We start from the raw sequence: 71,492 nt of genomic DNA, 5'->3' as shown, positions 1-71,492 counted from the left end.
AACAACCCCAAATGTCCTTTACCCGCCTAAAACTATCCTCCGATGTCAAAAAAAGCGACACATCGTCGGCATAAGCTGCCACCTTCACACATCTGCCCGCTGCCCCCGGCAAATGCACCCCCCTCACCCCCTCATCGCTCCTAAGTCTGGCTACCAGAGGCTCGATGTAGAGGACGTAAAGCAAAGGGAGAGGGGACACCCCTGCCTCACGCCCCCCCTCTGCGCCACCAACCCCGTAAAAGACCCGACTCCCCGCTCCCTCATATAACGCCCTCACCCTCCCTATAAACCCCGGCCCAAACCCCATGCGACGCATAACCTTGAACAAAAATCCATGGCTGACTCTGTCGAACGCCTTCTCCTGGTCCAGGCTTAGCAAGGCCAGGGGAAGACGCCGCTCCTCCACCCACTCCACCACATCCCGAGTCAAGACCAGGTTCAAACTACAAGACCTGCCAGGCACCCCACACGTCTGGTCCTCCTCCACCACCCACTGCAAGACTGTCGTGATCAGCTTGTAGTCAACGTTCAACAGGGTGATGGGCCTCCAGTTCCCCACCTTCCTCCTATCCCCCTTCTTAAATAGCAGGGTAACCTGCCCCACCCTCATGGAGGCAGACAGGCTCTCCTGCTCCCAGAGCAGTGACACCAGCTCCACCACATCCTCCCCCACCACATCCCAGAACCCCCTATAAAACTCTGCCGTGAGTCCATCACTCCCTGGAGCCTTACCCGCTTTCATAGAGGCTAGCGCCTCCCACACCTCCTCGGGCCTCACCGGCTGCTCCAGCCTGTCCCTCGCCTCCTCTGGCAAAGTCGACCCTATCCCCAAGAACTCCCCAACCTCCCCCCCATCTCCCAACCGCTCATCAAACAAAACCCCATAAAAACTCTCCACCACCCCCTTCATTCCCTCCAGCGTGGTCTCCACACCCCCCCCCCCACCAAACCGTCCATCCGGACCCTCTCCTGTCTCCTCCTCACTGACCTAAAGAAATTTCCGGATGGACGCTCCCCCTGCTCCCTCTCCTCCACCTGCACCTCCAGCCACCGTATCTGCTGGAGATAGAAGTCCTTGATGTGCCCCTCCAGCTCCCTCACCCGTCCCTTGTCCACCTCCCTGCCCCCCACTGCCCTACCCCACAGGCACTGCAGCTCCCTCGACGCAGGCTGTACCCCCTCCCGAGCCTCCCTGTTCCGTCTTCCCACCCAGCCCTTACAAAACCCCTCCACCCTCCCCTTCACCTCCTCCCACCAGGCCGTGTGAGAAGGGAAGAAGACCTTCACGGTCCGCCATCTCCCATACTCTCTGCGGAAAGCCCCGCAAAAATCCCCATCCCCCAGCAGATCCCCCCTGAACCGCCACCGCGGCACCTGCCTAACCCCATCCTCAAACTTAAGCCCACCTCCACCACATCTAACCTCCTCCACACCTCTAAAGCTGCCTTAACTCTTCCCCCTCCCATGCCCGCTCATCCACATCTACATTAAAAATCCCCCCACCACCACAGTTCTATTGCTGGTCAGCAACGGGGCCAGACCAGCGAAGAAACCCCCTATCCCCTAACACTAGGTGCATAAACATTAATCAACCTCAATTTAGCCCCCCCTCCACTGGCAGTCGATGCATAGCACCCTCCCCGGCACCACACACACCGCAGTCTCCACCTTCCGTGATCCAAATACGATCCCCACTCCATCTGCATCGACGTTCCCCGCTCCCCAGAAAGATGGCCCGCCCCCCCAATCCCTAGAAAACAAAAGCCCATCCTCAACATCCTTCACAGGGCATTCCTGGAGGAACACCACATCCACCCCCATCCCCACCAATGTAGAGAAAAAGTCCTTCTCTTCACCCCACATTTTAGACCCCGTGCATTGACAGTGGCAAGCTTAGTCCATCATAACCACCATGAAAAAGAAACCCCACCCCACATACAAAACCCCACCAAGGAGGTCCATCCCTCCATCCCCTCACCGAGACCTCCACGGCCCCTTTCCCGCTTAAGTAGCAATCCTGTAACAACAGGACAGTGCTCCTCCAACTCCTCCGAGCACTGTGACCCCCCACATGCAATACACAGAAAAGTAAATCACACATCCCAACAAGTACAGCAAAACACAGTCCCCATCATAGTCCAGACACTTCCCAAACCCACCCAACTGAGTCCAGTACAACAAAAAACAAGCCATCATTTACTCACAGTTGAAGGGCCAGCGTCCCCCCACCACCAGTCACCTGTCCCTGCGGAGGACGGTCGCGAGTAGACACAGCCCTCTTGATGAGCTCCGGCGTCGGGCTCTGGCTCCCGGTCACCATCTCCCGCTCCTCACCACCACTGGAAACCACCTCCATCCTGCTAGGAGACGACAGGCCACCCTCAGAAGAAGAGTACGGCTAAGCCGCCCCCCATCCGGGGGGTCACCAGTAAGCAGATCCACAGCCCTCTGCCCCTCCATCTGGTCCACCGACTCACCCAGCGCCGAGAAAGGGGAAAGTGCCTGCTCCACAACCGGCATGTCCACCAGCCGCTGCCCAGACGAACCGGCCTGCTCCGCCGAAGCCACCCCCGAAGACCGCTGCAGCTCCGCCGGGACCACATTCACCTTCGACACACCTCCGGTCCCATCACCCGAAGCCGCCTGCCTCTTCGACCCACGCGGGCCTTCCCCCATCTGCACATCCTCCTGCAGCAAAGAGTCCGTGAAGACCTTAGCGACTTCCGGATCCTCACTCCACCGGTCAGACCCGCCACCTCCAAGGACGACTCTGCAACCTCCAGGCCCACCTCCCGAAGAAGACACGAGCCGCCATCTTGGCCATGCGGTCCTCCACGTGTAGCCGTAGCCTCGACCTCCTCCTCCCGTTGCGAAACGCCGTCCACTCCGTCCACCTCGCTCCCCTCCGAATCAGGCAGTGGCTCCCGCTCAGCAAAAGACTGCCGCATGATCATCTCAGTGTTCTGCGACGCTGGTGCCCCGCGCTGGTCCTCCACAGGCTCCAAACCTCCGCGTTTGGAGCCTGCCCTCTCTGCCAGTCTCCATCTCCACGAGCAGCCCCAGCATATGACTGCGCTCTTGTCGGGCAGGCCCTGTACAGATGCGAGTCACTGCCGCACAAAGAGCAGGTCTTGGGCACTGGACACGACGCAGTGCCGTGCCCCTCACCAGAGCACAACCTGCACCTTCCACCCACGCACGTGAGCTTTGTGTGGCCCAGTCCTCCACATCGGCGACAGTACGGCTGGCCCGGGTAGGAGAGGTGCCCCCGATGCGGGCCGATGGAAAATTACCCCGGGGGATGGCAAACACCCCCGGGGACCCCAGCATCTCTCCTCAGCCGCACAGCAAACCTTCGTCTCCCCGTCTAAATGCCGTGCTTGTCCATCAATTTAAATCCACCACGCACAGATTCACAATAGCGGCTCAAAAAAGCCAGGATCTCCCCCTCCTCTACATAGGGATTGTAGACATGAACAATCAGCGGCACAAACTCCAACAGGTGGAGACTCACCAGTCGCAATCCTGCCAAACGAGCGTCACCTTGCTTCTTAGCCTTGTCCTACTCCGACTCCATGAACACACAGGAACCGTGGCCGTAAAACGAGATATCCAAAAAGCCTCCACCCGGGAAATCCTGTAGGCAGTAGACTTCCGCCGATGTGAACATCAGCCAATCCTTCAAAATCCGATCCACCACGTAGTCCCGTCCAAACCTCCTCTTATCCTCGATTCCGGCATCCGACTCTAATCCAACCCGAACTGTATTACGCAATCGCGTCACTGGGACCGACTCATCACGCTCCTCGTAGATCCAACCGTATCCTGATCCCGTATTCCTCCTCCCTTTTTCTTTTATCACTTCCACTCTGGAAACGTTTCATGGCTGGCTGTCAACCGCTCAACTCCACACCTCACCAAGACCTCGTTCAGATAGCTAGTTTCTGCTATGGTGACAGGAAGCGGACCTGCAGTCATTTGATTTTATGATGAGTTTATGAGCAATCATGAGGCAAAATATTTTTTCAATCTTTATTATGGATTAGAATATATTGTTTGGATGTGGTGATCATTTATTTAAAAAAAAAAAACGAAAAACGATATGGGGATGACGAGGCCCCCTGGTGGCCGAGGCCCCAGGCAATTGCCTGACCATGCCTAATGCCAGGTCCGCCCCTGCACTAGATCCAACGCTCTCCATTCTTCCAAGCTAAAGGGAAGTGCTCGTTTAAAGGTCCCCTCTTCTAGAAGGAATAAGCGCCGACGATCGCGGGCGTGTTGTTTATGATTCACATTCACATACATCCAAGTAACGTGAAGTAGTAGCCTAATGAAACGTAAGGCTAGCCTTTCTGTTCTGCTGAATCTAAGTACAGCTTGCTGCAGCCTGTGGGAAGGTGAGGCTTGGAGATGCTCCTCTCTGAATTTGCTGCCGCATACTGACTCTTGTTTATCCTATCAGCTGCTCTGGTGGAAGCGCGACCACAGTGCAACCACTGCTCACTAGAGGAAGTGTCTCCCCTGCTGGTGTGGGGGCATAACGGTTGGACTTAGTGGTTTATTGAAGTGACCCTGCTGCGGCATATAGACTGAGAATGTTTTGGACTGTGTAAATAGTCTACTACCAGGGAAATAGCCAATATATATATTCATATATTTTTGTTGAATAAAGATTGTCTTTATGACTATCATTTATTTGCCTCTGAAATTCTCATTGTGTTGGTGTGAAGGGAAAATCTGAATCTAAACTCTATCGACTGTTTTAAGTCAGGTTACATTATTGGAGCTTGCAGGGAACAGACATGTCATACCCAGCATCATTTCTGCCTGTTGAGCGTATTACTGGGACTTGTGTGGTTAACACATCCACTGTTTAAGCAAGACCAAAGGCCACAGTCATGCCAGCATGCACAGTTGACTCCCCCTGCTACCCTGATTTGCATTTGTATAGCTCACAGGATTTTCATTTACATGTTAAAGCCTCCTCCTGCCAAGCAAGGCCCACATCAATTTCTGACAATTCATGGCAGTTTTCGGCATTGCCTGCAAACTGCCGCGAACAGCCATTAAACTGAACATCCTTCCACGACAATCTACAGTGCCGCATACTGACGGAAATCACACTTTTCATGCAGTGTGTCAAAAAATAATATCCATGTAACATGAGTGCACATTATTGCTATCGTGCAAACTTAACTTTGAAACAATACTTTAATTTCCATTTTAACAGAAGAATATCTCAGTCAGGGTAATATCCACAAACTGTTGTAAACATATGTACATTGTTGCTGCACAAATCAGTGCCGGCCCGAGCCTTTTGGGGGCCCTAAGCAGAATTTGAATTGGGGGCCCCCTCCCACAACGCAGAGTCACCTGTGCTTGGCGATAATTGACAACTTCACACTATGTCATATTATAAATTAATACAGTGAGGTTATGTATTAATACAGTGACTGATTATGAACTACTGTCCCCCTGGACACAGATGCATAAGGACTCGGTAGGCTCATTCAGTAATCCATCCTTGCTCACATGCCAAAAATGTTTTGGGGATCCGCTCTAGACTTCTGGCCCCATGTGCTTGGTAAACCAATGTATTAGTTGTTATTTACACCAACCCTGTCACCTTTTAATCTTAGAGGGTACTAAAATCACAGATTTATTTGAAACATTCATATTCAAAGTGAAGCACTAAGGGTGGTTTACTGAAGTTGAATTGACAAATAACAAAATACAACAGCATTTGTATTTTTTGTAAACAAGTACATCTGTTTAATGACTTGTTTTTCAACAGATTTGCAGAACAAATCTGCAAATGTGCATTAAATGAGCAATCTTCAACTACAAAATAAAACCAAAATAGACAAACATTAATAATCAAAAATAAAGCGTCCCAAAAATAGATACTTATTCCTACTTGGTTCCTGGCTTTCAGGTATATGCAACTCTGCAGTGGGCCGAACCTGCAATGATTAAATAAATACAAAATAAATAAAACAAAACTGTCATGTCATATTAACAGGCTATGTAACCATTTGCCATCAAAGAAAACCTCACCTTCTGTGTCATCAGCCATGGAGGCAGACACTTGATGAGGTAGAGTTAGGTAGCCTGGTAGAGATGTGCTCCAAAGTACTTCAACAGTGTCTCTGGAAAAAAAAAATATATATATTGCATAAGTGCATATTTGATCGAGCAGAATGAGTTTATTTTGCTATCATTACTTACTCATCAACAAGTAATTCCACATGTAACAATTCATATTCTATTGGCAAATGAGGCATAATCAAAAGTAATGCTTAACATGGTGATCTACTGCAGCCTAAATATTAGGGTAGCACCGCTACATCACTTGCCACTCACTTGCCACATAATCAAATGTAAGTTTATTTCCATCACAGAAGTCTCCCCACCCAACATGGTATATTTTCTCAAACACTACCATCTCTCTCCAAAGATCTTAGAGCAGAGCGCACATACTGTTCCATCTTTGCCTATGAAGCTGGAACGTTACCGATGCCCAGAGTCATGCAGTGGGTTGGGACTGGGAGCCTGGGCTTAGCCTGCTGTTGCTATCAGACTTATCACGGTCACATATTATAGAACAGTAATAAACTATCAACACTTTCAGGTGCGAAATCAGAAACAATCCCTCTGTGGTAAATTTGCCTTCAGCTACGTTTTCATGTAGCTACTGTAGTACTAATGTCCACTTCAGTCAGTCAGCAAGCTAACTTTAATTTACAACATAAGCCCACCTATGGCTAGGGTATGCTTGATTGAACATCCAAAACAATCCCAAAATCCTTGACATCTTAAATACACATACATATATATTAATGGGAGACATTTCTCTGTTGATGGCGGGCTGTGACTTTTCTTAACATTTCCGTCTCTTCCGATTTTTGCACTTGATGCAGTGTCTGCACGAATTGTCTATGCACCCGAGGTGTCTAGTTTACAGTATGCGCGTGACTCAAAGGCTGGCAGACACAGTAGAGGTAGGCAGGCATATTGATCATGAAATCAGAATTTTCTTGTTTTGAATTATTAATTGTTTCATTTATTCATTCATTGATGTCACTTGTTTACGTTATTTATTATGTAAAAAAAAAAGAAAGAAACTCGATTAGGGGCCCGCTGATGGCCAGGGGGCCCCAAGCAGCCGCTTAGTTCTTTAATTTGTATTTTTCCAGTGAGACGCTGCAACAACCCAAACAACCGGTAGATGGCTCAAGTGAGCAGGGTGTCTCGTAAAAAGAAATGGAGCCTGGAAAACCCTACACAGACTTCACTACAGACTTTAGCAGACTGGTTTAGAAATAATGTAATAGCCAGAAATATGCCTGCCCTGCCCTAATAAATAAATATTTGGTTAACTGCGAGTGAATCCCGTTTGCAGCCGTAGAGACACAGGACAAATTAAACATTCTGGTTTTCTCCGAGTGCAATGAGAATGATAGACGGACATCATTTGGACAAAATATAGAGCATATTAACCTCCGTTGCTCAGCCAAATGCCTTCCTGTTACATCCTGTTATCACGGAGTTACAGGCGATAAACGATTTTTGATGGTCACAAGTTTACTTCATTAGGGACTGTTCATTATTTATTTAAGGGGGCTACGGAGGAGTTTTGGGAGCATTAGTCCAAAATCGTGACCCTCCCTCGCCAGCAATACATTTTTCTATGACCCTCAAAGTGATTATGAAAAAATCACTGTCAACTTTTTCGGGTTTATCACATACTGTATTTTAAGCGTTTTCACATATTTGGCCATAAGCCGTTTATCATAGGCTATCACGAAACCAAACTACAAAGGCGAACACTTTAACAGGGGGAATTAATTGGGCATGAATCATGCTGAACGCTATTTCGCTACCTTAGAATAATAAGGTTCTATCTGCGTGTGAAGTAGGTACAACCGGGACGATTGAAACGGGGGACGAATGAAACATTCCGGTTTTCTCCGAGTGCAACGATGATAGTCATCATTTGGACAAAACATGGAGCATATTAACCTCCGTTGCTCAGCCAAATGCCTTCCTGTTACGTCCTGGTATCACGGAGTTTCAAGCGATAAACGATTTTTGATGGTCACAAGTTTACTTCATTAGCGGTTTATTTTTTTGGATTATTAAAGAGTGTTTTTCATTTAAAGGTTTGACTTTGTGCTTATTCAGTAGAGCATTTAGGGCTCTCCCCAATCCCAGACGTTCACATTGCATGTTTGTTTGTAATGGATGCAACCGCGAGAGAGGCTATGCTTTTGACAATGAGTTGTTAACAGAACCAAGACATATAGCCCAGCAGCAATCTAGGGACTGTTCGTTATTTATTGAAGGGGCCACTGGAGGAATTTTGAGTGCTTCAGTTGGAAGTTGCATGACCCTCTCTTGCCTGCTAGAAATTGTTCAATGACCCTCCGACAGAATTGTTAAAAAAGACATGACCATCCCCTGCCAATTGTCGCGGTCTTCCGCCCGCGCCACAGCCACACACTTTGTGATAACTAAATCAATCTTTCCCGTGAGCTTGCATGCTACCAGCCCTTCCTTTTCAAATGTGTTGCGCCTGTTTGTGCACAATTTCACAAATAATCATATGTGATTAATAATATGACAAATAATCCCTGTGCACGGGGACCGAAACAATGCATGCCAACTTTTTCCATGTTTATCACGTATTTTAACTTTCCCCCGCTGTCTTACCGTTTTAATGTTTTCCCGTAGAATATCCCATATTTTAATACTCTCATAACAGCCCTGCCATCGGGCCTGTCTCTGTGTTGCCCTGTTGCTACCCCTTGCCCGTCCAACGAAACAGATCTCTTCAAATCATCGTTTTCCTTGCTTGAAGGCAAACTTAGAGTGATGTTAACCTATTTAAGTTTAACGGCGTGATTGTCGTGCCGCCGCGATTGGCTTGGATGTTCGGCCTTATGTCTACGTGCGCACCTGAGGCTACTCAGCTGCAAGAGAAATAATTTCCCCTGTTTGTATGTTCACTGCAAGTTGGCCTACCATAACTTACCAACTCTGCACTGTAGACCCTAACTGGCTATTTATATTTTTCTGTGAAATAAGCAAATGTATTTGTTCAACTGAAGCAGAATTATGCATAGGCTACTTGGAACATAATACATTTGACAAAGGACAGATGTATGTTGCTAGTGACAAAATATTAACTTTCAGTGTTTTACGATGTCTTTGTCAAGTGTTTTTCCCCATGCATTTATATTCTAGGTTACTGTCAGTGACTGCCGTGAGAGAAGCGGGTTCTGTGTTTCGTTCATGTCAGTGATTGACGCGAGAGAAGCGGGGTCTGTGATGTGTTGCGTTGAGTTAATTTATTTTCATTGGGCATTAGGCCTGTCAAACTCGATTCATTTTAAGGATCCGGGTTATTCTGAGTCACTTACCAAACTGATCCGGGTTGATCGAGTCACTTGAGTCAGTATTGCCAAATCGCAAAGAAATTCAGTCCTACGTTCAAGCAGTGCAGTGGCGTGCTTCATTTCGTTAAGTGCCTTATGTTGGATGTGGATCCTCCATGATTTGAAACCAGGTTTTTGCAGTACTTGCATTTAGCCTTTAGAGTTTTGCTCTCCTGGTCAAAGTGCATCCACACATTGTTCATCTTTTTGGTGCTCATGTTCAGAAACTTTGATCTTATTGACAAGGGAGGGTAGCCTATATTATAATAATTAATTATTTGTTGTTTTGTTAACAATAGAAAAGTTTGCCTAGGTCTAGCTTCTAGGTCTAGGTTGCTACTCTGCTAAAATGTTTATTACCACTACTATATACTAATAGTAGGCTACTAGGAATCTATTATAATAAGTATTATAGGCTGCTAATACTAGGCAACTAATATTATTATTAATCATAGCTATACTGTTAGGTAGCATAATATAATATATAATATAATATAATATAATATAAATAATATAAATATAATAATAGCATAAAAAACCTCCACAAAACCTCCACCCACTCAAAAAGAAAGCAGTTTGAGCCAGACTGTTTATTTATTGTCTTAACCTAGCCTAAGCAATTGACTTTCAATGTAGACATAGAAATGTAGAAATGCCCTGCAGTGAATAAATTATTATTATTATTATTATTACTACTACTACTACTACTACTACTACTACTACTACTACTACTACTACTATTCTCATTAGGCCTATTATGACATGAGTAGAAACTAGGCTACTCGCTCGTCTACAGATCCACTCATGACAACGTAGCCGGCTGATTCGGCTGACTCGCACTCATAACAACAACGTAACCGGCCCGCCTGGCTGATCCGACTGACCCAGGTGGCTAGCCTACTCTTCATACAAGCTTGCAATGTTCGGACTGTCAGCGACCTAATTGCATTTTAAAAGGCCGTGCAGAACATATGTTATTTCAGAAGTGAAAGCATGGCTTTTGTTGTGGATCCGAGGAGTTACCGCGGCCCTCTAAAGATCCACTCATGACAACGTAGCGGCTGGCTGACTCGCACTCATAACAAAGCGTAACCGCCCGCCCGGCTGATCCAACTGACCGGGTAGATACTCAAGCAGCTCCATGAGTGTGCAGTTCGGACTGTCTGCGACCTAATTGCATTTTAATATGCTACATCTATACACCAAATCTAATTATGTCTAAGCTACATGCAGAACATTGAATGTTATTTCAGAAGTGAAAGAATGGCTTTTGTTGTGGAATTGCTTTTCACCTCGAGGAGGAGATAGCCTACTCGCTCATGAATCAACTCATGACAACGTGGCCGGCTGATTCAACTGACTTCGTACTCAACGTAGCCTAACCGGCCGGCTGATCCGACTAACCCGGATTGCTACTCAGCCGCTCCAATCTGAGTCCCATGGTCTGAGAATCTGCAATGTTTTCGGCTCTGCGGGGAAGTTAACCAGTTATCTCGGACTGACTGCCTGCACTTTGAGTTTTTAGATTGTGTTTGTAGTAGGACTCATGGCTGATAGGAGGCTTAATGTTACTAGAGGTTTGTGTGTGGCTGACTTTTGGGTTAATTTAGGAAAGATCTGAGTTAAAGATCTAGAGGTGACTCATGGGTTAATTCAAACACCTTTATTGGGCATATCGTGCCGTGCCGTCCACAGCTCTTTAGTTCTGACAAAGCCAAAATTACTCCTTTTGAAACAATGAGTGCAGGAAGCGTGTTTGAATGGTTATATTGCTTGGCGGGGGATCCCAAGCAGCTTTCAGCCATAAGGCTACTTTGAGAACATTTCAATTCACCCGACACTAATATTCAAAATGTTGAAAACTATTTCGGCATAGCCTATAAAGCAGTTTAATTAAATGGAATGTTAGTTGTAAACAAACAAGCTACTTGGTGAGGCTTGGCCTCATAGATGCGCTCGTGCCTTAGATGGCAGGAAAAATCTTCACGATAGGCCTATTAACTAACCACCCGATTCACGTTGGCTGGGGGGAAGGGGGGCCATTAGACATTTGTGCCCAGTTAATCCGGCCCTGCCCCCAAACAATCACACCTTCCCACCTCTGACAGCTTAAAAGAAGTCAAGAGGACTCCTTACTCACAGACCTATATCACAAACCTGCGGAATTTTGCCGTGTTTTGAAATCCTATGCAGCTACAGGAGCTTCCAATCGCGAGGAAGCAATTTTGCATTGTAGGCATAACTAACATGCAATAACGCCACCAACAACAACCAAAACTAGGCTAATCATTGTCAACATGTAAATTAAATGTAACATTATTGTGAATCAAATTAAAATGTTCTCTTTTTAAAGCGTAGGCATAGTAACAGAATAATTTTAATAATGTTACAAAGATACTAAATCAATCCATTATGTTTCATTAGGCTATTAGGCTATTTGTTTTGCCTTGATTCATTTAGGTTAGGCCTTTTTATTCAGGGCCAGTATTCACAAAAGAATTTTAAGGCTAAAAGTAGCTCCTAACTGGCGAATTTAGGAGCAACTCCTAAAAATAATGGGCGTGTCACTCCTAACTTTAGGACTCCTAATTTTTTCACAAAAAGTAATTCACGAAGCATTTTAGACCTAAAAGTAGCAAAAAGTCTGGGACAGCTTAAGTCGAGAGGACTCCTAACTCACTAAGACCTATTCATAAACAGCTTTTTTTGTGGCATTTTACGTTGCAATGATGTTTTGAAATCGTAGCCTATCTTAACAGGAGCTTCCAATGTGAGGGAACAATTTTGCATTCATAAAAGGGATGCAATAGCGCCACCAACAACAACCAAAACTACTCATTGTTAACATGTAAATGAAATGTAACGTTTCATTGTGAATCAAATTAAAATGTTCTCTTTGCAAACGTAGCCTAGGGATATGGTGACAGATTCATTTAATAATGTTGCAAAGGTAGGCTACTGCATCAATCCATAGGCCTATGTTTCATTAGGCTACTAGGCTATTTGTTTTGCCTTACTCTTTATTCATTTAGGCTAGGCCTTTTTATTCAGTTATTAATAATCTTCCGTCCTTCGCGACTACTTGTGTAGCGATGCATTCTCCGACCTGTCACCCTGTCAGTCATCATCGGAAGAGAGGTGTTTGGAATTTAGCGTTACAATCGTCAGCCAATCAAAGTGGTCACTTCAGTCAAGCTTGTGCATGAGTAATGACGTCATCCATAGCCACGAAGACTCACTCCTAGTTTAGGAGTTGTCTGAAAGGCTTTGTGAATAACTTTTAAGAGAAAACTCCAAGCTAAAATCTTTAAGTCGCGATTTAGGAGTAGCCTACTCCTAGTAGTAAGATAAAAGCCTTTGTGAATAGCCTACTGCCCCAGTTATTCATCATCTTCCGTCCTTGTGTAGCGCACATTCTGAGACCTGTCACCTGTCACTCATCATCGTAAGGGAGGTGTTTGGAATCATGCCCGTTACAATCATCAGCCAATCAGCCAATCAAGGTGGTCACGCTTGCCCATTTACCCAAATTAATGGTCGAATATTACTGATGATCATTGTTATTTAAGAACATGCAGTGTCGTGGGGTACCAAAAACATCTTGCTCGTAAAAAGCATCATAACCACATTCTGGCGGGTCTGTTATTTACTGTAGGCTGCGCAAACCACATGCCTTTATTTTGGGCAAGCCTGCATTCATTTATTCATTCAACCTTTATTTATTCTTGGAGGGTCATTGAGGGAAGCCCTCATTTTCAATGAAGCCGAGATTACAGAAGCCAAGCAAAGCGCTCCACAAACAAGACAACATTCGAGGCCTTCTGTTGAAGAATTTTATATAAAGCCTGCGCTAACAGTAATCCTCCTGCCCCTGATAGGCCTACCACAGCTGTGGATAGTGTGGAATGTTCAAGTAATAACACAATCCAATGTGTGTCTCAATTGTCCCCCGCTGACCACCTCACACATTTCTCTAGATTTTGCAACGAACTTACATGACACAATGCCATAACATGCCAGTTTTAGGACACAGAATAATGTTTGTAATGATACCAGGTAGGCCAGGTATTGTCGAAGGTGCATGGTGAAGTGAAATTCTTACTTTGGAAAACAAACATTTGCTGATCATCAGAATATTCATCAGATTCAACAGATTCTGTGTTCTGGACTGCAGGTAACTTGTTAAGCCAGTGGTTATCAAACTTTTATTTCATTCACCACTTTGATCAAGGGGCATGACTGATGATAGTGGAGATAACGTGTTATCCCGAGGCTTTTGCAAGTCAGCATCTTCGACGGTAGTCTATTAAAAATATAAGTTTTCGATGTCCCAAACGGAAAGCCATACTTTCTTGTTTTTAACGATCTCTATGCTACTCACAAAAATGTAGGCATGGGGACATGATGAAGTAGGCTATCCAACTGTCGTGTGTTAAATTATTGTGATTACGAGCCAGTAGTTTTCAAACATTATGCGTGACTCGGACATCTAACTAAATGTAACAGGCTCATATCGTCCTCGCATTCGCAAAATGAGGACCAGTGCAAATAGCTATTCGTTTTAACGATTTTTTTTTTTGATAGTATGAAGTGCTTTTTGTATAGGCTACTATCTTAATCTTGGAATATGGGGAGGGAAGTGGCGCATCTGAAGTCAGCCAAATATGAATGTAATTCTGCGGCATAAAGCAGATGTATTTGTTTATTGTACAGAAAAATAAAAATGACATGTCAAGCAGTCAATTGACTACATTGCAGTCAAGAAGTAGGGCAAATTAATTCTACGAAACTAAAACGTGGGTCATAGTTGTCTAAGCCTCTATTGAAGCCTGTTAAAAACGTTGCCAGATAGTATTAAATCGGCAACAACATTGTTTTCTGCAGAAGCCTACCCAAGGCTACAGATTAATTCTGAACAGTTATTTCTCTACTGGCTCAATTATCACACCACTGTTTTGATTTGCGTAGTTGCTTTAACCCCAACACTGACAATGTAGACAGCAAATTTCGATTTTCGTTACCACCGTGTAGTCAAGCCTTAAGCCATACCCAAGTAGCCTAAATCGAGGTAATGTTTAATTATGCATGATTTATTTTGTTATTGAATTTGTAGGCTGGGATTACTCTCGGCAACAATTATGTTTAATGGTAGATCCTGCTTCAGAAGGGACGGCAGGCAGAGCGATGTACAGTGGCAGAGCGACGCACAGTGGCTGAAAGTGGTACTAAAGCTTCACGCAGCTTCACACCGCGTAATGCGCGAATGAAGTGGTCATTTGAAAGCGATGCCCACTGTATGTCAGTGCAGAGAAAGTCTTTTCGCACAGGTATGTGGAGCCAAACGGCGTCAGTACGTCCATCGTGGCCTTGAATAGCTGTGGATATTCCCTCTCGACTAAAATCCAGAACTCAGCAAGCGTCTTGGAATTAAAGTCTGTCTTTAAAGTGCGGTCAAGTGACAGCTCTTTTATTTTTCCAAAATTTATTTGATTTATGGAAATCATTTCGCGACCCACCCCTCGGCGTCCCGCGACCCCCCGGGGGGTCCTGACCCCCTCTTTGGGAACCCATGTGCTAGGCGAACTATCATGAGGAGAATACATGACCAGCACGCCGCAGAGAAAGCCTCAAAATATGAGAAGATGGTAGAGGCGAGGTGTGTAGCACTGACTGGGGACCATTGGACATCTGTCAACAACGATAACTACCTCGGCGTCACTGTACACCTTATCGATGCCAGCTGGGAGCTTTAGGTAGGCTTCGTTTTAGGTAGGCATAATTTTATTTAATAATATATGTACCACCACATTGCTTGTGGGTGAACTTATTCTGATCTACTTTTTCTGTCCATTAGGTGTGATGAAAACAGAGGAGCGTCACTTTGCAGAAGCGCGTGCCAGGCAGTTTCTCAACGTCGCTAATCAGTGGGGGATAGCTGACAAAATTAGCATTATTGGAACAGACAGCACTCCTAATATAGTGGCAGCAGGGAGGATACTGCCATTTGAGCATTTGCCCTGTGTTGCGCATGTTGTACAGAGAGCTATTGTAATGTCACTTCAGGAAGGTGGTTTTGATGGTGCATTGGCCAAGTGCCGTAAAGTGGTCGGACATTTCAAACACAGTCCGGCCAACTCAGACGAGCTGAATGTCCAGCAAGCCTCCCTTGGACAAGTTCAGGAGCCACTCGTGCAAGATGTTCCAACACGGTGGAATTCCACCCTTGAGATGATCAAGCGTGTGAGGCGCAACAGAGACGCACTGCACACAACGCTGTCCCAGCAGAAGCACAATCTGGCCCTCCCAACAAATGCTGAATATGAGAAGTTGGCAAAGCTAGAGAAACTGCTGGAGCCATGCAGGTATGGTCTACAAAGATAGCGTGTTCATGAATTGGCATACAAGTTCTTTTAAATGTCACTTTGTATTTAAGAAACACGTGCCCTTAAATGTAATGTGATTAAGAGCTTTAAAAAAATGGTGGGGATAAGTATGTATCCTGCTGTCAGGATCAGTTCCTGTTCTGTCTTGGCTCCTCTTGTCTTCCTGTTTGCTTTGTTTTCTTCCTGTGTCTTGTGCCATGTGCTCCTTTGTTTGTTTGCCATGTGTCTCTGTTCCATGTGCCTGTGTCTCCGCCCCTCACCTGATCCTTGTTAATTTAATTATGGTTTCCACCTGTGTCTTGTTCCTTGTTCACCTGTGCCCTGTTAACCCCTGTGTATTTAAACCCTTTGTCTTCCCTCAGTCCCGTTGGTCATTGATGTTTCGTGGTTTGCTGTAGTGTTTAATTCAGATTAAAGATTCTTGTTTGCGCTAAATTTACCTCACTGCTACTTGCCTTGCACTCTGGTCCAGCTCTCCTAAGCCAACCATTACACCTGTTCTACCTGCCCTGTGCCACCTCCAGCACGTGATGAAGATCTCAGATGATCCTGCCTATATTGTGGGATTCAAGGCTGCCTTCACCAAGGACCTCAACCAGTGGAGGGAGAAAATAAACCTGGAATGCTTAAGGTATGTCAGACTGACCAGAAGATGACTGCATTGTTTGACCATTATAGACTGTTAAGACAGTAGATCGGTCAATGAATAGATGAATGAGTCATGAAGAAATATGGAGGTTGGATTTGGAAAGTGAAATTTTCATCTATCAATAATTAATATTTTTTATTCATCAAAGGTGGCGACTGCTCTAGATCCATGATTTAAGGACCTCAAGTGCCCAGAGCAGAGAGGGAGCCAGTGTGGGCAACGCTAAGTGAGTTGGTGAAGGGGGAAGAACCTGCTCTGCAGCCAGTCTAGATTAATTCCAAGATTAGTGAGATTAATCTAGATTAAAGAAATGAATCTATGCCCACCACTAATATATATATATATATATATATATATATATATATATATATATATATATATATATATATATATATATATATATATATATATATATATATATATTTATTTATTTATTTATTTATTTACATTGTAGATTCTCACTGATGGCATCAAAACTATGAATGAATGAAGTTATTTGGCCCACATATGCAGATTTCAAGTTTTGGCTTGCTATATAGATAGATAGACAGATAGATACTTTATTGATCCCCAAGGGGAAATTCAGGGTCTCTGTAGCATGCAGACATCACACACAACATGCACTTACAGCAGAAAAAGTAATATACATATAGAAAAACTCCACTGTCCAATACAGACAGTAATAATTTAATTAAATAAAAAAATATCAACTTTGAAGAAACTAAAATATAAGACATGTTTTCAGTGATTTCACACTTTTTAGTATAGTATAGTTTTGATAAATCTACAGTGTAAATAGTCATGACCGTAAAGGAAACACACACACACACACACACACACACATATATATATATATATATATATATATATATATATATATATATATATATATATATATATATATATATATATATATATATTATTATAGCCAGCCAAGTCCAACATTTTGAAGGAATTTAGTTTGCCTGGATTTCTGTCAGTGGGAGATTCTACTGGGTAAAATGATGCTATTTTGGCCTGTAGACTCTGCCTTACTGACTGCTTAACTGGGCTTACTACTTGTGTGTATGTTGCCACTTTTTTTATTTATTTTATCTTTTTGTATAATAGGTGATTACTTGTCAGCCAGGCAAGCAATGAAGAAGGCTTTGAGCTGTAAAACATCAGACCTTGACTCTGTTCATGAAGACACACAGCGCATCCAGAGGAGATGTAATACAGTAGTAAGTGTGGCCTTCAGATAAATGTTTATTTTTCATTTTAGTACATTAAGATAAGGCTTTTTGTTTCAAATAGAGAAAATGGTCTTGATTAGTCAATCAAGAGATGGACTTTACATACAGTTGAGGTTACATTATGCTGTCACACTTACGCACTGACAAATATTATATGGTTGGCCACCATTTCATTGCAGTCAAATCCAGTGTTTATAGATGGATGGATAGATAGATAGATAGATAGATAGATAGAAGGGGAAATTCAAGCTGGTTTCATCCAACCAGTGATTGCAATTAAGATTACTGAATTGTATTTTGTGTATGTATATGTGTTTTTCGTAATTAATGCAGATATTGTCATAAACATAGAAAGAGAACACTTTGGTGAATCGGATTCTCTGGAAGACCAAAGCAACCGGGATGAATCTCCACCTATTGATGTTCCGCTGAATTAATTATAGCCAATCCTTGCCTGTGGATGCCCCACCAGTCCCACCTCCATATCGGTCGTCATCACCACAAAGAGTATCCCCTCCAAGGTCAACTCCTCAGACATTAACACCCAGGTAAATGAAATGTGAATATTATTCTACCTTTTACTTGTCATTTAGCATCATTGCCTACCTCTCAAAAGATCAAACTAACTATAATTTGAATTGTCTAAAGGTCACTTTCGATCGCTAATCTTTTCCTCTATTATGAACACCTTGATTACTTGCATTTCACCAAAAATACAAAGTGCAATTTGTTGGCATACAACTGTGCTGATATGTTTATAGTTTTGATATCATTTTTGTATGTCCCCTTTCTTTACACCTCTGCTGTATGACCCTGACCCTCATTGGACTTTACCACAGTCAGTCATCTGATCAGTGCTCTTCCTCATCCACATCCACAATGCCATCTCTTTGGTCTTCACCATGCCACCAGTCAGCTCCTAGGTATACGCAACATGGGTCTACGCCATCTATTCCGATTTCTGTGAGTGATTTTTGGTGTGTGTAAGCTACTGGGTGCCTGAAATTACCCTTTGGGATGAATAGAGTATCTATATTCTCTAGGGCTGCAGCTATCGATTCTTTTTTGTAATTGATTAATCTAGCACTTTATCGATCGATTAATTGGATATTTTTGTTTTGTATTGTTAAACAACCAAAACAAATAATGCATAACGAAAATGACATGGCTGTAAAATGATCAAGCAATTGGCACAGAGGTATTTATTCTAACTCCAACATTTGGCTCCAAAACTAAGCCCATTTATTGCAATTTACCCATTTAGTGTTTATAAGTGCCAGTGACAACAATTAAATAATGTTCAGAATGCTCTCTGTAAAATTGCAGCCTCTTGTGCATGACTTAGCTATGAACAAAGCTGCCCATACTATGTTTTGAAGTCCTGGGAGAGAGAAGAGGGAAAGCAATTTAATGTATTAATTTGCACAACAAGTTTCATGCTGTAATCTAGACTTGACATCAAAGTAAATATCTGTTTTATGTAGATTTCTACACCTGCAGCATTTACCATTAGGCTACTAACAAATAATGTTACCATTAGGCTACTAAAAAATAGCCTACCATTAGGTTACTAACGAATAATTTTACCATTAGGCTACTAAAAATAATTTCTGGGGTGAGCCTATTTGCTATGGTAACCCAGCAACCTGTGGTGTGTGTGCACGCAAGGTAATGAGGGAAGATGAGGTGCATGCATGTGTGTATAAAAAGGAGATCTTTTTTAGGCACACTGTCTTGCAATTGAACGTGAATAAGTTTACTACTTAAAAACATCAAAGCTAAACATTACGACATCGCTACAAATACAGTATGTGATTAAAATCAGCCAACATCAATGTAGGCCAGTGTTTCTCAAAGTGTGGTCCGGGGACCACTGGTGGTCCGCAAGCTATCCCAAGTGGTCCTTGAAAGCAGACGTGGTAAAAACAATAGTTTTACCACCAGAGTTGTTTGCAATATTGAACCAACTTCCAAACAGTTCTGCAACACTGCCTCTGTAAGCTATGCCAATTTAAATCATATGAATCCTCTAAACAATAAGCAAGGTGCAAAGACAATTAGCAAGGTGGTTCAGTGAGTAGACCTATTATGTCTATTAGCTAGGTGGTCCATGAGGTTTTTTTTACTGGTTAAGTGGTCTTTGGTCTGAAAAAGTTTGAGAAACACTGATGTAGGCTATAGGCTACGTAGATAGATGATGGATAGGCTAGATAGATTGATAGCCTACTTTATTGACGCTTGGTGAAACAGCATGGAGTGCATGTTTTCGGTTCAAATGTTTGTTCTTTTCATTTTTGAGTATGTAATGATCCCAAAACTTCACTTGAAAACATTCACTGCCATTTATGGACATCTTGAGCCAATTCAGAATGTATCACGATTCACGCGCTAGTGGTGTGCTTCCTGAACAACGGTCCATGTGGAACAATCAGATCCCCGCGCCATTATAGTCGGTCATAGGAATTTAACAAGGCTTCGAGGCAGGGTTTTTGCCTCGAGTAATTTTTGTAATCGAGTTATTCGAGTAACTCGATGAATCGTTTCAGCCCTAATGTTCTCCTCAGCACTCTTCTGCCAAGACCATGTTTTCTCCTTGGTCTGTGCCTCGTCGCCAGTCAGCTCCTGTGTCTACGGAACATGGCCCGTCATCTGTTCCGATTTCTGTGAGTGATTTTTGATTTGTGTGTGTGTAAGCTATTGAGTGTCTTAAATTACCCTTGGGATGAATAAAGTATCTATCTTTCTCTCTCTCCCCAGCGTTTTTCTACTAGGGCAAGGTCCTTTCATCCCAAGAATCTGCATCCCATCTGGGCAAAAATTCAAAACCCCCCAACGGGGCCCTCCTCTCCCCCCACGCACCACAGAACATAACTGACGACTTGCCCTCATTAACCTTAGCGCCAGATAGCTCCCCATTCTCCCTGAAAATACCCTTAACCACCCCAACCTCCCAGTCATCTGTCACTAGGACGGTCATGTCGTCTGCATATAAAGACACCTTCCCCCCCCCCCACCCGGCAGATGAACGCCACCAAGGCGCATACCCCTGCACTCCCACACCCCTCAACACCAAGTCCTCAGTCAAGCTCACCTGGAGGCATCGCCGCAGGCGCAATCCCACCCAATCCCACACCTTATGGGCCTCAGGGCACCCCCACAGAGCATGCCCCACCATCTCCTCTGCCCCACAGCCCATAGGGCACAGGGGCGTACGACTCATCCCAAAACGATGCATTCTCTCCCGCACCGGCAGGTGACCCAACGCCCCCAACCACCCAATATCCCTCCCCTGCCCATCCACATAACTGGCGTGTATGACACTCCACTGCACCCGTCTCTGCACCCCCGACAACGGGCGGAGGCACCCTCCTCTCCACCAGTCCCCTGTAAACACGTCGATGGTCCACCAGCACCTCACCATCTAACAACCAGGGCTCTGCCCTTAGGAGGCTTTCCACCCGGGTGGAGTGGGGCAGCTTCTCCCACGCCCAGGGGGTCCTGGCAGACAGGGCCAACAAAGACCTAAAGTCCAACCCCAACCAAAACCTGGCAAAATATGCCGCCGGATGTTCAAAAGCGCCCAGCACCAGCCTTGCATGAAAGGCCACAGACAAGGACAACAGCTTGAGAGGGCCACTCTGCAGGCCCTGTCCCCCACTACCCTCCGGCTGCAGCATTCTGGCATGCTGCACCATTTCCGTCCCACCTCCCCAAATTAACCGGAAAAAGATCCTCTCTAACACCACCCCCTGCCTTGGCAGAGGGGGGGGGAAGACATATGCTAGGTAGTTTAGAGCTGGCATGAGGTCCATCCTGACCACCAAGCACCTACCCGTGATGGACAAGGCCCTCCCCCTCCACCTCGCCAGCCGGGTCGTCAGTCCTCTCAGCCTCTCCCGCCAGTTCAACCCAGCACTCCCAGCCCTGTAAAAATTCACCCCCAGAATCCTCATCCCGTCTGGGGAAAAAATTAAAACCCCCCAACGGGACCCTCCTCCCTGCCCACGCACCACAAAACATCACCGACGACTTCCCCTCATTCACCTTAGCCCCAGACAGCTCCCCATACTCCCTAAAAATGCCCTTCACCACCACTACCTCACAGTCAGCCGTCACGAGGACGGTCAGGTCGTCTGCATACGCAGACACCTTCACCCGTTCCCCCCCCCCACCTGGCAGATGAACTCCACTAAAGCTGCTCCTGCCTGCCTCAGCCACCAGCCTCTAGCCAAAGCGTGAGGGCGGCGACAACGGGCACCCCTGCCGAACCCCACCCACCTGCCGCACCGGGCCAGACAGGTGGCCGTTGACAGCCTGACCGGCCCCCAAAATTCATCTTCTCCATAATGGAGAAGAGGAAAGCGTGGCTCAACCGGTCAAACGCTTTTTCCTGGTCGACCCCCAGCAAAGCTAGGGGCAAGCCACGCTCTCCCGCCCAGGCCATTACGTCCCTAATCGGGGACGTGGTTCCGGGCTAGCCGACCGCCACGCACCCACATGTCTGGTCAGGGTGCACCACTGACGGCATCACCGCACCCAACCGCGTCGCCACTACCTTTGCCAGGAACTTGTAGTCCGTATTGAAGAAAGTAATTGAATGATAAGTGTGAGAGTGATAAGTAATTGCTTAAAAGCATCCACAGTCACGCGCTTCACCACCAGCAGGTTGCGGGAGGTCCACAAAGCGGCTTTGATGCTGTTGAGGGTGAGCCAGAGCGTGGCGAAGTCGGCGGCTGGAATGGTGTTTGCGCCCTGGCCCACCCCGCTGACCGCTAGCCGGTAGCTCAGCTGGACCTCCCCTGCTGGCAGGCTCGGGCATTGCAAGGGGCGGTTTTGGCCCACAGGTCCCTCGCCACGCTGCACTCCCAGAGCAGTTGCCGCACGGTCTCAGGTTGGCCGCATCCTGGCCGCGGGCAGGTGTTCATTCTTGCCATGGCCCGGGAGTGCATCACGGCTCTGACCGGGAGGACCTCATGGAGCGCCATCCACGCCAGATCCTTCAGCTTGTTCTGGAGGGAGGGGTGGGCTCGTTCTCCAAGCCTGTTGGGCCCTCACTGAGTGTGAGGCCGGGAACGGGCTCACTGCTTCCCGGTCCTGCACAAGAGAGACAAGAATTTTAGCGTTTGTTAAAATAGTGACATCACTTGTTTTAAAAATGTCTTTATAAAACAATACTCTTTTGGCACGTTAAAAGCAACTGGAAAACGGTGGTCTGTGTCTAAAATCCGCAACTGTCTGAGGTAGGACCCCAGAATTTCACCATGGTGGCAGTCTTGTTCTCTCTGGATGGGGTTGTTGCGTATTTAAAATGCAGGGCGGTGAAGTTGCTGCCTAAAAACAGGTGGGGGTCCGGGAGGCCCTTTCCTCCGTTCTCCTTCCTCTTTTTAAGGACCTCCCTTCTCAATCTCTCCCATTTGGACCCCCACAGGAAATAAAACACCGCCCGGTCCAGACCTAAAAGAAAAGTTTTGGGGGGACTAAAAACAGAACAGAGAAGTAAAAACTGCTAGTAAAATTACTGCTTTTATTATTAAAATCTTTCCTTCTACTGTCAACTGTCTGAGTCCCCAGAACCCCAGTCGTTGTCTGACTTTCCCTAACGCGTCAGTCCAGTTGCCCCGTCCACCACCCTCATTGTCAAATTTAATACCTAAAATTTTCATGTCCGTCTGTTTAAAATTTATTGCCAGATCTGGTCTTACGTCACCCCATGGCCCAAAGAGCTGGGCCTCGGACTTGCCCCTGTTGAGCTTGGCGCCCGAGGCCCTTCCGTGCACCAGTCAGTCAAGTCGAGTGCTCTTTGGGCGATAAAGCGTCATTTAATAAAGGGTCCGTCGTCCATGTAAAGGGTACGTGTGGTCAGTCCCAGTGGCAAGTCAAGTCCTTTGATCCATTTATCCCTTCTCAAGATCTGTGCCAATTTCGATGCAAACAGCGAACAGGGTGGGGATAGCGGACACCCTGGCGGGCAGCCAGAGCACCGTGTCGCCTTTGTCAAGTGCCCATTTACCGCAGTTCTGCTGTATATTTCCATTATACAGCAAACCCCTACTTTAAAACCCTCCTGGAAACCCCTTTTTGCGAGGTACCTTTAAAAGGTACTGTGCGAATTTCCGATCAAAAACTTTCTCAAAATCTAAATTTAGCACTAAAATCCTAATATTTCTGTCTCTCCAAAACAGATGCGTCTCGGACCAGCACTAGGCTGTCCGTGATCCCTCCTTCAGGGACGGCTGAGACTTGATCGGGTGGATCACGTCCTCTAAAACAGTCGACATCGCGTAATGCTAAAGTCTGCTAAAAAGTTTACAATCACAATTTAAAAGTGTTATGGGTCTCCAGTTTTTAAAGGTCAGTCCTGTCGCCTTTTTATGTAGTAAAGCTATCCCTGATCTAAAGCTGTCTGGAAGATCTGTCAAGTTAAGTCAAATTCTTTAAAAACAGTCCAGCATGGTTTGGCTAAAAATGTCATAAAGGTAACATAAAAATTCCATGGGGGAACACATCCTCTCCGGGCATTTTTTCTGTTTTAAAACCTTTAAGACATTTTTAAAAGATCAACAATGTAAAATCCTCCTGTTAAAAACCTGTTGACTTAAGAGTTTTTATTTAAAAAAACTCTAAAACTTTCTCCATCACCTCTTCTCCTGCGTACAGGTCTTGGTAAAACAGTTTGTATCATTTCTAAATCCCCTCTCTGTGTATTCTTCCTCCCCATCATTTTTTAGCTTCATTATCCCACCCCCTCAGTATTATTTTCTTAAAGTTACCTGGTGCATTTTTCTCCTTCTGTTTCTCTTTCTTTTTCTTAAAATTGTTTCCTTTACTTTTTAAATTTTGGCTAAAACTGACATTTCTTTTCTTACCTGTTTGATTTCTTCATTAAAAATCCAAAACCCATGTTTAAAAGGTTAAAATACCTCTGTTGTCTCTTTTTGCAGCCCCAACATGCACCTCCTCTCTCTCTTTCATCTTTACCTTTAGTCTTAAAAAGTCTTGGTCCTACCCTTCACCATTTCCCACCAGTGTGCTGCATTGAATCGTAAAGGTCTTGGAGGGTCTGCCAGAGGCTGAACTGCTCCCTGTATTCTCTAACTATCTCCTCTGCATCCTGTAACGGGAACAGTTCAGCCTCCACAGCCCTCCACCTACGTCACACCTGTGGGGAGTGAAAAGTGCAGGAGAACATGCAGTGTCCGGAGAAAGAACATAGGGGACAATGCTTAGCATCCGTCATGGTAGACAATCTCTTGTTAAAACATAATTCGTCTGAGGCTCAGAGCCCGTCACCACTGTGCCAGGTGAAGCCCTCCTCCCGTGGATGCACTTTCTGTAGCAGTCGACCTAAATTAAAATCCCTAACTATATTCTTTTAAAAGTACAGATGTCTTATCTAACTTAAAATCCTCCCCTACATTCTTTCTATCTTGTTTGCTTAAAACACAATTAAAATCCCCTCCGACAACTAGGGGAGCCCTCCCTAGCATGTGGGGCTGCAGCTCTTCTAAAAAGTAAGTACACCATCCCCACAAAGCCCTCTTCCCCTCCGTGACAACAGTCTAAACCTCCTACCTCCAATCAGCCCCCAAACTCCCCATACAGGACAAGCTCCCAGTCCAGCACGGCTGTCCAAGCCGCACCCCCTTCACCCCTCACCCGCCCCCCAGAAACCCTGAGCCACTGGGCACTCCCAGAAAGTATGGACAATAGTCTCCACCCCCCCACACCCCGATGGACACAACTGGGTAGTTCCCAGGGGGGGGGGAAGCGTACGCCATATGGTTCAAGGCTGGTAGCACATCGGCCTTGACCACAAGCGCCCTCCCTGAGAGGGAAAGCTGACGCCGGCCCCACCTAGCCAGTCTCTGCCTCACTCGGTCCAGCATGTCGGCCCAGTTCCTGGCCGCAACCCCCACCCCACCCCACCAAATGAAACCCCCAACACCTTCAATCGCGTCCCCACTTCGTGCCCGGCGTTGCCAGAGGGGGTCCTCAGCGACCCACCGCCCACCAGCAAGACCGAGGGACTTATGGGCATTTGCAGCCCTGACCGCAGCGGGCAGGCGCATCAGAATCCCATCCCACTCACGCCAAATTCCCCCGCCCCGTGAGGAAGGGCGGTACAGTCATCGGTGGCAAGACTTTGCAGGCCCCTGCCCCCCCCCTCCCCCAAGGACATGGCAACCCCGCAGCAGCTCCGCCCGTAAAGCCGCCACCAGCGCCTCCAATGTACACCTCATACAGGGGAGGGACAGAGTACAGCCCTGTCTCACACCCCCCCTCTGCCGGACCTCCCTGGAGAGGAACCCATTAACCTTGAACCGGCTCACGGCACCACTGTAAAGCCGGCCGATCAATGCCCTAAACCCCGGCCCAAACCCCAGCCGTTCCATGACCGCCTACATGAAGCCATGGCGACTCTATCAAAAGGCCTTTTTCTGGTCCAGCCCAACAGTGCCAACGGCACCCCCCCCTGGTCAGCCCAGCTAACCCAGGTCTCTTGTCAGAGCCAGATTTAACCCGCCGCGACCGACCCGAGGCAGCTGCGTTTGGTCTGGGCCCACTTGACCTGCATGCTTACCCTCCCAGGCATTGCAGCTGCTTGCTTCCGGGCCGGGATCACCTTAGTCCGCGGTGAGGGCGGTAATGGGCCTCCAATTTGCCAAATCGCTCCGGTCCCCCTTCTTAAAGAGAAGGGTGACATGCCCTCACATGGAGGGACCCCACTCCTCCCCGCCGGAGACCTGCTGGCGGTGGGTGTCACCGCCCAGCAGGTCCACTCCCAATCCTGCGTCCCCAAAGAGGCGTAAAAAACTCTCTGGTGAGCCCATCTCCCCTGGGGCTACCCAGCTTCTGCATGGACTGGCGCCCCAGCTTCGCCAGGGTCAGCTCCGCCTCCAAATCCCCACCCCTCCATCCCACAGAGTTCTCTCCAGAGCACCTAAAAAGTCCAACCCCGTCTCCAGGGCCAACCCCTGGCCCACAAAGCGTGAAGCAAGCCCTCATAAAGTAGGCAGTCGCTTCAGCATCTCCTCCCTCCCCGTCACCTCACCTGCCCCAGACTTCAGGCGGTCGACACGGACCCTCGCCTGCCTGTGCCTGACCGACTGGAAAAAGAAACCAGACAGTTTCTCATCCTCGGCCGCCGCTGCGGCTCCCCCAAGGTGAGGCCAAGACTGGGGCCATGTCCAGTCCTCACTAGGCTCCTGAGCACCTCCATCCCTGACCCCAGACTAGCCGACGGGGAGCCAGAACACGACTCTGCTCCCCCCATCCACGGCCGCCAAAGGCTGGAAACGGTTGACAACCTCCCTGCTCAGCCTTCGGCGCAACCACCCTCACCCTGTCCAGGGCCCATCCTCTTCTCCCTCCACCTCGGTCGCCGGGAGCGAAGACTGGTCCAGCATGAGCACCTTTCCCGCCGAGCCAGACCGTGCCACATGGTCAGCGGGGAATTTCTGCCATTGGACCCCGCCTGATTCACTTCCATGTCCTCCCCCCGAGGCAGCCCTGGCCGACCCACACGCGCCCCGACCCCCATTGTTGATGGTGATCAACGCTGACCTCCACGCAGGGTGGCTCCGACGCCCAGTCGCTGACCTCCGGCAAATGGACCCCAGGCTCCAAATCCAACACCAAGACCGGCTCCACCACTGCCCCCACCTCCGGAGCCGGCTTCGCCAGCCCCAGCAGGCCGCTCATCTTTCCCGGATCCGTGTCCAGTGGGTCATAAGCTCCTCCGCCAGCCTCCGACTACCGGAGCCGGACCCCGCAGAGCGCAGGCCACTCCATGGGCGAGCCCGGGTTTCTGCACCACCAAACAGCCACCAAGACGTTGCCACTGTCCAAGAGACTGTCCGCTAGCGCCAGCATGCTCCCCATGTGGTCCAATTGTTTGCTCCGCTCAGGCAGCACCAAGATGGCTCACAGCACTGCCACACTGAGGAGCATGCTAGCGCTACTAGCATGCTCCCCATGTGGTCCAATTGTTTGCTCCGGCTCAGGCAGCACGCCAAGATGGTTGCTACTGCCAGCCTTCGTTAGCACGCTAGCGCCACCAGCACGCTCCCCACCGTAATTGTTTCCTCTCGCCTGGCCCCGGTGGCTGCAGCAATATCCACCCATCAGCCCCTTCGTCATGGTCCCTCTCCACTCTATCCGCCGCTCAACCAGCTACATCTAATCCCCCCTGCAGCTCCAGCCCACCATCATCACCTTCTCAAAGACCCTCTCCCAATTCCACGCTGCATCGTCCCCCTTCCCAAACCACACACCCAAAACCTTGAGCCCCTCCGTCGCCACAGTGAACCCCCCTGGCACATCCTCCCTCCCGGTTCACTCTGGCCCTCGTCGCCCGACTAAAAAGGTCTAGCACCTTCCCCGCCCGCCGTAGGCCAGCCTCCGTGTCGTCAGCAGAGGGTGGTATCATCTGCGTTACAATGCCACCTTGTGGCGCCCAACCCCCGCCTCCGGCCACCCCCACCCCGCAAACCCTGGTCCCATGGGACAAGGCAGCCAGTGGCTCCAGATAAAATGACATACAGGGCGGCCGAGGAGGGTACACCCCTGCCGCTTTCCCCGGCCTGCAGAAAGAAACGGGAGAGTATCCCATTTACCCCCACCCTACTCCCTGCACCCCTGTAAAGCAGCCTCAGCCACCCGCAGAAACCCGGGCCAAACCCCATCCTTTCCAGGATCAGGGAAGCGATTGATGGCTTGACCCGATCAACCTTCTCCTGGTCCACACCCAAAACTGCCAAAGGCAGACCTATCCCTACTCCGGAGCCCATGGCGTCCCACTTGGCAGCGAGAGGTTAAGCCCACAGGACCTCCCACGGACCCCACAAGTCTGTTCCGCCCAGACCACCGAGGCCATCACCTCCCCCATCTCACAGCCATGGCTTTTGCCAAGATCTTGTAATTGACCGTGAGGAGGGTAATCGGCCTCCAATTGTGGAGCAAGGCCATGTCCCCTTTTTGTGGAGGAGGGTCACCAGCCCAATCAACATGGAGGGAGGGACCCCCACCAGACCTCCCACACCTCCCACCAGCCCAGGCCCCAAAACCCCCAGAAAGACCCTGGGGACTTTGCGGGGCACTATTGACAGCAAAGCTGCCTCCAGCTCTGCCACGGAGAAAGGCTCCTCCCGGGGGGCAGCCACTGCTCCTCCCACCCTGCCCTCCCGGCGCTGTCAGGAAAGCCCCAGCCAGCCTCCCCCCCCCTCTCCACAAAGCCGCCTCAAAGTACTGGGCCACCATCACCGGCGGGCCGGTCCTCCAGCCCATGCCGCCCTCCAACCCCCTCATCTCCACCCGCTGCTGCCCACCCTGCGTCGATTGCAAAGGAACGGAAGGCTTTAGATCTCCCAGCCACCCCCCCCTGCAGTTCCAATCTCCTTGCCCGCCCCCAAAGAGGAAAAGCCCATTTCCCCTTCAAAACCTCTACCCTCTCCTCCCACCTCTGGGCACCCCCTCCCCAACCCTGGGCCACTTAAAGCCTCCAGCTCCCGAGACCTACCGGCTATCCACCTCTTCTCCGCGTTCTCCTCTGCCACCCATGCCTGGCAGAGGGCGCCACCTTCATAGCCTCCCACCAGCTCACCCAGGACCGATGAAAGCCCTCCTGCGCCCTCCACCCCCTTAACATTTGCTCCCACACTGCTCCCGGAACTCCCTCCCCCTCAAAAGCCGGTTGGGAGATAGCCACCTCGGCCTTACCCGCCTCCCTCCCCTGGTCAGCCTCCCACCCGATGGTAGTGGCCGAGGAACACCAGGCGAATAACCCGGAACCCCTTAGCGCCACACGGCGAGGGAACAAGTAATCGGGGGACTCCCCTCTTAGGTTCCTCCCATGTAGCCCCGCCTCCACCCACCCGGCCACCCTTGAAGGCATCCCGTAACCCATGGTCACTGCCTCAACTCCACATTTCCCCCAGACCCCCTATCCAAACAGACATTGAAATCCCCCCCACCACCACCCACCACGAGGTTACACAAAAACAGCGGGCCAAACCCTCAAAGAAACCCACCCGCTCCCCCTCACACTTGGAGCATAAACACAAACCAAGCACAGGTCCACCCCCAACCCTCACACACAGCACCCTACCTGGCACCGTACACACCACCACCTCCACCACAAAAGCCCATGAACCAAAAAGAATACCCACCCCATCCGCATGTGCACCCCCCACCCCCCACACAGAAGGTCCCCTTCCCCATTCCTCCTTAAATTTTTTCACATCCCCCTCATCCCTCAAATGACATTCCTGCAGAAAAAACACATCATACCCCAATGAAGACAAAAACCAAAACAGCACCCCGCTTCCTGCCCTCCCTCAGACCCCTTACATTCAAAGAAAGGAACTTCATTAAATAGTCCAGCAATAAAACCCACATCCCCCAACCCCCCCAAACCAAACACCCAACACACACAGCATTAGCAATCAGGGCTGGCCCACCTTCCCCTTCTGGTCCGTGCCCCCCGGTCCACTGTCATGTCCAGCACTCTCGGTGGAAACCCTCTCCGGCACCAAGACCCGGCCCCGGCGGCCAGGGGCTCAGCCGTCGGTAGGGGAGAACCTGTTAGACAGGGGGACCGATGGCCTGTCCTTTCGAACCATCGGTTCAGGGCCTCGGCGACTCGGTGGCTTCCCGACACCTGCACAGGACTGCACCCCCTCTCCCCTCCACCATACACCTGAGACTGGGTCCCCTCAGTGCGCCCGCCCAGGCTGAGAGAGAGAGGCACCGCCGACTCCAACCGCTGCGACTCCGGCATCTCCGGGACCACGTCCTCGCCCAGCCGCCGCCCGTCCGGATCTGGGGAGAGGTCCACCTCCCCCCGCTCCTCCGCATCGCGCTGCTCCCCCGCCAGCAGCCCATTGTCCGCACCCGACACCGCCTGTACCTTCGGCACCGTTGTCTCTCAGCCGTCCGCCACCGAGACCTCCGGCAACTCCCGCTTGACCGCCTTGGACTCCCCCCATCTCAACATTGCGCTGCTCCTTGTCGTCCGCCCACGACGGGGACCCCGGCATGGGGCTCAGGCCCTCCACCTCAAAGCCCACACTGGAGATGAAGACAGGGCTATAAGGTGCACCCTCCTCCTGGTCCACCAGATGGAGCCCTGGAGGCCCTCCCGTGCCATGCGGCCGGTCCCTTTGTGCGACTGAGCTAAGGGTAGCTAGGCTAGGCAAGCCACCCATGCCCACGCCGACCTCTCTCCCCAGCTCCCGCTCCACCACACTGGCCTCCCCAACAGACTGAAGGGAGGGGTGACCAGGTCCTGTGAAGGTCCAAGGAACAAAACAAGACACTACAGGCCACACCAGCCTTTTTATTTTTTTTGTGTTGATCCTTGCGATCCAAGTCCAGTCAATAGCCTGTGGGGAGTAAAGAACACAATTACCACCGCCCATAATACATCCACAAGTCACCCTATGCACCCACAAGTACAGTCAGGCAAAATAACCCAAAGACCCCTCTCAGAACCCCTCCCCCAAGGCCACCCACTCCCGCTTGGCCTCCCCGCCCCTCTCCCCACCCAACACTCCCTTCCGCGGCCGGGCCCGCAGCTCTTTCGAATTTTTAAAAGAGCTCTGCAGCCCCGGTACTCTGCGGGGGCTGATGCCTCAGGCACAACACAGCCCTCTCTTGGTCTCCATTGTGACAGACCACAGGACCTGCAGCCTTGGCGGAAGGGATGTCCCCAAACCTGCGCCCGAACCACCAGGTCCGGAGAGCCAGCCCGCAGGCTACCCCGGCCCACCCATTCCGCCACCAAGTCCCACACTCTCCCACGCCTCCCTACACTCCCAAAGCTGGCGGTAGGCGGCAGTCTCACCTCCCTCCAGCGCAGCCCAAGGGGCAGAAGGGGGCCCTGCCCACAACCTGTAGGACCCTCTGCATACCGGTGCGTGATCCAGGAGTAGCACAGCCAATTTAGAGATCCTTGCCCTCGCCTTGAATGAAGAAGGCTACAAAGTCCTCCAATCCACAGCCAGAGAAGCCCGGCCTCCCGGGCCCCAGGCCCTGGCGAGAGCCTCTTTATACAAAGCCCGTGGTTCAAGCACCAGTCCGTCCCGGAGACACCTCAAGCATTCCCCTCACAAACCCATGACCTCTGCGAATGACCAAGCCGTCCCAGGACCACGGGATCCCCTGGTCCACAGGCCGCAGTTCCCCGGAAGGGGAAACCTGTTTTAACCTGGCAAGGAGAAGACCGCAGGGTGGTCAAACACCTCTGGCCGCAATCCGGCCTGAAACACATGCAAGGACAGGCCTTGAGCAGGAGGCAGCACCCTCCTCCGCCATGCTCCTATACATTTCAACCCTACTCACCATTTCGTGCTGCCTCAAAGGAATGAGAACACGTCCCGCCTCCAGCTCCTCCCCACTACGGCGGGACGGGAACACGAAGGCAGGGAGCGAGCTGGGAGAATGTCGGCTCAAGGCTAACACTTAGTAGCAGGAGAGGCCGGGACCACAGCACCCCAACCTCCGCACTCCTATCCCTCAAACCGTTCCCAGTTCCTCTGTGCGACTCTGAGTGGTGAGGAGGTCACCCCCAGGACCACTTGGGCAGTCTGCCACCCGAGAACCGCCGGGAGGCCGTCCCGGCCCACCTCCCATCCTCTGCAGGCTTAGCGAGGTTCACGCTTCGCCCCCGCCGCCTCCCGTGCCGCCAAAGATGGCGTTTACCACCCCAAAGCTGGCGTCAGACGTGACGGTGCCGCCACGCTGCCTGCATATCGCAGCCACCCCCCCCCCCGCCCCGGCCAGGACCCAGCAAACCGCTGGGCCCGCCTGAGCACCCAGCAGCAGAGAGGGAGAGAGGACTGAGGAGCAGCGCAGAGGGGCAGCCCTGATGGGATTCTCCTGCTCATGGAACCACGGCCGACAAGTGGCCCCCACCCCTGACCATGCTACCAGCCTGGGAGTAGAGCAGCCGCACTCAAGAGAAATAAGCGAGGGCGTAAAAACCCATACGCCCAGAACATTAAAAAAAAAGAAACCGCGGCTCACGCTGTGAAAGCCTTTCTCTCCTGTCCAGGCTCAGAGGGCCAGTGGGAGAGCACGCTGCTCAACCCAGCTGACCACATCCTCACCAGGACCAGGTTCAGGGGAGCCCATGCGCCCCTCCGCCACAGGTCTGGTCGGGTGTATCACAGACCCCAACACCTCCCCCAAACGAAGCTGTTAGGAGTCTTGGCCAGAATCTTATAATCGCCCGTCGAAAAGCAGAGTGTCCGGCAGCCAGTTGGCCAAATCCTCCTGCTGCCTTCTTATAAAAAGCGTGACTAAACCAGACCTGAGCAAAGGGGGGCAGAACACCCGGGCCACCAAACTCTCCCTCAAACACCCAGGAGAGGTCCGCCCAACAAAGCCCAGAAGGCACATAAAAGCCGACCGGGGAGACCATCCCCTGCCGGGCGCTGCTGCTTTTCAGGGACGCAGTGATGGCCGCCCCCACGTCATCAGGTCCAGGGGCGCCTCCAGGGAGAGGCCTCTGTCTCTCGATGAAGTGCCGGGTCCAGTGCAGCCAAAACCCCCTGGTGCCTGCCGATCCTGGAACAAGTCCGTGTAAACCGCCGGCCTCTGCCAGGACCTGTCCCTGTCGGTTATCGGACTTCCCTCCGGCCCCTGCAAGGCCCCATACCCGCTGCTGCATAGCCCTGGCTGCTGCCAAAAACCCTTAGGAGTCTCCTCCATCGCCCCATTGCCCCGCCCGGAGGAGGCCGGGCGCTGCCTCCCCCCCCACATGTCCCCCTCAGCAGACCTGGAGCACCCAGCCCGGCTCCCAGCCAGGCCGAGGCCACGGCCCCCCATCTCATTAACGCCTCCCAGCTCCCGGCCGACCAGCCTTTAACGGCAGCCTGCCTAGCTCCTGCCAGCTCAGCCCATTACCTTACAGAACGAGGGCAATCTCGCGGTCCTTGGTGGCCTCCCCACCACTGCCCCTAACATCCATACAGGGCCGCATACCCGCTGCCAGCCTATAAAGAGACCGCACGCAGCGTGAACGCCCTATCCCAAGTGACGTTTAAACCGCCACATCCCCCGGATACGCTCCCAGCCCCCACCTCCACCCAAACCCCAATCAGACAGGGACCAAACAAAACCACACTTCAAACCCTGCCCACCCCTACCAAAACAAAAACAAAAAACACAAACCCTAAACGGCCCCTTGCCTGTAAACATAAGCAAGTACATACAGTATTTCATAAATTCACATGTTACAACACCTTTTTTTTTTTCCCAACAAAACCATAACAGGTCTTTATACTACCCACCACCACAACACCTACATCACAAACTCCTGCCCAATCCTCAACCCACCCCACCCTGGGCAATCCCCCTTACACACGCCCTAGTTTCCTCCTCCCCTATGAATCCTTTAAATATCCTCACACCCCTACCCCACCCCTGCCACCAATCCCAAATACCTCTCCGGCTCCAGCTTCCAGTTTGCACCACTCTTTCATGCGAGTCCCCCTAGGGTCCCAGAGGGGGTTTGAAGGCTGTGATGATGCTCCACACCACCAGCCTCTTCCTCCTCCGCCACCCCCTCAGACCCTGCCCGTACAGAATTAGGTCCCGCGTGAGGGCCCTCCCCGTCCATCCTCCCCACCACCTCCTTACCCTCCTCCACACCCCTGCAGCCCCCTGCATGACCACAAAGCATGGTCCACAGTTTCCTTCCCCACACCAGATTTGACCACAGAGTTGCCCCCTTACCCCAATCCTGTGCACCTGCTTCCCTCACTGGGAGCTACCCAGCGCTGCCAGCCAGTTTAGGTCCCTCCCCCTCCCCTCATCTCCCTCGGCTGCAACTGCACCCAATCCACCCCAGACCGCCTGTCCACCATAGCTGGCTCCTGCAACAGGGTACGCCTAACCGTCTCCCTGTACAGCTCCCTATGCCTCAGGATCAGGCCGTCCTCCAGCGCCCACGGCCACCTCGCCACAAACTTTGCAGCCACGGCATAATGCCCCGGCTGCTCCCAGGACTATTTGCTTCATCGCCTCCCAGCTGCCGGGAGTCCGCCCTAAGCCCAACCAGAACCGGGCCAAAACACAGGCATGTGGCTGAACTCTCCCATAACCACCCGTGCCTGAAAGGCCACAAACAATGCTGCCAGCTTGACTGTGAACCAGGGTACCCCCCGACTCACCTCCCGTCTCATGTCAGCCCTGCTCACCAACTCTACCTTCCCACACTTACACCATAAGTACAAATGCCTCCCTCTCCTCGCTGAGGCACGCTGGCGGCAACGGGTATACATAGGCCAGGTGGATTGAGCATTGGCAGGATGTCTGCTTTAAGGGCAATCACCCTGCCTGACAGCTGGCAACCCCTTCCCCTCCACATGCCTAACCGCTTTCACGCTTGCCACCTTCTGGTCCCAATTAAACTGCATTCCCTCCTTCCAAAAAAAATACCCCTAATACCTTCACCCTACCCTCGCTCACCCCAAAACCCCCCATCCCATCCCTCCTGCCTGCCCATGACCCAAAAAAACTCACACTGGACTTCCCCCTATTAATCCTCGCCCCTGTAGCCCTCTCAAAACAACCCAAAATATCCTTTACCCGCCTAAAACTATCCTCCGATGTTAAAAAAAGCGACACATAATCGGCATAAGCTGCCACCTTCACACATCTGCCCGCTGCCCCGGTGTCACCTTTCACCCCCCTCATCGCTCCTAAGTCTGGCTACCAGAGGCTCGATGTAGAGGATGTAAAGCAAAGGGGAGAGGGGACACCCCCTCTGCGCCACCAACCCCGTAAAAGACCCGACTCCCCGCTCCCTCATATAACGCCCTCACCCTCCTTATAAACCCCGCCTGTAAACCCCATCGCGGCGCATATCTTGGAAACAAAATCCATGGTTGACTTGTCAACGCCTTCTCCTGGTCCAGGCTTAGCAAGGCAAGGGGAAGACGTCGCTCCTCCACCCACTCCACCACATCCCGAGTCAAGACCAGGTTCAGACTACAGGACCTGCCAGGCACCCCACACGTCTGGTCCTCCACCACCCACTGCAAGACCCGTCAGGAGGCCCTGGCCAGGGGACCTTCGCCATCAGCTTGTAGTTGGACGTTCAACAGGTGATGGGCCTCCAGTTCCCCACCTCCCTCCTCTCCCCCTTCTTAAATAGCAGGGTAACCAGCCCCACCCTCATGGAGGCAGACAAGCTCTCCTGCTCCCAGAGCAGTGACACCAGCTCCACCACATCCTCCCCCACCACATCCCAGAACCCCCTATAAAACTCCGCCGTGAGTCCATCACTCCCTGGAGCCTTACCCGCTTTCATAGAGGCTAGCGCCTCCCACACCTCCTCGGGCCTCACCGGCTGCTCCAGCCTGTCCCTCGCCTCCTCTGGCAAAGTCCGGCCTATCCCCCCCAAGAACTCCCCAGCCTCCCCCCATCTCCCAGCAGCTCATCAAACAAAGCCCATTAAAACTCTCCACCCCCCCTTCATTTCCCTCCAGTCCATGGTCTCCACACACCCCTCCCCACTATCTGCGGTCCATCCGGGGACCCTCTCCCTGTCTCCTCCTCACCATATTTATTTAAAAAAAAAAGAGAAAAAGGGCGGAAAACCTAAAAGGGCCCGAAAAGGGAGTGTGGCACGGTTAACAAAAAAGCATCTTGGCAGGACTCCACGTGTCTGCTGGCTGTCAATCAAGGAGGGTTCCAAAGTCCCAGAGGTTGGTTCCGCTTGCTGGCTGTCTGGGTTCTTTTCTTCCACAATCAAAGGGATGTGCACCGTTCCTGGAGTCACTGCAATACGGTCGTCGTGGGCCCGGGTGAACAAGCCCCTCTTCCGTCTCCCTGTTCCAAAAATCAGATTAATATATTAGTCCTCGGGTAGAGGACGTATCAGATATTAAACTGATAAGAACAGATTTTTTTTCTCCTCAAGTTTATTCAGAACAAATCAAACAAATAAAGACATCAACACAAACAAGACCTCAGTCAAAACAATACATACACGGGGAACCCGCCTTTTTTTTTTTGATATTGTCCATAGTCCACACAAAATCAATACCAAAACACAACCAAAAAGGAAAACAAAACCAAAATCCAACATATAAACAAACACAGAATCAGACCATCTGTTCACAACCACCACCAACATAGCAAGCTCCCACATAACCCCAAACCCAAGCCCCTCCCAAGCCCCGCCTCCCAACCACCCTCATCCAACTCCCACCCTTGTCAACCCCCCCCAAACCCTTGCTGCCTCCTCCTCCCCCACCCTCCTGAACCACCACCTCACCTCCCGCCTAATACCCACCAACGCCATACAAAAAACCCTCTCAGGATCCACCCTAGGCAGATGCTTTCGCAGACTAGCCTCCCTCCACTCCCAAATCGCCAACTTCACCGCTGTAACCAAAACCCAGACAGCCAGTCTTTTTGCCCTCCCCAAACCACCCAAACCCACACCCAACATAACAAAATCCCGCGTCAGCCCCACCCCAGCCCAAGAACCCCACCACCCCTCCACCCTCTCCCACACCCCCGCTGCCCCTCGGCAATGCCAGAAGGCGTGCGGCCCCGTCTCCTCCTCGCCGCACCCCAATGGGCACCACGGGGTCCCCCCTGCTCCCAGCCGATGCCACCTTTCCCTCACGGGAAGGCGCCCCATAGCCCCCAACCAATTCAAATCCCGCCCCCTCCCCGTCAACTCAGAGGGCCGCAGGAGGCCCCAGTCCACAACATGGACCATCCCTGCTCGCCTCTCCTCTGTACCGTACATCCTTGCCATAACTCCACTGTACAACTCCCTGTGCTTGAGAACCACCTCATCCTCCAAACACCACCGGTTATCCCTCACAAAGTCGGCCGCCCTGGCATAATGCCAGGGCCGATCCACAGACCACGGCACGACCCTCTCCATCGGCACCAGGCTACGCAGAGGAAACCGGAACCAAAATTTTGCAAACACTGTCGCCTTGTGGCTCACCGACCCTAACGCCAAAGCGCACTGGAAGGCCATGAAGAGACATGACCCGCTGAGGGATACACGGCACCCCCCTGCCACCCAGATCCACACTCTTAAACATATCCCTCCTCGCCACCAGCTCCCTCCGACCCGCCCACACAAACCTAAATACTGCCCTCTCAAGTCTCCGCCCCGTGTAGAACGGTAGCGGAAGCACATACGCCAAATAATTCAGGGTTGGCAGCACATCCATTTTGACCGCCAATACCCTCCCCGACAAGGAGAGCCCCCTTGACCCCCACCCCACCATCTTCCCCACAATCTTGTCTAATTTCCTCTCCCAATTCCAACTAACATACTCTTCCCTCCCAAACCACACCCCCAAAATCTTTACTCCGTCCTCCGCCACCCTATAGTCCCCCGCCACCCGTGCCTTGTCCACCCACCTCCCAATGAATAGCATAGAAGACTTAGCCCGATTAATCCTGGATCCCGAAGCCTGTCCAAAGTTATCCAGAATCCCCTCCACCGCCCTAAAACTACCTTCGGACGGCAGAAAGAGGGTCATATCGTCCGTATAAGCGGACACCTTTAAAACCTCCCCCACCTGGGAGATGAACCCCCTTTACACTACCCTCCGCCCGAATCACCGCCAACAATGGCTCCAGCACCATCACGTACAGCAGGGGGGAAAGAGGGCAACCTTGCCGAACTCCCCCCCTCTGTGCCACCGCCCTCGACTGTAGCCCCCTGATCATTACATGGCTCACCACATTCGTGTACGCCAAGCCAATCCAGGCCCGAAAGCCTGGACCGAACCCCATCCTCTGTAATACCTGGAACATAAACGCATGGCTGACCCGATCGAATGCCTTTTCCTGGTCAAGGTTCAGGACTGCCAGCGGGCACCCCCTCTGCTCCGCCCAGCTGAGCACGTCCCTCACCAAGGCCAGGGTCAAGGCCCCCGACCGCCCCCTCACGCCACACGTCTGGTCCTCATGTACCACCGCCCCCATCACGCCCCTCAGACGGATAGCCAGCGCCTTCGCCATCATTTTATACTCCCCCGCCAAGAGAGTGATGGGCCTCCAATTTCCCATGCAGGTCCCATCACCCCCCTTATAGGAAATTAGACCCGTCCTCAGGGACAACGGCAAACTCCCCCTAGCCAAGCTCTCCAATAACACCTCCCTCAAGTCTTCCCCCACCTCAGGCCAAAATTTCACATAAAATTCAGCCGTGAGCCCATCCAGTCCTGGCGACCGCTACTTTTTCATGGATCCCAAAGCAGCCCTCAATTCCTCCAGGGCCAGAGGAGCCTCCAAAGGCTCCTGCAACTCCGGAGCCAGACGCTCCCCCAGTCCCCCAAGAAAGAAATCAATTAAACCCTGATCTCCCACCCTCTCCCCAAACAACTCATCATACCACGAAGCCGCGATACCCAACATGGCCTCCGTGGACTCCTCCAACCCATCAGCACCTTGGAGCCCCACCATGTCCACCCTCCTCTGCCTCGACTTCAACCGCTGAAAGAAGTATCTCGACGGCTTCTCACAGCCCTCCCGGGCCTCCAGACCCGCCTGCCTCTGCAGGCCCACGGCCTGGGCCACATAAAAGGCCTTAAGCCCCGCCTTCAGCTCCTCTAGCCGACCATGCGCCTGCGCAGGGGCCACCTCCCCCCTCAAGACCTGCCCCCACAAATCCTGCAGCTCACCCGCCAACCCAGCCACCTCCAGCCCTCCGACTCCTATTCAGCTCTTTCACCCACTCCCTACAAAATTTCCCCGTCCTTCCCTTTACACTTTCCCACCAACTTCCCCAGTCAGGATACAAAGGCCGCAGGAGCCTCCACCCACCATAAAACCACCTAAAGCGGTCACAAAACTCCAGATCCTCCAGAAGGGAGTTCTGGAGCCGCCATCTAGGCCTCCCCCATCCCGCTCCTCCCAACTCGACCCGGACCCTCACCATACAATGGTCCGAGCCCCACATAGGACCCGAGAACCACCCCGACAAAGACACCCGGGAAATAAAAGATAGTCAATACGGGACCGAGCCCCTCTAGAGTTAGTCCAGGTATATCCCGGTCCACCCCCCCCCCACCTGAACAAAAGCATCCCTCAACCCAAAATCCCCACAGAGCTTCCCCAGCTCACCCGACCCCGCCCCCCTCGCATCTACTGACACGTTCAGGTCCCCTCCAAAAATGACCACCCTAGTGGTCATCAAGAGAGGAGCTAAATCCTCAAAAAACCCCAACCTCCTACCCCGGACACTAGGTGCATACACGTTCACCCACCTCACCCGCACTCCCCTCCATAACCCATCAACAGACAATACCCTCCCGGCACTACACATACACTGGACTCCACAGTCACTGAGTGCCTGAACAAAATTCCCACCCCATCCTCCCTCACAGATCCCACTCCCCATGCAGAATCCCCTCCTCCCAATCCCAGCAAACCTGGAAATATCCCCCCCATCCCTCAAATGACATTCCTGCAAAAGAAAACCTCAGCAGGAACAGACTTAAAAAAGGAAAACACAGCCCTCCTCTTCAGGGCATCCCCCAAACCCCGCACATTCACAGTTGTCACTGTCAACCCCCCCATAACGAAACCCAGAAAAAAGAAAGCAAAACTCCCCAAACACACAGCAGATAACAATAACGAACACATCCCCACACAGCCAAAGTCCAATCTATTACATAGAAGTTCATTTTCAACATAAAACTCACGACTTGCCGTCCCGTCCATCACCCGGCCGCCCTCGGTACTGTCCAATTTTAGTCCCAGCGGCAGCAGCTTCCGGGCGGGCGGGACATGGGCCGAACCGCCACCGTAGACTGCCGCACCACATTCGGACTCTGGCTTTCCAGCGCTGACGGGCCGCTATCACTGGACACAGTCACCAGCCCCTCCGCCGAGTCCTCGTCGTCCGACTCCGCCACCGAGGACCCTTCCCCCGACGAGCTGAAAAGGGCCGGTGACGAGATGGCCCCCTCCACCTCCAGAGTCGTCCGGTCCAACAACGGCCCTCCACTCCTCTCCGCCGCCTTCCCGAGCACCTGGAGCTTCACCAGGCCTCCCCGATCACTCCCCGACTCTGCAGGCCGCTTTTCCCCCCTCTGCGGCACCTCAGGCTCCGGCAGCATCTCCTCCACCTCAGACATCGGGAGGGAACTCCACGCCTTGTCGCCCTCCACTCCGCCCTCCGGGCCACCAGACGGCGATGTCTCCGAAAGCTGCACCTCTCCATCACGATCCGCCACCAGGGGGAGCCCCCCCTCATCCTCACGACCATGCGGCCTCCTGTGTTCCCGGGAGAGCGCAATGGCCGCCTCGGCTAGCAACGGGTCGCTAGCTCCTGGCCCTTCCCTCCCTCCAGCCTCTCCTTGCTCGCGCCGTTCGACCACCTCCCGCTCCTCCTCACCAGCCTGCCGACCAACTGTCTCCGCATAAGTGCGTCGCCGCCACGAACAGTCCCGAAATAGGTGGGAAGCCGAGCCACAGAGCGAGCAGAGCTTGGGCTCCCGACAATCCGCAGCCTGATGTCCATTTTTGCCACAAAACCGGCAGCGCAAACCCGGACACTGCTGTTTAGCATGCCCCCGCGCTCCACACCGTCTGCAGTACTCAGGCTGCCCTGGGTAAGTCAAAAACCCCCTATCCGGGCCCAAAGAAAAAGAACCCGGAGGGTGCATTAACTCACCCAGGCTCCCAGGCACCACCCGCAGCTTCACTAAGTAGCGCCGCTTGCCGTTCCACATCCCAAATGTCTGTAGGCGAGTCCCTCCAACAACCTCTGAGCAATAGCGCTGCAAGAAAACTTCCACGTCCTGATCCGCCACCCAGGGATTGTACATATGCACAATCAGCGGCAAACGGTCCTGCGCGAAAAGTGGCCGCACCTGGAGCCCCTTAATCCTCTCGTCCTCTGCTTTGTCCGCCCACGCCGTCAGGAAACGATGGCACGTCGGCAACGCGCCAAAGGATATATCCACGGATCCTGAGCTGGAAAAGTCTTAGTCAAGTCGAGTGCTCTTTGGGCCGATAAAAAGTCATTTAATAAAAGGGTCACGTCGTCCATGTAAAGTGCGCAGGTCGCAGTCAGTCCACCTGGCAAGTCCAGTCCTTTGATCCATTTGTCCTTTCTCAATATCTGTGCCAGCGGCTCGATGCACGCAACGAACAGGAGTGGGGATAACGGACACCCCTGGCGGACGCCAGAGCGAACATTTATCGCATTGGTTAGGTGCCCATTTACTCGAATTTTGCTGTTGATGTCTTTATACAGCAATCCCACCCACTTTAAAAACCTCCCTGGAAAACCCATTTTTTGCAGTACCTCTAAAAGTTACTGGTGCGAGACCCGATCAAAAGCTTTCTCAAAATCTAAATTTAGCACTAAAAGCCTAATATTTCTGTCTCATAAAACAGATGAATGTCTCGGACCAGCACTAGGCTGTCCGTGATCCTCCTTCCAGGGACGGCACAGACTTGATCCGGGTGGATCACGTCCTCTAAAACAGTCGACATGCGTAAAGCTAAAAGTCTGCTAAAAAGTTTACAATCACAGTTTAAAAGCGTTATGGGTCTCCAGTTTTTAAGGTCAGTCCTGTCACCTTTTTTATATAGTAAAGAAACTATCCCTGATCTAAAACTGTCTGGAAGTCTGTCAAGTTCGTCAAATTCTTTAAAAACAGTCAGCATGTCGTTGGCTAAAATGTCATAAAAGGTAACAAAATTCCACGGGGAGCCCATCCTCTCCCGGGCATTTTTCTGTTTTAAAACCTTTAAGACATTTTTAAAAGCTCAACCAATGTAAAATCCTCTGTTAAAACTTGTTGACTGTTAAGAGTTTTATTTAAAAACTCTAAAACTTCCTCCATCACCTCCTCATGCACCTCTTTCTCTGCGTACAGGTCTTGATAAAACAGTTGTATCATTTCTAAAATCCCCTCTGTGCAATTTTCTTCCCTCCCATCATTTTTTAGCTTCATTATCCCACCCCCTCTTGATATTATTTTCTTAAAGTACCTGGTGCATTTTTCTCCTTCTTCTGTTTCTCTTTCTTTGCTTCTTAAAATTGTTCCTTTACTTTTGAATTCGGCTAAAACTGACATTTCTTTTCTTACCTGCTTGATTTCTTCATTAAAATCAAAACCCATGTTTAAAAGGTTAAAATACCTCTGTAGTCTCTTTTGCAGCCCCAACATGCACCTCCTCTCTCTCTCTCTTTTGTCTCTACCTTTAGTCTTAAAAAAATTCTTGGTCTTACCCTTCACCATCTCCCACCATTGTGCATGTATAAATTAAAAGTCTTGGAGGGTCTGCCAGAGGCTGAACTGCTCCCTGTATTCTCTAACTATCTCCTCATCCTGTAACAGGGAACAGTTCAGCCTCCACAGCCCTCCACCTACCGTCACACCTGTGACCCTTGGCAACCCCCCCCAAACCTCCCTGGCCTTCTCAACCCCATGCACTTGAATATATTCCTGCACATGTCTCCCCACCTTCCCCAAAAACCACCCAAACACCACATGTGGCGCCAAAGCTGGCGTCTTTTTCCTGACACATCCCCTCCTCCATTCCCACAAGGCCAATTTCACAAAAGAAATTCAAAGCCACCCTCTTTCCCTCCCTCCGGCCCCCCAAACCCCGCCCCCAGAGCACCATCTCTGCCGTGAGACAGCCCCGCCCACCCACACCACCACTGATCCACCAAACCCCAAGTCCCCCTGGCTCCCGGGCAAGACCAAAATGTGTGATCCAGCGTCTCCTCCCTCCCACACCCCACTGCACACAAAGACGTGCGGCTGATGCCGTGTCGGTACAGGCGCTCACGCACCGGCAACCGACCCAGCGCCGCCAACCAGTTAAGGTCCCTCCCTTCCCCCTTCAAAACAGAGGGCTGGATGGCACCCCAATTCACCCTCCTCGCCACCACTGCCCTCTCTGCGGCCCTTTCCTCCATTTTCGTGTCTTTTCTTCAGGACCTCCCTTCTGAGTCTTTCCCACTTCGACCCCCACATGAAATAAAACACCGCTCTCTCCACACCTAAAAGAAAGCTCCTGGGGGGACTAAAAACAGAACACAATAATAAAAGCAGGGCTAAGATGACAGCTTTAAAAATTAAAACCTTACCTTCGAAAGTCATCTGTCGTAGTCCCCAGAAACCCAGTCGTTGTCTGACTTTCCCTAACACGTCAGTCCAGTTGCCCCGTCCACCACCCTCATTGTCAAATTTGATGCCTAAAATTTTCATGTCTGTCTGTTTAAAATTTACTGCCAGATTTGGTCTTACGTCACCCCACGGCCCAAAGAGCTGGGCCTCGGACTTGCTCCTGTTGAGCTTGGCGCCCGAGGCCCTTCCGTACCAGTCAGTCAAGTCGAGTGCTCTTTGGGCCGATAAAACGTCGTTTAATAAAAGGGTCACGTCGTCCATGTAGAGAGTGCATGTCGCGGTCAGTCCACCTGGCAAGTCAAGTCCTTTGATCCATTTGTCCCTTCTCAAGATCTGTGCCAGCGGCTCGATGCATACAACGAACAGGAGTGGGGATAACGGACACCCCTGGCGGACGCCAGAGCGCACACTAAGCGCATTTGTAAGGTGCCCATTTACACGAATTCTGCTGTATATTTCCGTATACAGCAAACCCACCCACTTTAAAAACCTCCCTGGAAACCCCATTTTTTGCAGTACCTTTAAAAGGTACTGGTGCGAGACCCGATCAAAAGCTTTCTCAAAGTCTAAATTTAGTACTAGAAGCCTAATATGTCTGTCTCTCGCAAAACAGATGGCGTCCCGGACCAGCACTAGGCTGTCCGTGATCCTCCTTCCAGGTACGGCACAGACTTTATCCGGGTGGATCACGTCCTCTAAAACAGTCGACATGCGTAAAGCTAAAAGTCTGCTAAAAAGTTTACAATCAAGATTTAAAAGGGTAATTGGTCTCCAGTTCCTCATGTCAGTCCTGTCACCTTTTTTGTACAGTAATGAAACTATCCCTATTCTAAAACTGTCTGGAAGTCGGTCGAGTTCGTCAAATTCTTTAAAAACAGTCAACATGTCATTGGCTAAAATGTCATAAAAGGTAACCTAAAATTCCACGGGGAGTCAGTCCTCTCCAGGGCACTTTCCTGTTTTAAAACCTCTAAGACATTTTAAAATTTCAACCAATGTAAAATCTTTCATTAAAAACTTCTGATTTAAAACTGTTGAACTTAAGAACTCTAAAACCTCTTCCATTGTTTCTGAATGTACGTTTTTTCCTGCATAGAGGTCCCCATAAAATTCTTCTACTATTTTTAAAATTCCCTCTATGCAGGTTTCTTCCCTCCCTTCTTCTTTTAATTTAATTATCCCACCCCCTCTAGAAATTATTTTCTTAAAAAAATATCTTGTACATTTCTCGCCTTCTTCCATTTCTTTTTCCTTGCTTCTTAAAATCGTTCCCTTACTTTGTTGTTCGGCTAAAACTGACATTTCATTTTTTACTCTTTTTATTTCTTCACTAAAATCCAATCCCTCATTTAAAAGGTTAAAATATCTCTGTAATCTCTTTTGCAGCCCCAACATGCACCTCCCCTCTCTCTCTTTTTTGTCCTTACCTTTCATCTTAAAAAACGTCTTGGTCCTACCCTTCACCATTTCCCACCAGTGTGCTCGTCGGAATCAGAAGGTCTTGAGGGGTCTGCCAGAGGCTGAACTGCTCCCTGTATTCTCTAACTATATCCTCATCCTGTAACAGGGAGCAGTTCAGCCTCCACAGCCCTCCACCTACAGTCACACCTGTGGGGAGTGAAAGGGTGCAGGAGAGCATGCAGTGATCTGAAAAGAAGAGGGGGGGTCAATGTAGCATCCGTGGGTATGGCAATCTCTTGTTAAAACATAGTCGACACGGGGAGGCTCGGGCCCGTCACCACTGTGCCAGGTGAAGCCCTCCTCCCGTGGATGCACTTTTCTGTAACAGCCCCTAAGTTAAAATCTTTAATTATGTTGTTTAAAACCCCGGATGTTTTGTCTAATTTAAAATCCTCCCCTACCTTCTTTCTGTCTTGTCTGCTTAAAACACAGTTAAAATCCCCTCCGACCACTAGGGGAGCCCTCCCTACTATGTGGGGCTGCAGTTCTATTAAAAGGTTGTGTCGGTCGTGTTTATCATTAAAACCATACACATTAAGAACATTAAAATCCCTGTCTAAAACAGTCAAGTTGGTTAAAAGGGCCCGTCCGGGTCTCACCACTGTGCTGCCCTTCACCAAGATGTGTGGATTCTTGATCAAGATGGCTTACCCCGCCCGCTTGTTAAAATGGACCCGCTCCACACGGAGGGTCCCGGGTCCACATCTGTTACCACTTGCTGTAATTGTTTGGTGGGGCAAGGAGCACTCTTGCAGCAGAAATATATCTGCATTCAGAGTGCTCAACAGGGATAAAATGCTCTGAGCTCTCACTAGAGTCTTCACACTTCTTACATTGATTGTTGAGATTGTGAGACTCATGAGCAGTATGATAAAAATGAACACGACAGAGTTAACCCTTTACCCGCCAAAGTCGCGAAAAATTGCGACAAACAACGCCACTGATTAAAACAGACGATAGACGCGAGTACAGTGTAAAAATCTCATTTGTACTCTTGACCACTAGTTGGCAGACACCCAGAGCTTCGATTCAAGCTCAACCTTTTTTTTCAAAGTTTTCAGGAAGCATGTGAAAACACGCCGAGAAACACACCTAAGAAGACGGCATTTCTCCATAACGCCGAAGCGATGCGGGCCATAGTTTTGCACAAATTGAAGCAGAAATACACCAAATGTTGAAAAAAAATTCACGCGGTGATGAAGTCTCGGTCTTTTATTCATTTATTCTTATTCTAAAGGATAAAATCTGCATTTTGGAGGATATGATCGATCGTCTATTGGCAGTGATAGTCACGGAGCGTCTGTGAGTGGAGGTGCGCCATTTGCGTCTTTCCGACAGTGTTCACTAAGCATACAATGCTTATTTCGACCCTCTGCCCAACATAGCTGTAGGTGCCAGTGGTAATAGTGATGATAGTGTCCGAATGGACGTGGTATTACACGCCGATTACACACGAGAAACACAGAAGACGGGCATTTCCTCCATAACACGGAAGCAATGCAGGCCATAGTTTTGCACAAATTGAAGCAGAAATACACCAAATGTTGAAGAAAAAGTTAACATGTGATGAAGTCTTGGGTCTGTTATTTACCTAGTCTGATTCTGAAGGAGAATATCTGCCTTTTGGAGAATATGAGCGATCGTCTAGTCACAGCACGCCTGTGAATGGAGGTGCGCCATGGCGCGCTCTTCCGACAGTGTTCACTAAGCATACCACGCTTATGTCGACCCTCTGCCCAACGTAGCTGAAGGTGCCAGTGGTAAAGGTGATGATGGTGTCCGTAATGGACGTAGTAAAGACAGCAGGGGTAGTAAAAATAGGGCTCTGAAGAACTACAGTCACCCGCGATAGGAACTGATTTGACCAGGCTACTTTATTGTATAGTAGAATAAGATTTGTGGTAATAGTAATAGTTTACTATTGTTGGTTTACATGTGACTGCTTTCCTGTTCAGGTGTTATGTGGGTGAAATGACAAAAAAGTAAGCAAAACTGCTCAAATATATGTACAACATCCAGTATGTACTGAAATGTGCATAATTCGAGGTGGTTGTCATTCAGTGACGTCATAATATGCAAATTAGATGTGTAAATTTACCCCCTTCATAAACTTTTGTTCATACTCAATGATTTTCACATTTACAGTAGGACTTTATCTCTGACCACTTTCAAGCCATGGCCTTTTGAAATTTTGATGTAAAAATCGAATGATGTTTTTTTTTAAACCTGGCGCCTAAAGGGTTAAAATACTACAGAGACATGTTTTTAAAACAAGTGGAGATCAACCGGGCTTGGTCTCCTGTGACACCTGCTCCTCCTTTATGACCATTGAATTTGGTTCAGAAGGGTCACTGGTGTCTCCAGCGTCGGGCTCGCAGAGAAAAAACTCTTTGCTGCCCTTTGCGTGGATGCTCTGAGCCATGCGATAAAAGACACCCTGAAGACAGCCCACCGGGCCCGAGGAGATTCTAAAGGTCTCTTATGCTGCGCATTGGGGAGTGAAGCAGGTGCTTCAGCCCCCTCAGAGGCCACACTCACCTCCTCAGCGGTTTTGGGAGGCGGGGCTTCCATCACTCCTTCAGGCTCCTCCTCCACCTGCTCCATCTCCTTTCCCAGCTGGGAGGGTGTGGCCTCCAATCCGTGCTCTGACTCTGCCTGGGTGTTAGCTTTGCTCAGAGTCGTGGGCTAGTCCCTGAAGCTGGCTGGAGGTTTCCTCCAAAACTTCAGGGACCACCCTTCCTCCATTTTGTCCTCCTCTTCCTGTTCTTGTTCTGGGCCATGCGGCTGGGCTGCCATGGCGGCCATTTTGGTAGCCTTTAGCTTGTTATTAAAGAGCTAGGGCAATCTCTGTAGAGATGGGATGAAACTCCACAGAGATTACACTTTCTGGCCATTTGTGCAATCTTCTAAAAAGATGCCCAATCTCTACACTTCCTGCATACAATTTCCTGGCACGCTTTAAAGTGCTCCAAGCTGGTCGCATTTTGCATACACAGCTTAGGCATCCCTTTTGGTAGTGGATGTAGCCCCTGCCCTCTCCCAACACAATCATAGACGGAATCTCGACGGAGGTTTCCAGGTAACTGCTCGGGTCTTCCCATTGTTTAATGGGAACTCTCCACGCAGCAGTTCCAAATGCCGCCCCTCGGCCCAAAACCTTAACTGGTGGGCTACTTAAATCCAACAAAATCTAGCCAGCCATGTGCTAATGTCTCCCCAGTCACAGTTTCATTGAACATTCTAACAATCACCACTTTCTGTGAGTTGTCCGAAAGTTTCTCAACTTCAAACATGGAGAGCTGGTCTTTACAAGTCACAAACCGCTGCCAAAAACTATTAAGCAGTGAAGCCGAAATAAAAGCTAACATCGAACCCTTTGTTCCCAGGCAGAGTCACCAAACAATTCAATTCACTAGCATTAAAACCAAGCATTTGTTGGACACACTTTCTTGAAAAGTCCAATCTGGACATCTCCATTAGCCTTCCATTTTTTGTAACAAAATTAAAACGTACGCTGTGGTGCCTCCTCATGCCAGCACGAGCAGCCGACATGGTGGAGACACCACCAGCCTAAACCTAAACTAAAACCACTAAAACTATAAATACTTAAGACAATAAATTAACTAAAAAACTAAGCTAAAAGGCTAGGCTAAAACAAGCTAAAAACCACACAATAAAAAGGAGCTAAACAGCGCTTACCTGGGCCTGATGTTTTAAAAGGAACTCCAAAGGAAAAGGCAGCTGCTTAGACCTGTAAAAAGAGACAAAAAACAAAACGAAAAACAGTAATTTTAAGACAGAAAACACACAAACCAATATAACTCCCCGATGAGAGTGTCCAAACCACCACAAGGTAAGGACCGCCTTTCCTCTCATCCAAAATGAAGTACAACGACCGCTGTCTTAGCCAAAGGTCGCCGACTTTGACAGAAGCTCCGCCGGGCAGAGATCAGAACTGGTTGTTCCCTCCACGGAAACTGTAAAAGGTGGGTCCGCATTGCTCTGGACGGAGGTCGGTGGCGAGGGGCCCCCGCAGCCAGAGGGTTGCCTTGGGGCTGGACAACCCAAAAGGGCCCTATTTATTAATTTAAAAAAAAAAAAAAAAAAAAAAGGAGGTGGCACTAAAAAGGAGGTGGGTTGGGCAAAAAGACCCGGCAAGGACTCACGCGGTCTGCTGGCTGTCTGTCAAGGAGGGTTCCAAAGTCCCAGAGGTTTGTTATTGGTTATTGGCTGGCTGGCTGGGTTCTTTCTTCCACAATCAAAGGGATGTGCACCGCTCCTGGAGTCACTGCAATACCGGTCGATGCGTGCGGGAGCGGACGGAGCAAGCCCCTCTTTTCCGCCTCCCCTGTTCCAAAAATCAGATTAATATATTAGTCCTCGGGTAGAGGACGTATCAGATATTAAACTGATAAGAACAGATTTTTTTTTTTTTTATTGAACTTTAACAGAGCAGCAACAATACAAGGTATGACACATGAAATCAACAGCACAAAATGCAACCAAACCAGACACACATGTCCATAAAACACCCCACCACCACATATGTCACTCCCGCCTCCCCCGTCCCCCTATACTTAAGCTAAATTAACATTGGGGGTACATTGCATCCCATACTGGTCAAACCAGAACACACAGAAAAGCCATACCCAAAAACAATCCCATCCATAAGAAACCCAAACAAACCCTCAAACAGACAATACAGACAATACAGACAAACCAAAACCACCCTTCCCACCCACATCCACCCCCAGCCCCTACTCCCTACCCATTACCCCCCAACCCCCCAAAACAAAAACAACCCCAAAAAAACACAGAACAGAAAATCAAAAAAACAAGGAAAAACAAAAGGAAACACAACCCACCCCAAGCTCAAACCCCAAAAGGAAAACCCAAAAAGGAAACCTACAGCTCCACTTCTGCCGCCAGAGAGCCCCACACCCTCCTCGCCTCCTCCACCCCCTGCAGCTGACCACACTCCCTCACGTAGCCCCAGACCCTCCACTTAACCCTATGCAAAACCCCCTCAGAGTCTCCCGCAGGGGCGCGCAGCCGCACCGAAGCCCCCCTGCGCTCCCACAGAAACCTCTTGCACTCCGACACCACTGTCCACACCACCGTCCTAACCTCCCTGGAGAGCCCCGCTAGACCTGAGCCCCAGAGGACCAGGTCCAGAGACAGGTGGCCCCGCACTGGGGGCCCCACCCAGGCCACTACCAAATCCCACACCCGGGAGGCCTCCCGGCAGTGCCAAAAGACATGGCCCACCGTCTCCACCTCCCCACACCCCATTGCACACCGAGGATGCCCTCTACCCCACAACCTGTGGATCCTCTCCCTGACCGGCAGCCTGTCCAAGGCCACCAGCCAGTTCAAGTCCCGCCCACCAGCACCCAACGACTTCGGCTGGAGCACCCCCCAGTCGACCACCCGTTGAGCGCGCCCCCCCACAGGCCCAGCAGGGAAAGCCTGCCCCAACCCCTCCCGATACAACCCCCTGTGGTCCAATACCAGGTCCCCCTCAAAACACCACTGCCTCTGGTCTACGAACTCCACCACCCTGGCATAATGCCAGGGGACGTCCCAAGACCAGGGCACCCGCGGGTCCAGCGGGCGAAGTCGGCGAAAGGCAAACCCCAGCCAGAACCTCACCAGGAACACCGCCTTGTGGTCAAAATCCCCCCTCAGCAGCCGGGCCTGAAAAGCCGTGTGCAAGCACATCGCCTTCAGCGGCACGCAGGGAACATCCCTGCCCCCTGCCGCCACAGGCCAATACATCACGCTGCGGCGAACCTGCTCCACCCCCATAAAAACTGGAACACCAACCTCTCCAGCCTCCTACCAGCCAAAAAGGGGACCGGGAAAACATACGCCAGGTGGTTGATGGACGGCAAGATGTCCGCCTTGACGACCAGCACCCTCCCAGACAATGAGAGCGGTCTGGTCCTCCATAACCCCACCCGCCGACCCAGGTTCACCAGAAGCCCGTCCCAGTTCCGTAGGGCCGACTCCCGGCGGTAGAAGTCCACCCCCAGGATCCGAAGCTTCAGTCCCTCCACCCTAAAACCCCCTGGAAACGAAACCAGCGAAGCCCACTGCCCAAAGCCCATCACTGCCGACTTCTGGACATTGACCTTCGCCCCCGCCGCCAAACCAAAACGGTCAAGCAAATCCCTAACAACCCCAAAACTCCCCAGTGTCGACACAAACAAGGTCAAGTCGTCTGCATAGGCAGAGACCCTGACCTCCACCCCCCCACTCCCGGGGAGACGGACTCCCTGTATCCCCGGGTCGGCCCGGAAACGGGCCACCAAAGGTTCGATGTACAGGACATACAGCAGGGGGGAAAGGGGACACCCCTGTCGCACCCCCCCATCCTGCGCGACCGGGCCCGACAGGCGCCCCTTAATGCGGATCCTACTCTGTGCCCCTGCGTACAACAGCCGCATCCAGGCTAAGAAAACTGGCTGTAAAGCCCATGTGCTCAAGGGCCCGAAACATGAACCCGTGAGCAACCCGGTCGAAGGCCTTCTCTTGGTCGAGGGTGTCCGACGAATCCCCGGAAGAAGCCAGGCCTTGCAGCTCGTACACCTGAACAGGGCCCCTCCTCAACCCCCGCACCGCCACCTCCAGGCCTCTAGAGGGAACCCTTCCAGGCACACCTGCTGGTCGGGCGAGTACCACCCTCACCTCCGGGTGGGGAGCTGGCTAGTCACAGCCACAGGAACAGCAAACGGTCGCTAGCTCCCGGCCAGCCTGCCCTCACTCATACAGCCTGCAACAAGTTGGGAATCACTTGGAGCCCCAGCCTGCTGCTCCTGAAATGAGGCCGAATGCCAACCAGCTCCGTGATCGCTACTCCTTCCACCGCTGACGATGTCGACGGACGCTGGTCAGTCCCCAGCCTAAGCACCTCCCAAGATAAGATGACTTCCGACTCTCGGGCACCCATCTAAAGGTGCCCCACCTCGCCGCACAGAGAGCAGGACTTCGGCTGAGAGCAGGAAGCCGCCGAGTGCTCCCCACCGCAGAAACGGCATCTATTCCCTGGACAGGCCACCAAGGCTCCAGCACCCCACACCGCCGGGTAGTACAGGGCTGACCAGGGTCAGAAAAGCCCCCGATCCGCCCCATGGAGAAGGGACCCTGGGGTGGTGAAGCCTCCAGGGCTTCCCCGGGTCCCCTCAACCGACTGTAGCCCGGCCCGTCCAGATCCCGCTGTCCCGATCCACGTCCCTCCACGTACATCCGCCACGAACCGCCTCAGGAACTGGGCCACATCCGAACTGAACTATGGGTTGTAGATGTGGATCTCCAACGGGACGAACTCCTGGAGGTAGAGTGGAGTCATCTTGGCCTCCAGGAGCGTACGATCCTCCACCATCTCCCACCTCCTCACGAACTGCGACAGGAACGAAGATCAAAAACTAAAGATCAGAAAACTGCTATTGGGGTAACTTGAGACAAAAATCCCCTGTCGGCTCCAACGCAAAAACCCATTCAAAATGGACTCACTAAGCAATCCCTCCCAAAGCCTGCCGCTCCACGCCACACCACTAATTCCAATTGCATCGAAGTTTCAGACGCTTTATATGGGCCGGGCTAAACGCCAGCTTCCTATATAACCATACTCTTGATCTTAGCCAAAAGGCCGGTAGCTGCATAATTCCCCACAACCGTAATGGGTCTGGCGCCTCTTCTGGCGCAGGGCCCCACTCAGGAGGGTTCCTTGGGGGCGGACAAGCAAAAGCGACCCTCACACGACGCTTGACTTGACAGAAAGGTGCAGTTCACCAAGCAGAGCTCCAGACCACTGAACTCTGGCTGTTCTCCACGGAAATCTGTAGTAAAAGGCAAAGACGAAGCGCAGATGAAGAGAAACCCAGCCGCATTGCTGCCACAGGGCACGCTTGGACGGAGGTCAAGAACGGCGGTAGTCGTGGACGCAGGGAGACTCCAAGGTGCTGCCCCAGCCAAGGTGTGGCTTGCCTTGCCACTCCAGCCTCCACCTCCACAAGGACATGCTCCAGTCACAACACAATGTCATCCAGCTATTTATTAATTTTGAAAAAAAAAGAGAAAAGGGCGGGAAACCTAAAAGGCCCGAAAAGGAGGTGGCACGGTTGGGCAAAAAGACCTGGCAAGGACTCAAGTGTGTCTGCTGGCTGTCAATCAAGGAGGGTTCCAAAGTCCCAGGTTACCCAGCCTGGCTGGCTGGGCTGGCTGGCTGGGTTCTTTCTTCCACAATCAAAGGATGTGCACCGCTCCTGAGTCACTGCACACCGGTCGACAAGTGGGAGCGGACGCATGCTCCTCCGCCCTCTGTTCCAAAAACTACATATTAGTCCCTGGTAGAGGACGATCAGATATTAAACCGATAAGAACAGATTTTTTTATGTTCGTTTATTACAACCAAAACATCAAATCATATACAGAACATAATCAACACAAAACCCACCACCAAACCACATAATTCCCTTTATTTACACATCCTCATAACCAACGCCCCAGAAGATACAAACCCCAGCTCAGCCCACTCCCACCCTTGGCAACTTCCCAAACCTCCCTGGCCTTCTCCACCCCATGCACTTGAAATTTCATATTCCCCGGCACATGTCTCCCACCTCCCCCAAAACCACCCAAACACCACATGTGGCGCCCAAGCTACGCTCTTTTTCTGACACATTCCTCCTCCATTCCTGCACAAGGCCACTTTCACAAAAGAAATTAAAACCCACAAAGCCACCTCCTCTTCCCTCCCTCAGGCCCCCCAAACCCCCGCCCCCAGAGCACCACACCCTGCCGAGACAGCCCCGCCCACCCACACCACCACTGATCCACTAAACCCCTAAGTCCCCTGGCTCCCTGGCAAGACCAAAAGTGCATCCAGCCGCCCCTCCTCCCACACCCCACTGCACACTAAAGACGCGGCGGCTGATGCCGGGTGTCGGTACAGGCGCCACGCACCGCAACCCACCCAGCGCCCGCCAACTAAGGTCCCTCCTTCCCTTCAAAGCCGAGGCTGATATTCTCCTCAATTCACCCTCCCTCGCCCACCACTGCCCTCCCCAAGGCCCTCCCCAACCTCCCTTCCACTGCCCTGTGACAGAGGGCCCTGGTGATCCAGCACCCCACGGGCCTCCCAGTGCGCCCACCCATTCCTCCTCAGCTCCACCACCCTCCTGTACATCCGCTGGCTCACTCCACGCCCAAGGCTCTGACAAGGACAGGGGCCTAAGACTCCTTAGTGAGAAGCCCAGCTAGCACCTTGCCCACAGCCCCTACTTTTGCAGGGTCACGAAATCCCCCACCAACCGGCACTGGAAGGCACAAACACGCCATCGCCTTGTCTGGAATGCACGCCACCTCCTCCCCCACTCCTCACCCTCACGATACATCAACTCCCGACCCACCCATTCTGTCCTACCCCCCCACAGGAATGTAAAAACTTCCCTCTCCAGCCTCTGTGCACCTTATAGCCCGGCTCCCATCACTCAGTGTATTTCCTGGGTCTTGGGGGTCTTGGGGCCCGGTCTGGTGGAGGTGTGGGGGGAGGTCCTGGTGGGGGGACTGCCCGAGCTCTCCCTCCTCTCCCCCACTGGGACCTCCAAAGTTCTGCAGGACGACTGGTCGCCTGACGGCGGAGAGGAAGGAGCAGCGGGCGGAGACTGCCGCCCCCAGCCGTCCAGTATGTCAAAAACCTCCGCTGGTCCAGTAGCCTGCTTCCCCCCCAGCCCGTCCCCCAGCAGTGGGGCAGGGTCCAGGCCAGGCAACAAAACCTGCTGCGCCTCCCGGCAGGAGCTGGGCACACCGCCTTTCACTTTCATCACCGCTAGACTCCGGTCTGGCTGTAGCCGCCCGCCTCTTTATCACCACAGAGCTCCGACATCACGATGTCCATGTCTCCACAAACTCCCTCTCTGCCTCCAGATCCTCGCTCCAGCGAGGCTCCTCCTGCCACCAGTGGTGGCGCGCACCTCCAGGGGCGCCTGCAGGACCGCCAGACCCGCTCACGAGGAAGACCCACACTTCCGCTTATCTGGGCTATGCGCCTCCTGGCCTGCCGAGGCGACCTCCTCCACTCCGGCAGCAGCCTCACCCTCCGCCGATACTGGAAGGGAAAGCTAATCTGCCGAGGAAGGCAGCATGGCGATCTTCCAGCCCGCTGCACGACCTCCTCCTCCGCGCGCGACCTCCAGCAGCTCCACGACCTCTTCCGCCTGCCTCTACCACGCCTGGCTAGCTACCACTGGGAGCCGGAGGACTCAAGCCATGTGCCTCTTGCCATTACTAGCATTAGCACATGGCCCCTGCCCGCTTGTTTCTCCGCCAGCCACACCTGACTAGACTGACTAGATAAAACCCTGTCTGGGTCCAATGGCGAAACTCCCGGGGATAAAAAGGCTCAGTGATCCTCTCTGAAAGTGGACAAAGTAAACTGCCTCCTCCCGTCCACCACCCAAACTTATTTTCACACATTTGAATCCTCCCTTCACCTCTAAACAATAGCACCCAAAACCCAAGAACATCTCCTCCTCCACCTAAGGATTGTATATATGCACGCAGACAAAGGCCTGTGCATGGCCAAATAGGTGGTAACAAAGAAAGTCCTCACCTGCCTAACCGTTGAAACTCCCAAAATCAGTGTAGTCCTTAAAGTGTAAACTCAAATCAAAAACCCAAGCCAAACAGTCCTGGAAACAAAACACTTTCTCCGGCCAGAATCTCTAAAACTTTTCTCCTTAATGCTAGTAAACATAATCCAAATTGACTTTTTTTCCAGGTTCTTTGCCCTGCTCCACCATAACCAGATTGTGTTCTTAACCATGCTGCTGACAGTTCGCCCAAAATTCACCTCACAAGACATCACTTTCCTTGATCTTAGCCAAAGGCCGGTAGTTTATAATTTACAACTGTATCGGGTCCTCGCGCCCCTTCATGTAGGGCCCCGCCCACTCAGAGGGTCTTTGGGCGGACAAGCAAAAAGCGGACCCTCACACGACGCCGACTTTGACAGAAAGGTAGTTCGTCAAGCAGAGTCTAAAATACTGCGAACTGGCTGTTCTCCACGGAAATTCATAAAGGAAGATTTGTTAGAGGAAGAGAAACCTGAATATTGGCTACAGGCACGCTTGACTTGAGGTCAAGAACGGCGGTAGTCGTGGGATTTGTGGGTGACTCCATGTGCCGCAGCTACATATGGGCTTGCCTTACACTCAGTCTCCACCCCACACACATGCTCCAGTCACAACACAGTGTCATCCAGCTATTTTATTAATTTAAAAAAAAAAAAAAAAAAAAAAAAAAAAAGAGAAAAAGGCAAGGGAAACCCAAAGGGCCCGAAAAGGGAGGTGGCACGGTTGGCAAAGACCTGCAAGGACTCCACGGTCTGCTATTGTCAATCAAGGAGGGTCTCCAAAGTCCTAGAGGTTGGTTCCGCTTATTGGTTGGTCCACGGCTGGCTGGTTGGTTCCACGACACATAATATTACACAATATTGGTCATTGGCTGGGTCTTTTTCCATAACTGTTGGATGTGCACCCTGCCCTGAGTCACTGCACATCAATGGCAAGGTGGAGCGGACGGAGTAAGCCCTCTTCCGTCTCCTCATATGTTCCAAAAATCAGATTAATATATTAGTCCTCGGGTAGAGGACGATTAGATATTAAACTGATAAGAACAGATATCACACTTGATCTTAGCCAAAAGGCCGAGAAGCTGACACCCCACAACCAGAATGGGTCCGCGCCTCCCTTCCATGCAGGGCCCCGCCACCAGAGGGTTCCTATGGGACAAGTGTGCCACCTGCCACACGCCCGACTTTTTGACAGAAAGGTGCAGGTCTACTGCCAGGAGCCTGTAATACCGAACTGGGCTGTTCCTCCACGGAAATCTTAGTAAAAGTAAAGATTTGTGCGATGAAGAGAAACCCGAGCGTATTGCCACAGGGCACGGATTTGAGGTCATAACCATGTAGTCGTGGACGAGGGTGACTCCACAGTGCTGCCGCAGGCGGCGTGGCTTGCCTGGCCACTCAGTCTCTCCACCTCCCACACACATGCTCCAGTCACAACACAGTGTCATCCAGCTACGACACTTAAAAAAAAAAAAAAAAAAAAAAAAGAGAAAGGGCGTGAAACCAAAAGGGGCCCTCCGGAAAAGGGAGGTGGTAACGGGTTGGGCAAAAGATCTGGCAAGGACTCACGGTTCATACAGCCAATCAAGGAGGGGTTCCAAAGTCCCAGAGGTTGGTCTGGCTTGGCTGGCTGGTTGGTTCCACTATTATTGTCTCACGGCTGGCCACACACAGCTATTAATATTGGTTGGGTTCTTTTTCCACACAACTGGATGTGCACTGCTCCTGAGTCACTGCACACTGGTCGACAAGGTGGAGCGGATTTGGAGCAAGCCCTCCGCCTCCCCTATGTTCCAAAATCAGATTATTATATTAGTCCTCGGGTAGAGGACGATTGATATTAAACTGATAAGAACAGATAATTACACTTGATCTTAGCCAAAAGGTCAGAAGTTACACTCACAACCAGTATTGGGTCCGCGCCCCTTCAAGGAAATTTGCCCACTCAGAGGGGTTGTCTCATGGGACAAGCAAAGCGGACCTCACACGACGCCCGACTTTTGACAGAAAGGTGCAGTCTGGCCAAGCAGAGCTCAAAATACCGTAAACCGGGCTGTTCCTCCACGGAAATCTTTAGTAAAGCGAAAGATTTGTCTTGAGATGAAGAAACCCGTGCTGACACACAGGGCAGCTGGATCGAGGTCAAGAACGGCGGTAGTCGCGGGGGCCAGGGTGACTCAGGTGCTGCCGCCAGGCCAGGCGCGGGCTTGCCTGCCACTCCAGTCTCTCCACCTCCCACACACACATCTCCAAGTCACAACACAGTGTCATCCAGTTATTAATTTAAAAAAAAAAAAAAAAAAAAGAGAAAAGGGCGGAAAACCCAAAAGGGGCCGAAAAGGGGGGGAGGTGGCACGGTTGGGCAAAAGATCTGGCAAGACTCACGTGGTCTGCTGGCTGTCAATCAAGGAGGGTTCCAAAGTCCCAGAGGTTGGTTCAGCTGGCTGGCTGGTTGGTTCAGCTGGCTGGCTGGTTGGTTCCGGCTGGCTGGTTGGTTCATAGCTGGCTGGTTGGTTCCTGGCCATTGGCTGGTTAGTTCAGCTGGCTGGCTGGCTGAAAATTAGCTGGCTGGCTGGCTGGCTGGCTGGCTGGCTGGCTGGCTGGCTGGCTGGTTGGGTTCTTTCTTCCACAATCAAGGGATGTGCACCCGTTCCTGGAGTCACTGCAATACCGGGTTCGATCGTGATGGACGGAACAGCCCTCTTCCGTCTCTGTTCAAAAATCAGATTAATATATAGTCCTCGGGTAGAGGACGTATCAGATATTAAACTGATAAGAACAGATTTTTTTTTTTTATGTTCGTTTATTACACCAAAACATCAAATCATATACAGAACACAATCAACACAAAACCCACCACCAAACCACACCCCTTTATTTACACATCATCATAACCAGCGCCCAGAAGAATGCAACCCCACTAGCCTCCCACCCTTGGCAACCCTCCCCAAACCTCCCTGGCCTTCTCAACCCCATGCACTTGAATGTATTCCTGAACATGCCTCCCCACCTTCCCCAAAAACCACCCAAACACCACATGTGGCGCCAAAGCTGGCGTCTTTTTCCTTACACATCCCCTCCTCCATTCCCACAAGGCCAATTTCACAAAAGAAATTAAAACCCCACAAAGCCACCCTCTTTTTCCTCCTCCAGGCCCCCCAAAGGCCTCGCCCCCAGGCACCATCCTGCGTGAGAGACAGCCCTCGCCCACCCACACCACCACTGATCCAAACCCCAAGTCCTGACCACGGGCCCAAGACCAAAGGTATGGTCAGCGTCTCCTCCCTCCCCACACCCCACTGCACTTTTGGTCGCGGCTGATGCAGTGAGCCGTGCAGGCTCACTACCGCAACCCGACCCAGTGCCGCCAACCAGTTAAGGTCCCTCCCTTTCAAAGGCAGGGGCTGGATGGCACCCCGAATTCACCCCTCCTCACACCACTTCCCTCTCTGCTTCTCCCCCACCTCCTCTCCATCGGGCCCGCGCATAGAGGGCCGGGTGATCAGCACCCCACGACCTCCAGCTTCACCCATTCCTCCTCAGCAGCTCCACCCACCTCGGTAATGATCCGGCTCACCCATCGCCCAAGGCTCTTGACAAGGACGGGGCCTAAGACCTCAGTCGGAGAAGCCCAGCCGGTACTTGCCCCTGGCCCTTTAGGGTCGAAATCAACGCCAGCGGCACTGGAAGGCGACAAACATTGCCTTATCGCCTTTGTCTGGAATGCATGCTCCTCCCCCCCTCCTCCGCATGGCAGCATCGTTCTCACCCACCCATTTCTGTCCTACCCCCCCCACAGGAATGTAAAACTTCCCTCTCCAGCCTCCTACCCCCAGAGAAAAAGGCACCGGCTTACCACCGCCAGGTGGTTGATGAAGTGCAAAACATCATGCTTCGTAGCCCCACACCCAATAAGGACAGATGTCTCATCTTCCACCGGGTTCAGGCGCACCTTCTCAAAAACCCTCTCCCAATTCCGGCTGCATCGCCCCCTTCCCCAAACCACACCTAAACCCTGAGGCCCTCCGTCATGCAGTGAACCCCTGGCACATCCTCCCTCCCTGCCCAACTACCCCAGAACAGGACCGAGGACTTGTCCCGGTTCACTCTGGCCCCCGTCGCCCTGCTAAAAAGGTCTAGGACCTCCCCGCCGCCGTAGGGCCAGCCTCTGTGATCAGCAGAAGGGTGGTATCATCTCTGACAACGCCACCAACCGCCACCCCCGCCTCAGGCGCGTGCACCCCCCCACACCCTGGTCCGCCCTAACAAAGGCCGCCAGTGGCTCCAGGTACAGGGCGTGCAGGGGGAGGGGGACACCCCTGCCGCACCCCCCAGCCTGTAAAAGAAAGCGGGATAGCACCCCGTTCACCCCCCCTACCCCCCCCCCTGTAAAGCAGCCTCAGCCACCCGCCCAGAAAAACCCCGGGCCAAGCCCCATCCTTTCCATGACCAGGAGAAGGAAATGATGGCTCACCCTAAAAAAAGCCTTCTCCTGGTCCACACCCAAAACTGCCAAAGGCAGGCCCTGTCCCCTCTCAGGCCATCGTCCCCCTCAACAAGGAGGTTAAGCCAAGAGGACCTCCCCGGACCCCACAAGTCTGGTCCTCCCCGTTTCCGAGGCCATCACCTCACCCCCCCCATCCTCCCGCGGCCATGGCTTTTGCCAAGATTTTATAGTGGGCCGTGAGGAGGGTAATCGACCTCAATTTTGGAGCAAAGGCCGTGTCCCCTTTTTTTGTGGGGAGGAGGGTCACCAACCCAGCCCAACATGGAGGGGGAGGGAGGACCCCCCCACCAGGACCTCCCCCCACACCTCCACCAGGCCGGGCCCCAAGACCCCCAGAAAGACCGAAAAAAATTCGGCCCGTCACGGGCCATCGCCCCGGGGACTTTGGGAGCCTTCATCGACAGCAAAGCTGTCTCCAGCTCTGCCACGGAGAAAGGCTCCTCCAGGGCAGCCCGCTGCTCCTCCCCCACCCTGCCCTCCACGCTGTCCAGGAAAGCCCCAGCCAGCCCCCCCCCCCCCCTCCTCTCCACAAACACAGCCTCATAGTACTGGGCCGCCACCTCGGCCATCTCGGCTGGAGCGGTCACCAGCCCATCGCCGCCCTCCAACCCCCTCATGTCCACCCGCTGCTGCCTCACCCTCGCTGTCTGTAAAAAGAAGCGGGAAGGCTTCTCGTCTTCCCACGCAGCCACCCTCCCCTGCAGTTCCAACCTCCTCGCCTGCCCCTCAAAAAAGAACCCCATTTCCCCTTTAAAACTTCTACCCTCTCCTCCACCTCTGGGCACCCCCTCCTGGGCCATAAAGCCTCCAGCTCCTGGGAGACCTCAGCAATCCACCTCTTCCTTTCCGCGTTCTCCTCTGCCACCCAAGCCTGGCAGAAGGCCGCCACCCCCACCTTCATAGCCTCCCACCAGCTCACCCAGGACCATTAAAAGCCCCTCCTTGCCCTCCACCCCTCAACATTGCTCCACACTGCTCCGGAACTCATCTCCTCAAAGCCCGGTTGGGAACGCCACCTCGCCTTACCGCCTCCTCCCCCCAAGTCAGCCTCCCCCGATGGCACAGTGGTCCGAACACCAGGCCGGGATAACCCGAACCCGTAGCAGCCACACCCGCTGAGGGAACAGGGGAAATAGTCCAGGGCGGGGACTCCACCCCCCTTGAGTTCCTCCATGTAGCCCCGCCTCCACCCACCCCGGCCACCTTGAAGGCATCCCGTAACCCATGTTCCCTACACAACTGCCTCAGCTCCACACTTCCCCCCGCCCCCCTATCCAAACAAACATTAAAATCCCCCCCCACCACCACCACCCGATTACACAAAAACAGCGGAGCCAAACCCTCAAAAGAACCCACCCATCCCCCTCACACTTTTTTGGGCATAAACACAAACCAAGCGCAGGTCCACCCCCCCCACCCTTACGTCTACACACAGCACCCTGCCTGGCACCGTACACACCACCACCTCTACCACAAAGCCCCAAGAACCAAAAAGAATACCCACCCCATCAGCATGCGCACCCCCCACCCCCCACACAGAGGGTCCCCTTCCCCATTCCTCCTTAAATTTTTTTACATCCCCCTCATCCCTCAAATGACATTCCTGCAAAAGAAAAACATCATACCCCAAAGAAGACAGAAACCCAAAAACAGCACCCGGCTTTTCTGCCCTCCTCAGACCCCTGACATTCAAAGAAAGAAACTTCATAAAAATGTCCAGCAATGAAACCCACATCCCCCCCCAACCCGCCCCCCAAACCAAACACCCAAAACACATAACACACACATCATTTAGCACTCAGAGCTAGTCCACCTTTCCTCCTGGTCCTTGCCCCTGGTCCACTGCCCTGTCAGCCCTCCCAGTGGAAACCCTCTCGGCACCAAGACCGGCCCCTCGCAGCAGGACTAGATCCTCGGCGAGAGAACCTGTTAGACAGGGGACCGATAACCTGTCCTTTCGGACCCATCGGTTCAGGGGCCTCGGCCTCGGCTCCCCCGACTCTGCGCAGATCTAGCCCCCCTCCCCTCCGCTCCATACACCTGAGACCCGGGTCCCCCGTCGCCTCAGGCACAGAGGGGAAAGAGCCTCCCGGCCGACTCCACCAGCTGCGATTCCCGGCGTCTCCGGCCTCCGCGTCCGGCCCAGCCGCCCGCCCGTCCGTGGCCGGGGGTCCACCTCCCCGCTCCTCAGCGTCGCTTCTCCCCCGTCAGCAGCCCATTGTCGGCACCCGATAACCGCCTGCCTCTAGCCCGTCGTCTCCCAACCCGTCCGCCCGCGACCTCCGGCAACCCGCCGCTGAGGCCGCCTTTGCTCCCCCATCTCAGCGTCGCTGCTCCATGGCGACGTCCCACGCTGGGGACGGCCCATGGGGTCCAGACCTCCAGATCAAAATCCAGCTGGTGAATATGGCCGGGCTATGGGTGCACCCTCCTCCTGGTCCACCAGATGGAGCCCTGGAGTCCCCTCCGTGCCATGCCGGTCGGGTCCTTTGAAGCGACTGTGCTGCAGGTAGCTAGGCTAGGCAAGCCACCCAAGCCCACGATCGTCCTCTCTCCCCAGCTCCCGGCTCCACCCGCCCAGCCTCCCCCCCCAACAGACTGAAGGGAGGGGTGACCAGGTCCTGCGACGGAATCCCCGCCACCACCTCGGCCTCCGGTGAGAGGTCTCCACCGCATACAGCTGCCTCCCCCGCTCCAGCACCCTCCACAGCAGCCTGCTCCGCAGGCCTCACGATCCTCTCCTCCTCAGGCCCGTCACGCTGGTCCTCGTCCCCCACCACCTCCTTGACGTCCTCCTCGGGTCCGGACACTCCGGAAGAGGTCGTGCGCTCATAGGCGCTACCGTCTTGGCCGCACAGTCCCTCGTGCCCCTGTGTCCCCACACGCCTGCAGTTCTTCCCCAAACAGTCGGCTTCGTTGTGCCCCCCTCTGCCCACACGCCTGCAATGGATAGGCTGCGGGTAGCTCAGGAAGCCTCTATCGGGCCGGGCTAAAAACCCCAGGGGGGGGGTGTAGAAAGGAACCAAGGTCCTCGGGTCTTGTAAGCTTCACAGAAACTGGCGCTTGCCATTCCACACCCCCCTCGTGTTCAAACATTTCAACCCCCCCTTAACAGCCCCACAGTACCTCGACAAAAACGCAGTCACCACTTCCAGCGGCACCCAGGGATTGTACAGGTGAATGTACAGGGGGTGAACGCTATGGCCAAAACTTGATCTTAGCCAAAAGGCCGAGAAGCGATACCCCACAACTGTACGGGGTCCGGCGCCCCCTCTGGCGAGGGCCCCGCCACTCAGAGGGTTCCTTGGGGGCGGGACAAGCAAAAGCGGACCCTCACACGACGCTCGACTTTTGACAGAAAGGTGCAGCTCCGCCGAAGCAGAGCTTCCAAAAATACCGTAAACTCGGGGCTGTTCCCCTCCACGGAAATCTTTAGTAAAAGGCGAAAGATTTGTGCGAGATGAAGAGAAACCCGAGCGATTGCTGCCACAGGGCACGCTGGACGGAGGTCAAGAACGGCGGTAGTCGGTGGGCCTTGAGGGTGACTCAAGGTGCTGCCGCAGCCAAAGGCGTGGCTTGCCTTGCCACTCAGTCTCTCCACCTCCCACACACACATGCTCCAGTCACAACACAGTGTCATCCAGCTATTTTTAATTTAAAAAAAAAAAAAAAAAAAAAAAAAAAAACCCAAAAAAGGCCCGAAAAGGGAGGTGGCACGGTTGGGCAAAAGACCTGGCAAGGACTCACGTGTCTGCTGGCTGTCAATCAAGGAGGGTTCCAAAGTCCCAGAGGTTGGTTCCGCTGGCTGGCTGGTTGGTTCTGGCTGGCTGGCTGGCTGGCTGGCTGGCTGGCTGGCTGGCTGGCTGGCTGGCTGGCTGGCTGGCTGGCTGGCTGGCTGGCTGGCTGGGTTCTTTTCTTCCACAATCAAGGGATGTGCACCGTTCCTGGAGTCACTGCAATACCGGGGTTCCGGAGCAAGCCCTCTTCCGTCTCCCTGTTCCAAAAATCAGATTAATATATTAGTCCTCGGGTAGAGGACGTATCAGATATTAAACTGATAAGAACAGATCCTTTTCCTTTTGGAAAACTTTTATTGTCACCAACTCATGTTTTTGCATTACATTTTGATTTGTTTTGTTACATTTCATGGATTTTCTTTGTGGTACATTTTCACTTTTCTTTCATCATTTCATCACATTATCATCACATGGTTTTCATTCTTTTCACATTTTGCATTTTCATTTCACATTTTCATCATTTTTCACAGCACATTTTTTACAAAAATAAAATCATTTGTCTATAAAAACCATTTTTGTTTTAAAAATGTGTCTGTGTGTGTAAAGTCCATGTGTGTGTTTAAAAGTTCATGTTTGTGTAAAAGGATGTTAAAAGTCCACGCTTTTAAAAGAGTTCCAAATGTAGTAAAATGCAATAAGAGTCAATTAAAAGGTCTCCGTTGTGCCGGACCGGGGTGAGCCACTAACAAGAGGCTCCACCCCGCTCTCCAGAAGAGCGAGGCAAGCGCGGATGCGCCCAGTGGAGATCCTCCCCTCCGCCCGCTGCTCCGTCCCGTGATGGTAGTGGTGGGGGTGCATCGGCGGGAGCCAGCAGCCGTGGGGGGCCGGAACCTTCTGCTTGAGACCCGGCCCCTCCTCCGAATGGCGACGCGGCGCCCTGCCTGCGTAGATAGATGCCAGCCAGCCGTAACGCTGGCAGGGGCACCGTCACGCGCTTCCCCACCAGCAGGTTGCGGGAGGTCCACAGTGCGGCTTTAAAGCTGTTTAGGGTGAGCCAGAGCGCGGCGAAGTCGGCGGCTGGGATGGTGGTGGCGCCCTGGCCCACCCCGCTGACCACAAGTTGGTAGCTTGGGGGGACCTCCCCTGCTGGCAGGCTCGGGCATTGCAGGGGGCCGGTATCGGCCCACAGGTCCCTCGCCACGCCGCACTCCCAGAGCAGGTGCCGCACGGTCTCAGGTTGGCCGCATCCTGGACGTGGGCAGGTGTTGATTTTCCCCATGCCCCGGGAGTGCATCACGGCTCTGACCGGGAGGACCTCATGGAGCGCCATCCACGCCAGGTCCTTCAGCTTGTTCTGGAGGGCGGGGTGGGCAGCGTTCCTCCAAGCCTGCTTGGCCTCACTGAGTGTGAGGCCGGGAACGGGGCTCACTGCTTCCCGGTCCTGCACAAGAGAGACAAGAGATTTTGCTTTAGTTAAAATAGTGACATCCTGCCCCTCTAAGTCAAATTTGTTTAAAAACTTTTTGATAAAAACATATTGTGGGGGCAGGTTAAAAGCAACTGGACGTTTAAGATCTGTTTTTAAAACTTTCAACTTTCTCAGGTACGACCCCATCCAGAAGCGGGCTAGGGCCGCTGTCTTACTGTCTCCGGATGGGGTCGTCGCGTACTTGATGTGGAGGGCGGTGAAATGGGCTCCTAAAAACAGGTGGGGGTCCGGGAGGCCCTTTCCTCCATTTTCGTGTCTTTTCTTCAGGACCTCCCTTCTGAGTCTTTCCCACTTGGACCCCCACATGAAATAAAACACCGCTCTCTCCACACCTAAAAGAAAGCTCCTGGGGGGACTAAAAACAGAACACAATAATAAAAGCAGGGGTAAGATGACGGCTTTAAAAATTAAAACCTTACCTTCAAATGTCATCTGTCTCAGTCCCCAGAACCCCAGTCGTTGTCTGACTCTCCCTAACACGTCAGTCCAGTTGCCCCGTCCACCACCCTCATTGTCAAATTTAATGCCTAAAATTCTGATGTCTGTCTGTTTAAAATTTACTGCCAGATTTGGTCTTACGTCACCCCACGGCCCAAAGAGCTGGGCCTCGGACTTGCTCCTGTTGAGCTTGGCGCCCGAGGCCCTTCCGTACCAGTCAGTCAAGTCGAGTGCTCTTTGGGCCGATAAAACGTCATTTAATAAAAGGGTCACGTCGTCCATGTACAGAGTGCATGTCGCGGTCAGTCCACCTGGCAAGTCAAGTCCTTTGATCCATTTGTCCCTTCTCAAGATCTGTGCCAGCGGCTCGATGCACGCAACGAACAGGAGTGGGGATAAAGGACACCCCTGGCGGACGCCAGAGCGCACACTAAGCGCATTTGTGAGGTGCCCATTTACACGAATTCTGCTGTATATTTCTGTATACAGCAAACCCACCCACTTTAAAAACCTCCCTGGAAACCCCATTTTTTGCAGTACCTTTAAAAGGTACTGGTGCGAGACCCGATCAAAAGCTTTCTCAAAATCTAAATTTAATACTAAAAGCCTAATATTTCTGTCTCTCGCAAAACAGATGGCGTCTCGGACCAGCACTAGGCTGTCCGTGATCCTCCTTCCAGGTACGGCACAGACTTGATCCGGGTGGATCACGTCCTCTAAAACAGTTGACATACGTAGTGCTAAAAGTCTGCTAAAAAGTTTACAATCAAAATTTAAAAGTGTGATTGGTCTCCAGTTCTTTAAGTCAGTCCTGTCACCTTTTTTGTGAAGTAATGAAACTATCCCTGTCCTAAAGCTGTCTGGAAGTCGGTCGAGTTCGTCAAATTCTTTAAAAACAGTCAACATGTCATTGGCTAAAATGTCATAAAAGGTAACATAAAATTCCACGGGGAGTCCGTCCTCTCCCGGGCACTTTCCTGTTTTAAAACCTTTAAGACATTTTAAAATTTCAACCAATGTAAAATCTTCCGTTAAAAACTTCTGATTTAAAACTGTTGAACTTAAGAACTCTAAAACCTCTTCCATTATTTCTAAATGTACGTTTTTTTCTGCATAGAGGTCCCCATAAAATTCTTCTACCATTTTTAAAATTCCCTCTATGCAGGTTTCTTCCCTCCCTTCTTCTTTTAATTTCATTATCCCACCCCCTCTGGAAATTATTTTCTTAAAAAAAAACCTTGTACATTTTTCACCTTCTTCCATTTCTTTTTCTTTACTTCTTAAAATCGTTCCCTTACTCTGTTGTTCTGCTAAAACTGACATTTCATTTTTCACTCTTTTTATTTCTTCACTAAAATCCAATCCTTCGTTTAAAAGGTTAAAATATCTCTGTAATCTCTTTTGCAGCCCCAACATGCACCTCCTCTCTCTCTCTTTCTTGTCCTTACCTTTTATCTTAAAAAACGTCTTGGTCCTACCCTTCACCATTTCCCACCAGTGTGCTCGTGAATCGTAAAGGTCTTGGAGGGTCTGCCAGAGGCTGAACTGCTCCCTGTATTCTCTAACTATCTCCTCATCCTGTAACAGGGAGCAGTTCAGCCTCCACAGCCCTCCACCTACAGTCACACCTGTGGGGAGTGAAAGGGTGCAGGAGAGCATGCAGTGATCTGAAAAGAAGAGGGGGGTCAATGTAGCATCCGTGGGCGGGCAATCTCTTGTTAAAACATAGTCGATACGGGAGGCTCGGGCGCCGTCACCACTGTGCCAGGTGAAGCCCTCCTCCCGTGGATGCACTTTTCTGTAACAGTCGACTAAGTTAAAATCTTTAATTATGTTGTTTAAAACCCCGGATGTTTTGTCTAATTTAAAATCCTCCCCTACCTTTTTCTATCTAGTCTGCTTAAAACGCAGTTAAAATCCCCTCCGACCACTAGGGGAGCCCTCCCTAGCATGTGGGGCTGCAGTTCTATTAAAAGGTCGTGTCGGTCATGTTTATCATTAAAACCATAAACATTTAGAACATTAAAATCCCTGTCTAAAACGGTCAAGTGGGTTAAAAGGGCCCGCCCGGGTCTCACCACCGTGCTGCCCTTCACCAGAACGTGTGGATTTTTAATTAAAATGGCGACCCCGTCAGCTTTGTTAAAATTGGACCCGCTCCATATGGAGGGTCCCGGGGTCCACATCTGTTCCCACTTGCTGTAGTTCTTTAAAAAAGGCAAGGAGCACTCTTGCAGCAGAAATACATCTGCATTCAGAGTGCTCAACAGGGATAAAATGCTCTGAGCTCTCACTAGAGTCTTCACACTTCTTACATTGATTGTTGAGATTGTGAGACTCATGAGCAGTATGATAAAAATGGACACGACAGAGTTAAAATTACAGAGACATGTTTTTAAAACAAGTGGAGATCAACCGGGGTTGATCTCCTGTGACACCTGCTCCTCCTTTATGACCAATGAATTTGGTTCAGAAGGGTCACTGGTGTCTCCAGCGTCGGGCTCGGCAGAGAAAACCTCTTGCGTTGCCCTTGGCGTGGATGCTCTTAGCGCCATGCGCATAAAAGACACTTCGCGTCCACCGGGCCACAGTCGATTCAGATCTTCCGAAGAGGAACTATCTGAAGACAGTATCACCCGGTTTTTCTTCTCTGTCATTTCTGACAGAGGAGATTCCAAAGGTCTCTTATGCTGCGCATTGGGGAGTGAAGCAGGTGCTTCAGCCCCCCTCAGAGGCCACACTCACCTCCTCAGTGGTTTCGGGAGGCGGGGCTTCCTTCTCTCCTTCAGGCTCCTCCTCCGCCTGCTCCATCTCCTTTTCCAGCTGGGAGGGTGTGGCCTCCAATCCGTGCTCTGACTCTGCCTGGGTGTTAGCTTTGCTCGTAGCCGCCCGGCTAGTCCCTGAAGCTGGCTGGAGGTTTCCCTCCAAAACTTCAGGGACCACCCCTTCCTCCATTTTGTCCTTCTCTTCCTGTTCTTGTTCTGGGCCATGCGGCCGGGCGGCCATGGCGGCCATTTTGGTAGCCTTTAGCTTGTTGGCAAAAGAGCTAGGGCAATCTCTGTAGAGATGGGATGAAACTCCACAGAGATTACACTTTCTGCCATTTGTGCAATCTTCAAAAAGATGCCCAATTTCTCTACACTTCCTGCATACAATTTCCTGGCACGCTTCGGCAAGATGCCCAAGCTGGCCGCATTTGCGACACAGCTTAGGCATCCCTTGGTAGTGGATGTAGCCCCGGTTCTCTCCCAACACAATCATAGACGGAATCTGACGGAGGCCTAGGTAACTGCTCGGGTCTTCCCATTGTTTAATGGGAACTCTCCACGAGCAGTTCCAAATGCCATCCTCGTCTAAAACCTTAACTGGTGGGCTACGAACCGCGCAAAATCTAGCCAGCCATGTGCTAATGTCTTCCCCAGTCACAGTTTCATTGAACATTCTAACAATCACCACTTTCTGTGAATTGTCCGAAAGTTTCTCAACTTCAAACATGGAGAGCTGGTCTTTACAAGTCACAAACCGTTGCCAAAAACTATTAAGCAGTGAAGCCGAGCGAAAGCTAACATCAAACCCTTTGTTCCCAGGCAGAGTCACCAAACAATTCAACTCGCTAGCATTAAAACCAAGCATTTGTTGGACACACTTTCTTGAAAAGTCCAATCTGGACATTTCCATTAGCCTTCCATTTTTTGTAATAAAATTAAAACGTACGCTGTGGTGCCTCCTCATGCCAGCACGAGCAGCCGACATGGTGGAGGCACCACCAGCCTAAACCTAAACTAAAACCACTAAAACTATAAATACTTAAGACAATAAATTAACTAAAAAGGCTAAAAGGCTAGGCTAAAACAAGCTAAAAACCACACAATAAAAAGGAGCTAAACAGCGCTTACCTGGGCCTGATGTTTAAAAGGAACTCCAAAGGAAAAGGCAGCTGCTTAGACCTGTAAAAAAGACAAAAAACACAAAACAGTACAAAAAACAAAACGAAAAAACAGTAATTTTAAGACAGAAAAAACACACAAACCAATATAACTCCCGGATGAGAGTGTCCAAACCACCACAAGGTAAGGACCGCCTTCCTCTCACCGCGAGTCGACCGCTGTCTTAGCCAAAAGGCCGAGAAGCGATACCCCACAACTGTACGGGGTCCGGCGCCCCCTCTGGCGAGGGCCCCGCCACTCAGAGGGTTCCTTGGGGGCGGGACAAGCAAAAGCGGACCCTCACACGACGCTCGACTTTTGACAGAAAGGTGCAGCTCCGCCGAAGCAGAGCTTCCAAAAATACCGTAAACTCGGGGCTGTTCCCCTCCACGGAAATCTTTAGTAAAAGGCGAAAGATTTGTGCGAGATGAAGAGAAACCCGAGCGATTGCTGCCACAGGGCACGCTGGACGGAGGTCAAGAACGGCGGTAGTCGTGGACGCGAGGGTGACTCCAAGGTGCTGCCGCAGCCAAGGCGTGGCTTGCCTTGCCACTCAGTCTCTCCACCTCCCACACACACATGCTCCAGTCACAACACAGTGTCATCCAGCTATTTATTAATTTAAAAAAAAAAAAAAAAAAAAAAAAAAAAAAAGGGCGGGAAAACCCAAAAGGGCCCGAAAAGGGAGGTGGCACGGTTGGGCAAAAGACCTGGCAAGGACTCACGTGTCTGCTGGCTGTCAATCAAGGAGGGTTCCAAAGTCCCAGAGGTTGGTTCGCTGGCTGGCTGGTTGGTTTGGTGGCTGGCTGGCTGGCTGGCTGGCTGGCTGGCTGGCTGGCTGGCTGGCTGGCTGGCTGGCTGGCTGGGTTCTTTTCTTCCACAATCAAAGGGATGTGCACCGTTCCTGGAGTCACTGCAATACCGGGTCGATGCGTGGAGCGGACGGAGCAAGCCCCTCTTCCGTCTCCCTGTTCCAAAAATCAGATTAATATATTAGTCCTCGGGTAGAGGACGTATCAGATATTAAACTGATAAGAACAGATACTACACTTGATCTTAGCCAAAAGGCGGCGATACCCCACAACTGCGCGGGGTCCGGCCCCCCTCTGGCGAGGGCCCCGCCACTCAGAGGGTTCCTTGGGGGCGGGACAAGCAAAAGCGGACCCTCACACGACGCTCGACTTTTGACAGAAAGGTGCAGCTCCGCTTGAAGCAGAGCTTCAAAAATACCGTAAACTTCGGGGCTGTTCCCCTCCACGGAAATCTTTAGTAAAAGGCGAAAAGATTTGTGCGAGATGAAGAGAAACCCGGCGATTGCTGCCACAGGGCACGCTGGACGGAGGTCAAGAACGGGCGGTAGTCGCGGGACGCGAGGGTGACTCAAGGTGCTGCCGCAGCCAAGGCGTGGCTTGCCTTGCCACTCAGTCTCTCCACCTCCCACACACACATGCTC

The 71,492-nt window shown here is 51.5% G+C and overlaps 8 non-coding genes and 2 pseudogenes across 8 annotated transcripts; all 10 read right to left on the bottom strand.

The window, feature by feature from the left end:
- Nucleotides 1-36,465: 36,465 nt before the first annotated feature.
- LOC125292737 lies at nucleotides 36,466-36,648 on the bottom strand. The gene has a single exon (XR_007193265.1). It is a non-coding gene; the product is annotated as a U2 spliceosomal RNA (small nuclear RNA).
- A 12,921-nt stretch (nucleotides 36,649-49,569) lies between these two features.
- Nucleotides 49,570-49,778, bottom strand: LOC125292730 (annotated as a pseudogene).
- A 7,060-nt stretch (nucleotides 49,779-56,838) lies between these two features.
- LOC125292729 lies at nucleotides 56,839-57,028 on the bottom strand. Its single transcript, XR_007193260.1, has one exon. It is a non-coding gene; the product is annotated as a U2 spliceosomal RNA (small nuclear RNA).
- A 623-nt stretch (nucleotides 57,029-57,651) lies between these two features.
- Nucleotides 57,652-57,839, bottom strand: LOC125292733. The gene has a single exon (XR_007193262.1). It is a non-coding gene; the product is annotated as a U2 spliceosomal RNA (small nuclear RNA).
- Nucleotides 57,840-58,579: 740 nt separating this feature from the next.
- LOC125292736 lies at nucleotides 58,580-58,766 on the bottom strand. The gene has a single exon (XR_007193264.1). It is a non-coding gene; the product is annotated as a U2 spliceosomal RNA (small nuclear RNA).
- A 5,049-nt stretch (nucleotides 58,767-63,815) lies between these two features.
- Nucleotides 63,816-63,929, bottom strand: LOC125292741. The gene has a single exon (XR_007193267.1). It is a non-coding gene; the product is annotated as a U5 spliceosomal RNA (small nuclear RNA).
- A 448-nt stretch (nucleotides 63,930-64,377) lies between these two features.
- Nucleotides 64,378-64,540, bottom strand: LOC125292735 (annotated as a pseudogene).
- A 5,832-nt stretch (nucleotides 64,541-70,372) lies between these two features.
- Nucleotides 70,373-70,486, bottom strand: LOC125292740. Its single transcript, XR_007193266.1, has one exon. It is a non-coding gene; the product is annotated as a U5 spliceosomal RNA (small nuclear RNA).
- Nucleotides 70,487-70,927: 441 nt separating this feature from the next.
- LOC125292727 lies at nucleotides 70,928-71,116 on the bottom strand. The gene has a single exon (XR_007193259.1). It is a non-coding gene; the product is annotated as a U2 spliceosomal RNA (small nuclear RNA).
- Nucleotides 71,117-71,238: 122 nt separating this feature from the next.
- LOC125292745 lies at nucleotides 71,239-71,354 on the bottom strand. The gene has a single exon (XR_007193271.1). It is a non-coding gene; the product is annotated as a U5 spliceosomal RNA (small nuclear RNA).
- Between the last annotated feature and the right edge of the window lie 138 nt (nucleotides 71,355-71,492).

This window comes from Alosa alosa, chromosome 3, assembly GCF_017589495.1.
Source record: "Alosa alosa isolate M-15738 ecotype Scorff River chromosome 3, AALO_Geno_1.1, whole genome shotgun sequence".
In the NCBI taxonomy this organism is placed as follows: domain Eukaryota; kingdom Metazoa; phylum Chordata; class Actinopteri; order Clupeiformes; family Clupeidae; genus Alosa; species Alosa alosa.
This window is presented reverse-complemented; position numbering and strand designations above follow the sequence as displayed.